This window comes from Sceloporus occidentalis, unplaced genomic scaffold (genome assembly GCF_023333645.1).
Source record: "Sceloporus occidentalis isolate IW3139 unplaced genomic scaffold, rSceOcc1.0.p SCAF_5, whole genome shotgun sequence".
Lineage (NCBI taxonomy): Eukaryota > Metazoa > Chordata > Lepidosauria > Squamata > Phrynosomatidae > Sceloporus > Sceloporus occidentalis.
Window position 1 is genome coordinate 40,322,484 of NW_028316985.1, and position 60,987 is coordinate 40,383,470.

The window sequence follows — 60,987 nt, forward strand, 5'->3', positions numbered from 1 at the left end:
ATGATTCATTTTAAACTGACAGTTTTATTGCCCATAAACAGCTGCCTTGGGCACACGTTGTGGAGAGGCAGGATGACTATGCCTGCAGAGCATCTGAATGCTGTTTTGTTATTCTAGATACATGTTTTGTTTCTTCTGAAAAACATTTCCCTGACTGCAATTTTACTTGATGCCCTTCAGTAATTGACATCAAACAGCCAGGAGCTTTCTTCCTCCTTTCTTCCTTGCCATGGCAAGTGCATTTTGCTACTACAGTCTCATCACATAGTCTGAAGAGTCCCCTGGTGCAGAATCACCAGGCCATACATATGAAAGGATTCTAGGAGTTGAGGGTAACTTAGGAGTTACCAGAAAGCCCATATTATCAATTATCCCAGTTCAATTGTTGGTTTTAATGTTATCTGATGATCCTTTAATTCGATTGAATTGATTTCCCTAAACAAATATTTTTTCCTGTAATTTACTCTTTCAACCTGTGGCCCATGGAATCATATTCACTGCCTTTAGCTAGTTTGTATTGTAAATTTATCTAGATAGATAGCTAAATAAGATTTGAAATTCAAACTAACTAGCTAGTAGTAATCAGTCATTGATTGTCAAGAATCACTATACACACAGCGACAAGCTATAAATCTGTGTGTGTGTGTCACTCTGTCACTGATTGTCACTTGTTGAAGGCTTTTTTCTTCTTTTGATTCCACTGTCATCACTATTCACTTTCTTTTGCTTGTTCCAAAGGAGGTAACGAAAAATCTGCCTTAAATATTCCTCAAACCAACAAGTGTCTTTGCATCATCCACCTTCTTGATTTAGTATACTGGTCTGAGATCTCCTTGAAATTACATCACATCAGTTATCATTATTAATATATGTTTAAAATAATGCAGTATAGTAATCGTTGGCTTTGCCTTGTACTTAAATCACTGTAAACTAGAATAAATTATTATTTACATTAGTGAAAACAGGGTCCGTAATTTTAGATAAATTCAATTATTTTTTATAAAGAAACCAGGACATAGCTGTTTCAAATAAAAATCCCCCAAGTTTTCAAAGACCAAACAAAAGTAATAATTATTCCACCTACCATAGTTTTCACTTCAGACCAATGTTCCCAAGAATGAATCTCAGGCTGTTTCTGGACAAACCAAATTTATACTGACGAAGGTCCTATTGCCCCAGTGGGATTACTTTGCATCAAAGCAGGAATTTGTCATTTCCTTACACACATAATCCCGGCGAGTTCAAAAGGAAGTGACACACTGGAAACTGGCCATGGTGATAGCACAGTTTGTATCATGCTCAGGAAACAATCTTTGCAAGTGAACATTGTGTGTTCGCTTTTCCCAAAGCACTTTTATAAGTGTGCATGTACCTATAACACACACACACACACACACACACACACAAAGAGTTCCTGACTCTGAGCAAATGCAGTCATCTCCCAAAGGGAATACTCTACCCTTCCTCGTCTTGAAATAACTGGTGACATTATAGGTTATTTCTGAAAGGGTTAGTGCCTGTCAAAGATATGACTGAATCCTCACAGTCTTACACAAATGTAGACAAAATAAAATATGACCTCAACCAGTCATTAAAGTTACTTTGGATCTGGATTATTTTGAAAATGAAATAGACTCTGCTTCCTGGCTGCTTGAGGCATTCAGGAATTGAAGAGACTTCCAGCTTTCTCTTTAAAAAAACACAACCCTACCATATACAACCAAATATGAAGTTAAGTATCTACAGTTGTCCCACCATTTTTGCAAGACATCCGTTCCCCCCCCCCCCCCGCAAAAATGGAAATTCACACATATTCAAGCCCAGTGGCTTGAATGGCCGTGCGTGCACACCATTTTAGCCCTCCCTGCTTGCCAGTCCTTGAAGACTCAAAGTCTGCAAAATGGAGGGAGGACTGTACTACTTTTTCAGTCATTTATCATGTAGATAAATGCATGTGCACATAATGGATTGTATCCCAATTTGGTCAGGCTCAGAGTGCAGTGCATTACTTATGATCAATATGTTTTTATCCAAGAGAGCACATTTTACTAGCCTTTGTATTTCATTTTTTTTGCTGGTTGGGAAGTAAAATTCTGTGCATGGCGAGTACAGCTGCTGTGTAGAATGTAGCTGTATGAATAGCAGAATGACCTTGTTGCACATGCCTGTGACATCACTATCAAGAAGCACATGGCCCATTTTGTGCCCTTGATTTACATTATTTTCTTTATTTATCTTGGGGTCAGCAAAGCAACACAATATATGATATGTGAAAATGCTACTCTGTATCTCTTCGCTTCCTCTTCCTTACAAGTTAAAACATATTTTGAGGATCTATACACATTTTGCCTACCTTGATTTTTCCATTTTATATAAGGGAAACCATTTTATTATGCCACTGTATATAATGTGACATGAGCATCCACAGATTGTTGTATCCTCGTAGCTCCTGGGACCAAACACCAATGGATACCATGGTCCCACTATATTTAAAACAATTCGTAGGAGCAAAATTATTTAATCCTAAATTTCTGTCTTTTGTACCAAGCTCTGGTTTTTTGGATCATGAGGTTCAATAAAAAAGAAAGTAGCTCTTGCAAGCCTGAGGTTTGCACAACTCATGAAAGAGACCTCAGTAAATGGAACTGTTCATACATAAATTATTTGAACACTGGTCAGTTCCAGTTCTATTTTTTCTTCTTGCATCCAACATGATCCAGTATAAAACAAAGAAATAAAAATAAATGTTTGATGCACAATTGGCTTTAGTCTTCAGTTTATTTCATGAAACATCAGTATCTTTGTTTCTTTCGTGTTCTATTTATTATTTCATTGTTCATATAAAAATCAGGAGGTGAAATCAGAAAGATTTCTGTATAACACATTCAAAATGTAATTTTGATGGGACTGCCACATTTCCTATACTCTATCAACCACTAACAATGAAAAATAGACATTACATAGATTGCCTCTAATAAATGAAAAATGTAAGGAAAAAGGGTACATTCATGTGGGCTAATAAATGTTTGGCTTCTCTGTTTCTGTATTTCATGCCTTCTAATACAATCATTCTTGCCCCTGCATCCAATTATACCCTAAATACAGCAGGCTTTCATCTGTTCTTTTTTCCTTCTGCTTGGGGTGTGGTTCACTGTGAGGCAAGGTGCAACTTCCCTCCGTCTCTCCCTATCATTCATTCAGTGAACTCAACACTTCTGCCCATGTTCCTCACCCTGTATTCCCATTTCCATTCTGGCACATTTTAAAATATATATGTGTTTATACTCACAGTGCAAACATGCTATAGGAGGAAAGAGTTGTGCCACTTTGGCACTATACTGTAGAAAATTGAAAAGAAAAGATCATACTGCAAATGCAATGCAGTACAGAGGAGGCATTTGACCTGGAAACTAGAACTATAATGAGGAAATAAGGTCTGAAGAAAACCTCCATGGCAAAAGGTCACACTTATTCAACACATGACACGTGGGACTACTCAGAAGTATAGAGAGAAGTGGGATATTAGGTACAAGTATGGGGCTTTATCTCTGCCTATATTGAAAAATCCTGGAATGGGGGGGGGGGGGAGACACTCCTTGCCCTGTGTTTAAAAAGTTGCATCTAGTTTCAGAATGTTGTGAGAAACTGGGACAGGATCTAGATTTTATGGATTTTTAAACATTCTTTAATTAGAGGTATGATGCCCACCAAATCTCAAGGCTTATGGACACTCTAGATGACCCTTCAGACATGATGCTCCCTGAATAAAGGATTACTAATTAGGAAAATGTGCCTGTATGTATTCATTTGTCAGGTATGGGTCATAAGCACCAACAGGAGGTGAGTCCAGAATCATGGAAGAAGCCAATGGTCAGTGCCACCCAAAGAAAGATGGGGGGACTGGGGGTCCCCACCAACTGTGTCAGCTTCTCTTTACATGTTGGGGAAATTAGCTTAAGCTTGCAAGAGGCTGGGTAACTTTAGGATCATTGGTACCTGTGTTCATCAGTACCCTCTGAGGAGGACTCCAGGTTTGGGTGAATGAAGAAGGTTTTATTTAGAAATATGCAGAGTGTAATCAAATACATGACAATACTTCAGACAGACACAACATTCAGAGTTAACCAAAATAGAGGTATGAAAGTGGGGTGGCAAAATGAGCGGTCCAAAAAGCAGGTCATGGAAAGCAGGAGTGACTCAGACTGAGTCTGATGGTGACACACATCATACACAGAATGCAGACTGAGGCCAACTGTGTGCACAGAGGCTAGGTTTTGGGGACCGATATTTATATCTGGTACCTTACCCTCAGGAGGTGTGCTATCTTGCAAGGTAACAAAGACTTGATGGCTTTCTCAGGAATCAGCATTGTGATTCCAGACTGGTTGGTGGATCTAACTTTAAGGTTACAAAAACAGCAATTGGATTAGGACAACCACAAGGTGAATGGGCAGGAAACTTGGCTGGGAGATGGCAAGGGGCAGGCAGAAAGAGCTAGCTTCTGCTTTGTTTCAAGGTGCAAGAGGATAGGAGAGCCTGGGGAGGAAGGAGTAATTAATATACCCATTCAGTGTTTTCAGGGTCTTTTCACATGCCTCCGGGTCTCCATGACCTTCCCATGGGAAAATTCACCTGGTTCTCCAAAGGTCATTGTGACCTCTTAAGAACATACCTGGTCCTCAATATGAAATATATGAAAATATGAATACGTGGATCCCCAAATAACATTGGGTATGCCACATGTACTAACATCAGAAACAAAAAGCAACAACCAAGGACACAAAAACATATCAGAGCTCAAGAAGAAGATGTTACTCAATTGGAGGAGACTCATGGAATAGGAAGCGCTCTTGTGCTTCGTCCTCTTCAGTCCAGACTAGATGGGCAAAGTCAGTCCAGGGCCTGAAGATACTTCACTCCAAAACTGTTACCTGCCATTTGTTGGCTTAGATCCACAAATCTGGGAACATCTGTTATGATTTGAGTTTCTATGTATATTTAATTACCAAGTTAGAGGTCAGGTAGCTAAACACCTGAATGAAAGTTGGGAGACTGATATTCTTGTGCAACCTTTCTTCACACTATAGTTCACAACACTGACTTAGGTGCAAATACATTTACATTCAAGGAAACATCCATCACTGAAACATCTCAGAGTCCAACATAACATGTACAGTGTCACTAATTTCTCAAAGTTTTTATTCTTATCAAATTTATTCCAGAAAATGTTGGAATTTTGCTCCCAAACTGACATCATTCAGTCATATCAACTCTTCTGAGCTGCATCCACAGGGCTATGAGACCAATATAGTATTCCCAAATCACAACACATAAAGTTCCATAAACACAGAGAACTCCGTTTAAAAGCAGAGAAGTAGACTTTACAAATACTTAGATCCACACTGAAGGTGCCATTCATGTCTTGTCAAACACTGAAAATAATGATTCATGATTAGTCATAGTCAGTACCTCTGCATTTAAACTAATAATACATTTTATTTGGAATTGAAAGCAGCATAGCTTTTTTCTTTTTCACTTAAGAAACAAAAGTCTTGCCAAAGAGATCTAGAAAGGAAGAAAAGAGCAGATTATACAACAGAACCTGCATTTTCATTGGATCCTGGCTGGCACCAGTCTCATCTCCCACCCTCACTTGTTACTTACATTGTACCCCTCACCCCCATGTGCCCATAAATTGCATTCACAAATTAAAGTTAATGATGTCTCTAGTTGGCCTCTCAGGTACCTTGTGAAGCTGCTGTTAGTCCTGTGTTGGTAGATGCGGTGGGGGGAGATAAGTATAGAGGGTCATATTTCATGATGGGTTGTGTAATCTATAATCCTCCATTACATGTTAGTAGTTCTTGGGCACATTAAATAATGGTGCGCAATAACCACAATAACTGTGCAGATTCCAGAAATATTTTCTGTAAAAGTCAGGGCATATTTCCAATTGAACAGAACCCTAGATTTCATACCAGTCTCAGGAAAAATTCAAAGGCAGCCCCAGTTGCACCTTAACAAAAGTGAGGTTAAAAAGGCCTGAAATATGCGGACTTAAAGAAAAATGCACTTACTTGAATGTATGTTTTCTCCTTCTAAGCCTTAGAAGAATCTAAGCTAAGACAGCCGGGTTTCCTGTGAAGTTCAAGAGGTACGGATATTATATGCATCCAGTATGCACCTAAGGAGTGTCAGTTCCTGGCAACGGGGAGCTTTCTCAACTGATGAAGGCAAAGACATTGAAGAACTACAATATGTCCTTCTTCAAGTAACTGTTAACTAGTTTCGAACTTCATTGATGCTGTTGAATGCCTTTCATTTCCAAATTATGGTGACCCTAAGGTGAACCTGTCAAAGGTTTTCTTGACAACATTGTCCTCTGAAGCTAAGAAAGTGTGACTTGCCCAAGGTCAATTAATGAGTTTACATGGCCAAACTGGAATTCAGACCAGGTCTCCTAGTGTAATAGTCAAACCACTATGCCACACTGGCTTTCACAGTTCCTACACTAGTGAGATAAAATTCCTTTCTGTAATTCTCTTTCTCTTCCTAACTCTTACCCATGTGCCATGGATTCTATTCTCTAATGATGCAAAAAGATGTGTGCTGGAGCTATAGGGATGGCATATGCTTCCCAAAGAGCTATATAACTACCTCGTTGAAACATACAACTCCCTTGGTTTCCTTTCACTGTTCTTATTTAAGCAAGCTTTTTAATGCTTTAACAGGGAAAGTTATTGTATGATATTTAATCAGTTTTACAGTGTTTTAATGTGTTGTTTTTAAATTGGTTTTAAAATTGCTACCTTGGGTCCCAGCCTGGGAGAAATGTTTAGTGTTTTGTCATTGGGCCACTTCATAGTACACATTACATTTCTAGGTATATATCTGAAACGTTTATATCTAAAATGATATAAATATGACAAAAACCTATTTAGAAGTGGTTCTATCATACAGGAAGCTTTGATTAACTCCAAATGTTGTATCTAGTGTACATTTGCTGGAAAACCCAGGTTTGCTTCTGTGTAGGTTCAAAGATCAAATAAATGAATGGGTCCTAGAGCAAATGATATCTGACCTCCTACTATAAGCCAAAATAACTGAAATTAGGCTATTGTACTTTGAGTATATCATGAGATGGTGTACCACTTTGGAAAAGGCAATAATACTTGGTAGTAGAAGGCGATGGAAAAAAATGAAGACATTTTAGATAGTTTGATTTGATAATGGAAAAGAGAGCCCTCAGTCTGCTAGATCTGAGCAGGGCTGTTGATAACTGGGGCTCTCATTCTGTACTGACGTTGGCTTCAGTGTAAAGTGCCAAGTTAATACATAGACTTTTTTAAAGCCTTTGACTAATTTCTTTTTACATAGGAACAGGATTGTAAACTTTTAAGGTGTTCTGCTGTTTTAATATATTGAATTGTTTCATATATTTTTAATCTACATCATTTTTAAACACTGAGGATCTTAAAGCTATTTCCTTTATTTTATTTGTATGCAACCCTCAGATCCCATGATATAGGGCATGATGTAAATAATTTAATAGTAGTAATAGGATGAGGAGGAGCAGCAGCAGCAGCAGTAGTATTTGTCTTGATATCAGTCATGAGGTTTGTCTTTTTCCTGAGCAATCACATGACAAAACTTCAGAACAATACCTGTTACTGCCATTTTTATTGAGCATGCATTTTTAGTCTCTGTGTATACAGATTGTCTCTGATTGAATGTCACTTTAAAGTTTTGCTGATGGATGTTATATATAATAACAGGTAGTCAGTGTTAATGATGAGTAACACATTTTCTGTTCAATTTGGGCAGGGGGTAGAGAGAAATTGAGACTCATAACCCATAGTCATGTCCTGTTCTGCATCCTCTTTGTTATTGATACCTGCTGCAAATAAGAGGAGCAAGGAGAAACAGTAGCTTCCACCTGATTTGTTTTCTCCTTCAAGAAAGGACTGGCCCATTTGGACATAAATGATAAACCCAAATTCCAGAGAATCCTGGCTTCTTGAGCACAAGCAAGGCATGTTTGTGCTTCCTAATATCACTTGGACTTGAAAACATTCAGTACATGGTTTGTTTAATTATGATGTGCAAACTTAGCAGGAACCAGCTGTTAACTTTGCAGTAACCTGCATCCTTGCTTCTCACCCCACCCCCTCCAAACCAGTAAAATAATTAATTCACAGTTTATTCCAGGGGGTTATTTCTCAGGATTGTTTAGAATGGACACATTAGAGGGCATATTGTTGCTGGGTTTGCATGTTAGAATTAAAAAACAAACCCAAGTACAAAGGTTGATTTGCTCAACCACACCCATTACGAACAGGAGCAATTGGCCAATATGCTCCCACTAGACTGCTGATATAAAACAAACTAGCATTTCTTTGGAACCCTGTCTTACTATGACATCCAGCCAATCACAACCCCTTTAAAAAGCCACACTGTTTGCTGTCAATCAGCAATGCCACACTCTTTCAAAAACACTTATACTATATTATAATATTCTGTGTAATACTATATTACTTTCATCCACATGGGCTTCCTAACTTGAGCATTAGAGCAAGCAACCCTTTGCCTCCATAACAAGGTTAAACTAGTTATGTGACCTCCAAGCTTAAATCAATTGTTTAATAACTGCTCTAATTGCCTCTGCAGTTTAATAATTGTTTAATAATTTAATTGTATCTTATTGTGGATGGGAGGGTTTGGGATATAACGATGTTAAATTGTTATTATATTTCACCAATGCTTTTATTGTTAGCCACTTCAATCTGTCTCGAGAAGCAGGATAAATTATTATTATTATTATTATTATTATTATTATTATTATTATTATTCCTCCTGCTACCCGACCCCAGAACTAAATAACTAAGAAGTCATCTTTCTACTCACCAGTGGAATCAACCCTCACACCAAACACCTCCACTTCACACAGAGTAAGATACTGTTCTTCAGGAATAGTCACTGTAACATATTGTCCTTTCATTCCTTTACAATCAAAACTTTCAGTTTCTCCATGACCAATTGAGGAGATCACAGCACACCTTGAAAACAAATCAGATCTCATGTATTATTAAGGTCATCAACATCAATGTCTACTAAAACAAAATATACATGATCCCAACTTTTGTCAGTAAATGAATGTAATATTTGCTCATCCTTTTGATTTCATTTTCATTCCTATATCTAAATCATGGGAGCCCTTCAAGAAGATGAAGCCAACAGATACCTGGGGTTTGTGGAACCCCCTGTCTCCCGTGAGTTTCCAATCCGGATTTCAGCTCCATCTAGCCGATATTCACAGCAGTCTTCTCGATTAGTGATATCAACTCGTGTCACATTAAATTCTGCCTTCAGATCAACCATCCACCATGGATTTAATTCGTAGTCAGTGTGAGTGCAGGATCCATGCCCAAAATCAGCCACAAGGGACCCATCGATGGCATGCTCAGCAGCTCCTAGTTGGCTGTAGCTGCTGGACTGGAATGCCTTCCCATCAAGAGCCACATTGGGTACTACAAGGAACAAAACACTGTGTTTAAACAACTGAACAAGAAAACAAGTTCAGAAAACAGAAAAAGAAAGTGGATTGTCATTATTTGAATAAATAATGACGATCACAACACTGTTCTTTAGGTATTGGCTCAAACCAAAGGCAACAGACTTGAGACTGGTTGTTGTTTTTAAGAATGAGGCTACAGAGTGACCTAAGGAGTGTCCAGCAGATTTTTTTTTAGTTCCCCACCCCTTGAACCTTAGACCCCCATTTCCTCATTAGATTTTATCCATGTAAGTGCATGGAGAAATGGGAAGGGGACTCAACCTGCTATTCCTTGGTACTGCAACAGAATAGGGATTCTGTTGGTTTACCACCCACCCTATAGCTCAACAGTCTCCCTTCCTGAGCTAGCGGGGTGGTCTCAGGGCTGGTGTTGGAGTCTCCTCGTCTAGTAGTGCTGAGGGACTTCAACATCCATGCAGAGACTGCCCTTTCAGGAGTAACTCAGAACTTCATGGCCTCCATGACAACCATGGGTCTGTCCTAAGTGGTATCTGGCCCTACACATGCTGCTGGGCACACTCTGGACCTTGTTTTCTGTCCTGGGTATGGTGATGATGGTTTTGGTGTGGATGAACTCTTCACAGTTCCATTGTCATGGACAGACCATTATCTGGTCAGGTTTAGACTCACTGGGACTTGGAACTCTTACAGGGGTGGGGGACCGATTAGAATAGTCTGCGCCAGGTGGCTGATGGATCTGGATGAATTCCTAAGGGCTCTTGGGGAGTTTCCTGTTACCTTGGCAGGCAATTCCGTTGAAGCTCTGGCCAACCTTTGGAATGGGGACATGGCCAGAGCAGTGGACACAGTCGCTCCCCGCCTAACAGAGAGGAGCCAAACCAGCCCCCTGGTTCTCCATGGTAATGAAGCCAGTGAGACAGAGACTAGAGCAATGTTGGTGGAAGTTTAGAGTCTTCACCTTACTCCAAATGTAGAAAGTCAATTACAATTTCCCTTATAGCTTTCAACAGAACAGCAATATTCAGGTAGGAGATACAGGCCAAGGAACACACAGGCAATGGTATGACACTTGTTAATTCGTCTTTTTCTGAATTAAACTAGTGCCATGTAAATACTATGAGCAAGCTCTGATCACATCTTATTTCAAATGTGAGATGATCCACAAATATTTTTCAGACAACTAAATTTATCTGGTAGAGGACAAAAAAAAAATTCAACTCAGAAATTAATTGGGAAATCTATATACATACTTGGGGGAATTATCAGTTGACCAAAGACTTGAACTTCACACAAAGAGAGATATCTATTTGTGTCCGGAATGGTGATAGTCACATATCGTCCAAGCATTTCATCACACTCAAACTTGCCAGTTTCACCCAAATTCAGTGAAGTAATTGTGGTACACCTTGAAAGCAAACCATTTCATATTGATTAGTATTGCTATGACATGTTAGAGGGGAATAATTTGTCAGAAATCCCCTAGCCATCCGAAAATGTAATTGTGACAAGAGGCTGCTAAAATGGTCAAACTGACTGTGAGTTTAGTCTAGCTACCTCTCACCCTCAAGAATGTGCTCACTGAGTCTGGAGTATGAACCAACTGTAGATATATAATACATGATAGTAGCAGTTTGATACTATTTTAATTGCCATGCTTCAGTCCTATGGAATCCAGGGAAACATGGTTTACTGAGGTCCTTAGAATTCTCTGCTTTGTTCAGAAGGGTATACTATAAATCCCATGATTCCATACAAATACACCATGATGGTTAAAGTGGCATCACATTGCTATAACTGTAATAAAATTTGGTAAGTTTGCAGCCCATGCATACTGCTAGATTCCCATCACTTCCCATTCCATTGTTTACCTGTGTCCTGATCCCACAAATGCATGAGTGATTTAGCCATACCTGGGATTTCTGATTCCACCTCTTTCTTTTGAATCTCCAATTCTGATTTCAGCACCTCGTATCCGTTCATCACAGCAGTCTCCTCTATTGGTGACAACAACACTGAGCACTCGAAATCTGGCTCCCAGGTCCACCATCCACCATGGATTATCTTGTAACAATGTGTGGGTGCACTGCCCACGTAAATAATTTGCAGATGTAGAACCATCAATGGCATGTTCAGGGGATGCTAGTAAATTGTAGGAGCTCGACTGGGATGCCTTTCCACCAAGGGCTGCATTGTGGACTACAGGAATGGACAACAGAGAGGTTTATTAGGAGAATGGGGAGAAACCTTAGGGATTCAATCTTCAAATTTCTGAAAAGCTCTTATTGAAAAAGGGGGAAGTTTGGAATAGAAAGGCATTCCAGGGCCAAATTTTTGTTGCTAGTTTTGACTAGAGTGGGCCCATGTAGCAATTGATTCAAGGGGGTTTACTCTAGATAGAATGAAGTAACAGGATTCAGATCATATATTATCAAGTCTGCTACAAGCACAGTATTAGAAGGGTCATCTCACCAAATGAATAAGGTTGACGCTCTCTTTTATCTTTCCATTGTTTTATAGGTTTTTTTGGTTTTGTCCATTTTTCAATAGCTGAAGTAACTGTTATTAAGGAAGAAAAAGAAAAAATGCAAAGAGTATATGAACAGTGATTTCAAACCATTTCTTGGTTATTATTATTATTATTATTATTATTATTATTAACCTTTATTTATAAAGCGCTGTAAATTTAAATTTAAAATTGAACTTGAACTTATTAGGATGTCAATGCCACTGAATTCAGTGGGGCTCAATGAAGTCCCAGTATCACCCAGTGACTGAACTTTATCACACAGTGGGGAAACTGACCCTAGGGCTCCATTTGGCAAACCCTGAACCTTCACCCTGGATCCCTCAAACCTGCTCCCAGTAAAAGAAATTTGCTAGAAAATTTGGGCAAGAGCAAAAAAACCACTCAAGCCTCAAGTACCCAAAACCTGACAAGTACGCAAATGTGGCTGTGTTTTGGCTGCCACCTAGAATTTGAAGTGAAGTTGCATTACTACCTGTCACCAGATAGTAATGCTTCTTCACCATTGCCCACTTTGGAATTGCCAAGACTTCTCACATGACACAGTCCTTTCTACCAACTGCTTTTATTTGACTGGGCTCTAAGACCAGAATTGTCCTTCACTATTTCATACAACTCTCTGCTACCTGCAGTCCTTCCCGCTTGCTCCCTGCTGCCATGCTGCTGTGATGTCACAGAATGTTTGGCCATGTTGAAGGGAAATCTTGGATTCATAGAATCTTGCAAAGCAGCACAATTGCTATCAAGAAAGTAGTTCTTCATTCGTCTCTGACCTTAATTAGGACCTTAATTGGGTCAGAGAGGAATAAGGACATTCCTGCAGGAGCGCTGTTCTTGATGCAATTGTGTCAGTTAGTAAAAAGGGAAACATATTTGTTTCAGAGCAGCCATTATCACACGTCTTGTCCATCGCACAGCTGGGTCTGCTTCTGCCATTGCACTCTCGTCCTGACTCCTCCTTAACCCTGCCTTCCTGTCCTATGCCCTATCCACTTTCAGGAGTTTAAATTTTTATTTTCACTTTTTCATGCAGTTCTGGAGTTATGCTAATGTGATTTAAGTTTTTAAAAAGAAAGAAAAGAAATAGAAAAAAATTAAAGAAAATCAGACTGCTTGGGGATAGGAAGGTGAGGCAGAAGGAGAGGAGGAGACCCTGACACCATGTGAATGCCAATATTTCAAATGTGCTGGCAATGACATCTTGCACCTTGGGGGTTAGCGTGATTTCAAGCCTTTTGATCGGTTTTCCCAGTTAATGAAAAGGAATGCCCTAGCCACACTTCAAGGACACAGCAACTATGGGTTGGAGGTGTGATTGTGCAATAGATATCATCCAGGCACCTTTTTCCAGCTGTAATTGCAGTTTAAAAGCCCTGTGTAATAATCTCCTAAGAGAAGGGGTTATATGGGAGGCAACAGGCTAGGAAGAAAAAACGATTAGGAGAGGCTAGAGGGCTCTGGACGTAAGAGAGGCAAAAGTGTGATGAGAAAAAAATTCTCTCCCCATGGCTAAGAAGTGCCTAACAGGGATCAGATGGAGAAAAGGAGGGAAGAGGCTTTGAGAACAGGAGAGATGAGGACTGCAGAATCCAGGAAGCAGTTGAACCTGAAAGTCATGAAAGCTGATAGGATGGAGGAGGCTATTTATTGCAAAATTTACTATCATTTTCACAGGCTTACAAACAAGCCTAGCTATACTGCTCCCATAGAAGGACATGGAAGAAACTTGATTAAAGCTACAGTATTTCCATTTTGATTCAACTTGATCCTTAACTGAATCAACTTTGGCAGTTGATCTCTAATATATTGTGTTAAGTTTGGAATTAGGAATCTGAGGACTGTATCCTGACCTCCTGCTTCTTTGTTCATTCCAGGCGTAGTCTCTGTACAAAAAAGAAAAAAGATATACATGAAATGTCATACTGAAACTTTTTTGCAATGAAAAGTGTCTGAGCCTTTCCAAATCTAATTAAACAAAATGAAGTATGCTGGGTGGTCAGTATTCCCAAAGCTCCAGAACAGCACAGGACCGGGTCTACGATAGCAATGTCACCAAATAAGAGACATGGGGAAATGAAGAGAGGTTTGTTTGTTTTTTTCAAGAACTTGTTCTAGAATGCCATAGCCTATAAGCTGCCACCTGTTTTCAGGCAGAACCCAAACCTTAACAGATCTATGATGGCAGACAGAAGTTTACTTTCACCATCTTTCCTGCAGTCTTTTGTGTAGCTCTTAAAGAAACCGAGGACTCCTCCAGAAAGGATTGTAGATCCAGTAAATGCTGGGTTATTCAATTCCTGGATTTCACACCTTCTAATGGTTGCTCCCATTCCTGCATCTGGTCATGGCCTAAATATACTAGGGTATTGTCAGCTCTTTTTTTCCCTCCTGCATAAGGTGTGGCTGGCTGTGTTGTGGGTAGAGTTTGTTACCTCCCTGTCCTCTTCTCTATGAATTCAATGCCTCCTCGATGCTCCCTCACCCTGTATCCACATTCCCCATCTTGCACATTTAATATTTTTTAAAATGTGTTATCAAGGCTTTTGGTCAGTCCAGAGGAGTTCCAGAGCTCTGCAGAGTGTGTGTGTGTGGGGGGGGGGGGATGGCCAACCAATTTAAATAATAATAATAATAACTGGGATGAACTTACCAGAAGTATTGACCTTCATGCCGAAGACTTGGACTTCACACAGCGTGAGGTACCCTATGCCTGGGATGGTCACGGTTACATACTGCCCTTCCATCTCTCCACAATCAAATACAGCTGTTCTCCCTGGCCCCAGTGAGCTGATTGTAGCACACCTGGAATGGAAACCGACTCATACTTGTTAATGTTTGCTGAAAATCATGTCAAAGGAAAGTCGTAAAGAAGGAATTCCCCACCCCACCCCCATATGATTAATCTCACACCGGTGCCATACATACCTTGGATTTGTGATCCCTCCCTTTTCTGGAGAATTCCCAATACGAATTTCAGCATTGTTGATCCTTTCTGGACAGCAGTCTCCTCGATTTGTGATGCTAACTCTGGATACTTGAAACTCTTTTGTCAAATCCACTGTCCACCATGGATTAATTTCTAGCTCTGTATGGGTGCAGTGGCCACGAATATACTCTACAGATGTAGAGCCATCAACAGCATTCTCTGGGTCTCCAAATAAATCATACGTGCTGGACTGGAACACCTTCCCTTCAGGAGCCACATTTGGGACTATAAGCAATGACAGAAAAACCACCCTTTGTGTTTAAACCACTGAACAGGAAAGCTAAGTCACCTGGTAAAGCTATTTCCCAAAATTAATTTATTAGCTATAAAATCTGCTGCTTGCATTGCAGAGCTACTAACAGATTTTGATGGACATGTGCCATAGTTCAATGGCAAAGCATAAACTATGCATGATGAAGTCTCAAGTTAAATTCTACCCCCACCACAGTCACCACCAAGGCCCAGCATCTGTTGTTGACAGGCACAAGTAGGCTCATTTGGACAGTGTGAAGGTAACAGGGAATGAGGAGAGGTAGCCCAACATAGCGGTAGACCACAGCTGCTAAGGAGACAGCAATGTTGGGTATGGGAAAGGTGGAGAACTGTAAAAGTAAACTGTAGTGAACAATGAATGAGAAATCAATGTTGAGCAAGAAATGGAGGCAAATTATTGTAGAGTCGATTTATTGGGTCCTAGAACAGATCAAACCAGGTCTGTGCCTGGAAGTCAAAAGAACAAAACTACTTTGGCCACATCATGAGAAAGCATGTCTCACTCAAAAAGACAATAATGTTATTAAAGGTTGAGAGCAGTAGAAAGAGAGGAAGACCACACACCAGATGGCTTGACTCAGTTATGGAGGTCACAAACATGAATCTACAGGACTTAAATATAATAGCAGAGGATGGGGAGGGGGCTTGGAGATGTCTCATCCATTTAGTCTGAGCCAGCTCAAGGGCAGTTAACAACAGGAACAGATTTAATGAGATGGGATCTGTGGTCTGAAGCCCAGATTTTGGCCTAGATACTTATTGTTACAGCCTGAAAATGTAAGGGACCACCCTGTATTGTCTAGAGGTTAAATGGATTTTTTAAAAAAAAAAAAATTGAATCACCTGGAGATCTGTTGACTGTAATAAAGGCTTTGTACTTGTACTTGGTTAAACTGAGGTTACTTTAGAAAGGCCTTTGGGCAGAGGGGCAAAATAGCTTTTAATTTAATCCACTAGAGGTTTCTGAAACATGACTATTTCCATGCTGAGTGTAAAAAGGCATGGGGAAGGCCCATGTGTGTAGGCACATGACCCATCAAGCTCTGAGGAAGGACAAAAATGGCTTCTGGACCCAGTGAAGCCATCCACTTGTGTTTTAGAATCTTAGACTGGGATTTGGCAGACTTGGGTTTAAATGCTCAAGGGGCCAGGAAAGGTAATGAGTGATCTTGGTCCAGCCACTGTCTCTCAGTGTAAGCCAGGGGTAGGCAACCTGCGGCCCGCGGGCTGGATGCGGCCCGGCAAGGCCTTGGGACCGGCCCCCGCCCAGTCCTGCTGCCGATTGCCGCTGGAGCCTTTGGCCTCTCGCGTGAGGGCATGGGGCCTTTGGCCTATCAGGAGAAGGGGGCAAGCGGCAGGCAAGGGGGGAATTGTCTATAGAAGCCTCCAAAACATGCATTTATATTAACATTTTTTAAAAAAAATCAGCAATTTTTTTGCGTGTCCTCCATTTTATATAAAAAGTGTCCTCCATTTGAAAATTTTGTCCTACATTTGTCCCAGTTTATTTATTTAAATATTTTTTAAAATTATTTAATTATTTAATTTTTGGCTTCGGCCCCCCAGTTGTCTGAGGGACAGCAACCCGGCCCTCGGGTCAAAAAGCTTGCCTACCCTTGGTGTAAGCCATTTTACATGGTTGTTGTGAGAATAAAGCTGGGAGGATGAATATTGTGTATTCTGTATTGAGTTAATTAATACCATTATGAAATATAAATGTAACTAAAAAGGAATGTAAAAAAATTAGGGATGTGAGGAGCAGGGGAGCCAGATGGCTGTTACACAGAGTATCATAGTGGGAGCTTCATAACACTTTAAAACCCATACAACACTTGGTAGAAATACATTAGTACAGAGAGAGAAGTATCATGTTAAGGCATAGTATTCTAAAGAATACAGGATTCAAAACATATTAGATGCCAAATGGAGGCCCTTTATGAAGTTGCTTAAATCTTAAGTGTTTCTTTATGTTCAGCTCCTCATCTCATCTTACAGAATACAATCAGAGTGTGATTTGTACAGCTCATAAGACTGAAAGATCGAAAGTACATTATTGGTTAGTAATAGGACATTTGTTTAAGGCTTCAGAGATCTACTCCAAAAGAGCAGAGAGTACCAGGCTTAGATCAGTAGTAATTAATGAGGGATATTGGGACCTGTTCTTCAATGACATCTGAGGGGTCAGAGGTTCTTATCCTGCCACACCATCACGGGGAAGGGGAGTGGCAGCATATTATATAGCTAATTATGACTAATCATTTATTCAAATTATTCATTTTAATCCATTTGGAAATAAGCTAGAGACAGCATGAGTACAAAAGGCACCACACATTCAACATTAACCAAATGTAAGTCCCAGATATTTTCAGCACGACAGCTAAGTAAATACTGCCATACATTTCACCAAACTAAATGTTACTCACAGGTGCTTGGCTTGTTCAGATTGCACTCATAGCGGCTAGAGTGTTAATATGACGACCTGTTCCCTCCTAGTTCCCTCCTGCCCAGTAACAGAAATAGAAATAAGTATCATTACCAGACATCTGGACCTGTTCTCCTTCTTTAGGTTCCAATTGTGATTGGGATGACCCAAGTTCAGCTGGTAGGAAAATATTGATTAAAAAGGAAACATTTAGCTAGGTCTCCAGCAGTAGATAACATAAATTATTTAGGATAGTCTGATTTTTTATTTTGTTTGTTTATACTGTATTTTTAAAATCTAGATAGACTTTTCACTATTAGAGGAGCATACAAAGAAAGATATGTCTCCGACTGATGCAGTGACTGAGGATGGCGTCTCTCCTCTCGTGGCCTGTCTGGAGTCAGTAATGGGCTGGATGAGGGAAAACCGACTCAAGCTGAATCCAGAGAAAACGGAGGTACTTGTGATAGGTTCCCCTGGTCCAGGAATGGCGGTGGTTCCACCTGTCCTGAACGGGGTCACGTTCCCTGTGAAGGACTCCGTGCGCAGTCTGGGGGTGCTTCTTGACTCGTCCCTTCACCTGACTGCTCAGGTGAATGCGACGGTCAAGAGCACCTGTCATCAGCTTCGGCTTATTCGCCAGCTGCGCCCATACCTGGCCCAGAGGGACCTTGAAACTGTGGTACATGCTCTGGTAACCTCGAGACTGGATTTCTGCAATGCACTCTACATGGGGCAACCCTTATACCAAACCCGGAAGCTACAAATGGTACAAAACATGGCAGCCAGGCTGGTCACTGGTACTTCCAGGGCCAGCCACATTACACCGGTGCTAAAAGATCTGCATTGGCTGCCGATTCGCTTCCGGGCGCAATATAAGGTGTTGGTGATGACCTATAAAGCCCTAAATGGCTTGGGCCCAGGATACCTGAAGGACCGCCTCTCCCCATACATTCCGTCCCGCACCCTCAGAACATCTGGGCAGCAACTACTTAGGGTTCCCAGGGCCAGGCTTGTCTCCACTACCAGGAGGACATTTTCCATCGCCGCCCCGGCCCTTTGGAACACGCTGCCCATAGAGCTCCGCTCGGCCACCTCCCTGGCCCAATTTAAAAAGGATCTGAAGACCTTCCTTTTTGGCAATGCATTCCCCGATTAAGATGTCCTACGGACCTCCTTCCTCTTCACTGGCAAGAGGACTGGCTAACTCGGGGCTTTTCTGTTTTTATTGTAATGTTTTGGATGTTTTAATGTAATGTTTTTAAAATGTTGTAAACCGCCCTGATCTGAGGAAGGGCGGTATATAAATAAAAATTTTATTATTATTATTTATAAAATGATAAAGCATCGGTCACAATGAAAACAAAATGCTGGGGGGGGGGGGGGGACTGATGTTCTTGAATGAAAACAAAATGTTGAGCAATACAAATTCAGCAAAACAGATAAAGTCATCACAATTAAAACCCAGTTCACTCTGTCTGCTAGAAAGCCTAAGTAACTGAAATGTCTTCTTCCAGTACAGAAATAACATTAGAATCAAAAGATGTAGCCATGTAGAATCATTATGTAGAAAGATCTTGTAGCACCTTTGAGACTAACTGAAAGAAAGTAGTTGACCGCATGAGCTTTCATAGACTCAAGTCTACTTCCTCAAATGCATCTGAGGAAGTAGACTGAGGAAGTAGTAGGCTACAAAAGCTCATGGTTCCAACTTCTTTCTTTTAGTTAGAAATACTATAACATTATTATTGTTATGAAGAAAATTTCTCTGGGGAAGGAAAGTAGGGTTCCACCAAATAACTCATGATGGAAGCAAGGATACCATGCCATAAGGCAGAGCACAACAGTTGCAACAGGGAGCTTCTTCTAGGGTATCGTGTAAAGATAGAAAATGATTGCATTGACCACAGTCCTAAAGTGAGATGATAGTGCTATTGCCACTTCCAAAACCATGCCATGGGCACTAAGGTAAATTTGGGGGTGGGAGAGAATTTACTCCCCCTATAGAGATCTTTGTTTCTTTTACTTATTATTCATATTGATCCCTACATTAAAGGGATTATTTTCACCACTTCCAAGTAAATCTAGCAGAGGATGATTTGGTAAACAAAAACTACAGGCATAATTGTATCATTGGTGGTGTTCCATCATAACTTCATAACAGGGCTTATCATAGACCACAGGCAGCCTGAGTTGGCTGTGTATATACAGAACGTAACTGAGTTAGAACTAATCGGAAGCCCAATTAAATTTCATTCTGTGTTGGGCAGAGTTGACAGCACTTTGGACCTAGCAAATTCAGCCCCTGCACGCCACTCTACACACCTCATTTTTACTCTCCCTGAGGGGTACAATGATAGTGGACACCTCTGTGGAGAAGAGGCTGAAGAAGCAAGAGGAGAGATATGACATCAGATCTTCCCTTCTGAAGCTGAAGCATTATTGAGTGTTATGAAAACTCTCAGAGGAGGATATCTGCTTCACCCTGTGGCCCCTAGCATGTGTTTTGAGGATTTCAGCTTAAAGCCATTTATAGGTTCAATTCTTTGTACTCACAAGTAAGTCCCATTGTCTTTAATATGACATAGGACATTTTCACAGGAATTAGTCCCAGTTGCATGTGTTTAGGATTGCAGCTTGAGTCTGCATAACAGATATGCCCCATGTCCTTCCTGTGTTTTTGATGTCTGACAAAACAGAAGCCAAACTCTTTTACTTACTGGTGGGATCACTCTTCTCAGCAAACACTTGGACTTCACAAAGTGAGAACATTCCTCCGTTTGGTTGGTTAATAGTCACAAACTGCCCTCTTGAATTTTCACAATAAAAACTGCGTGTCTCCCCCGGGTTCAAGGAGCTGATTGTAGCACATCTTGAAAATAAAGTGATTATTTTAAAAAAAAAAATGTGTAGCTTTAATTAAGCTGTTTAAGAACTTTATAAGTAAAAAGTGAAGCCACTGTTTTGACAGCTCAGACTGTTAGGGCTCTGCCTGTATGACTTCTAGTCTGTTTTCTTTCCTGTGCCATTATCCTGTAAAGCCCCAGAAAACAACTAATCAATATACAGTACCTGGGATTTGTGGTGCCTCCATTCTCTATGGAATTCCCAAGCCGGATTTCAGCTCCATCTAGCCATTCTGAACAACAATCTCCACGATTGGTAATGCTGATCCTCAATACATGATACTCTGCCTTCAGGTCCACTACCCACCATGGATTACTTTCTTCGTCTGTGTGCGTGCATGAACCAGATGAAAAACCACTTGCAGTTGAACCATCAATGGCATTACTAGCAACTCCCATGATATTGAAGGTGCTGGACTGGACAGCTTGTCCTGAAAGGGCCACATTGGATACTGAAAGGGAAGAAAAGGTGTCTCTATTACTTCAATTGTCCTTAAATCTGCCTAAAAGCAAAAAATCATTATAACAACTCCTCATTAAAAGAACTCAAAAAAGTTGATTCCCAAATGTAGAACAATTTTTAACCAAACTGAGGGCCCCTTTTCACCAAACAATTATGGCCCTATGATTTCACTTTAGCTGGCATGGCAACATCCTATGGAATCCTGGGATCTGGAGTTTTAGGGAAGGCATTTAGATTTCTCAGCCAGACATCTCTAGTATTTCATCAGACTAAAAATCCCAGAATTCCATACAATGCAGCCATGGCAGTTAAAGTGGAATCATAGTGTTATAACTGTGTAGTGTGCAATAGTCTGAGAATATCCATCAAATCAATAGAACTTAAATTATTCACAGGTCATCACAATTTAAGTCTCAGGAATTTTAATGGATGTATTGTGACTGACACTGTGTAACTGCTAATACCACAGCTGCTGTGGCAGCAACATTTTGCATGTACAGATTAGTGGGACTGCTATGCAATTGGTAGCTTATTGACTGCTTTCCCCCATCAATGAAAAGGGGTGCCTTAATCACACATCACAGATGCAGAAGTACAGGTAAGAGGTGGTGTCCTATGATAAGATTTAAGACAACCTGGATGGTGCTCTTCACACATGCTAAATAAGGAATTTGGGAGACAGCTGCTGTTTGTCTTGCCTATTGTAGGCAGACCAAATATTTGACAAAGCTGCAGATCCCAGAATTCCATAGCACTGAGTTATGGCAGTAAAACAGTGTCAAATTGTATTATTTCTGCAGTGCAGGTTAGACCTAGGTTATGCATCCCAATATACTTCTTTTATAACAGATACAGTGACAGCACTTAAAGGTGTTGTGTTGAAATGAGAAACTGAGGCCCCATACAGACAGGCCAAAATAAAGCTGCTTCGGGTCACTTTGGAGGTATGCTGTTTCAATGAGGCATGCATCCTAAGAGTCCAGAAGTTGTGCCAAAGCTGTGCTCCAGTCCTTACGACTGGATCGTGGCTTTGGCGCAGCTTCCAGACTCTTAGGAGGCATGCATCATTTAAACAGCATACCTCCAAAGTGTCCCAAAGCAGCTTTATTTTGGCCTGTCTGTATGGGGCCTGAGATTTGCCTATTAAGCTACTTTATGCAGAACATATGTACATTATTGCTGATGCCAGCCAAGCAGAAAATTATTTATTGGGGGTTAATGCCAGATTGATGCTCAATGCCCCCGATGTTGTGTGAAAATGATCCCGCTTTTGTGGGATTTGTCCATTTTCTGTGTGTGTTAATGTGCAACATAGTGTGAAAACGATCCTGCTTTTGTGGGATTTTCCCATTTTAAATCCCGTTTCTTCATGGGATAAACCCCATGTGATAAACTCTATGGCTGTGATCTTCTGCTTATCTGCTTGAAAGAAAATCCCATTTTATTCAGTGATGTTTACTTTCTACGAATTAGGCACAGGAATGTGCTGCAAGTCCCAAGGAAACCCAAAAGAGCATGTTAATTATAATATGAATAATGTAATTTCCATTGTTTTATATCAGCCTCCCATAACTAATTGTTGCCCCAAAAAATTACATTAAAAGCAAAAGAGTTCAGGGCAAATATTTGGGCCAGAGCAGCACTGTGGTTGCATATGAACAGTGCACAACTCATATTATTGCCATTAATCAAAGGTTTCCTTTAGTCTGATGAACTCCAAAGAGAAATATTTCTCAGCAGTCTCAATGGCCCAAATCCAAGGAATGTCAGTTACACTGAAGACTGGTTGGAATTAAGAAACAATGAAGAAGTCACAATAAAAGTGCCTTAATTCCAGTGGCACTTAATTAGGACTAATTTGATAATTAGCTTGTTTATTTAATTTTATTTATAGTATTTGACCAGAATTCTGCAGATCTCTATCTGGCGTAGACCCAATGAATCTATTTTTGAATGGTATGTCAACTCTTATGCAAATCCCATTAATTCAGTGGATTTCCTCTACTGTGAGATTTAAGTATTTATGTGCCTCAACAATGTTGTTTCTTTAGTGGCCTATAATGCTGAAAATTAAAATTTGATTAAAATAAACAGAACAGTAAAACCAATGTGTTGTTAGTAGGAAGCAAAATAGTATATAAAAAAAATAAACTTCAGGAGATCTAAAATTCAGTAGATTAAAAATGCACAGATCTGAAAAGTTTTGCCTCTGGATTTGGGGAAGAAGAAAGAAAGAAAGCAGTGTCCCAGAAACATACCTCGTGATGCACACATTGCTGTTAAGGTGACCAAAATCAGAGCGAGAGAATGCCTCATGGTTCTTAGAAACATGGTGTCCTTTTTGAAAGATATCTAAAAATGAAAATTAAGGTCCAAGAAAATCCTGGATGCCCGTGCAGAATTTGATGAAGGTTAATAAACACCAGTGGGTATTGATCTCAGCCAATCAGAATTCTTCAGACTTAAATTATAAAACATTCCCTCAAACAATATTTACTGTTCTTGTTACAAAATGTCGAAAGAGTTTTGCTCAAATCAGGTTAAAGGTCCAAAAGAGTACACAGATTGTGTTTTTTCCTGTTAGGAAAGTGGAGCTGATGCTGGCAAGATTTATTTGCACCATGTAAATTAAATGCATAGGCAGAGAAAAATATCGCTGTTGTTTGGACCTGCTTGCCTATTCACAAGAACCTAAAAAGCGTTGTGGGATCCCCGGCAGGAGTCCTTTTTTCAGAGGTTAAAGATAGGTACAGAGGTCCGGCCAAAGCCCAATTTTATTGTCCATGCAATAGAACATTGTGATGAACAACTACAACTCAGTGTAATGACTGGCGTGCATGTATAGGCTTATTTACAAGCCTTCCAGCAGAACCCCCAACCTCTTTAGCCAAATAACTTCTTAAGATTCATTTTTTGCCTGGTAATACATTTTTAACATCATATGTAAGTTTCTTCAAGTCACCCTTGTGTTCAGCACAGAGGGTTGTTAAGTTTTTGAAAACACAATAAGGACAGTCAAAATTCATACCGCATGAAGGTGATGATAAGAGAATGGATATTAACAAGGTTATGTTCTATCAAAATACCAAATAAATGTATTAGCTGTGCTTTTCTTTGTAAAAGTAACATATCATCCCTGCTCACCTGTTCAGTCAACATCTGCCTGGAATGTGCTATATATGAGCAACAGCAAGTAGCCAGGCAGTCTCTGTGCACATGCCCCAAAAAAGACTAAGTGGCTGTATAGACTGACAGTAAACACTGGCATCGCGGTGGGGTGGGGTTTGGTGTTTGGATGATGCACGCCCCAAAGCCACCTCGATGCCAGCGTCACGCTGCCTGCATAACCACACAGCGAGCAGCATTGCAGTGTACCTTTGGCATGGCATTCACATGCTGTCTGCCAAAAGAACCACTGAAAAGCGCCGCCACTGCAGCAAGGGCATCCTTTTTCCAAGCCAAAAAGAAGAGGCATTTTGCCTCTTCTTTTTGGCCTGGAAAAATGCCGGGTCGGGGCTACAGCATGCGGTTGCTACAGCAACAATCCAGCACTCAAAGGGAGACGAGAGCCACTTCTTTGGGGCGGTCTGTTTTGCCCCTATATCCTCATAAAGGACAAGTTTTCCATCTCTCACATATGGGACACCTTTGTAATAAGGGACATCTAGCAACTCTATTGAGCCATAACTAGCCACAAAGGCTCAACATCAGCAATGTAGTTTCAGATTTAAAATGTGACTGCAAGTGGTCTGTAGTTTTGGGGTCAGGTGTCATTAGTGTGGTGTAGTGGTTTGAGTGCTGGATTATGACTCTGGACACCAGGGTTTGATCCTCAGCTCAGCCATGAGACCCACTGGGTGGCCTTGGGCAAATCACATGCTCTCAGCCTGAGGGGAAGGCAACCATCCTCTGTGAACAAATCTTGCCCAGAAAACTCCATGATAGGTTTGCTTTACAGTCTTCATAAGCCAAAAGTGACTTAAAGGCACACAACAACAACAAATTCCATCAGTATGTTCATGATACCCAGCTCTATTACTCCTTTCCACCTAAATCTAAGGAAGGTGTTCCTGGGCTAAACCAGTGCCTAGCAGCTGTGATGGACGGGATGAGGGCAAACAAACTGAAACTCAATCCAGACAAGACAGAGATGCTCCTGGTTAGTCGAAAGGCAGATCTCGGAATAGGGCTTCACCCCATGTTAGATGAGATTACACTTTCCCTAAAAACACAGGTTCACAGTTTGGGAGTATTTGGATTCAATGCTGAGCCTGGAGGCCCAGTTTCTGCAGTGACCAGGAGTGCATTTGCACATTTAAAGCTAGTGTGCCATCTTTACCCATTCCTGGAGAAATCAGATCTAGCCACAGTGGTATATGCCTTGGTCACATCCCATTCGGATTACTGCAGTGTGCTCTATGTGGGGTGGCCTTTGAAAAGTGCTCAGAAACTTCAGCTGGCCCAAAGAGCTGCAGCCAGATTGTTAACTGGGTCTGACTACAATTGTGTGCACACAACTCCCCTTTTACAACAGTTGCAGTGCCTGCTGAGCCGTTTCTGGATGCAATTCAAAATGCTGCTTTTGACATACAAAGCCTTCTATCCCAGCTTGGGTCCAGGTTATTTGAAGGACTATTATTTCCCTGTATGAGCCCATAGGGTTTTAAGGTCATCTAAAAAAAGTTCTCTTCTCTGTCCCACCACCTTCTCAGGCCCATTTGCTGGGAACAAGGGAGAGAGCATTTTCTGTGGCTGCTCCCAGACTTTGGAATTCCCTCCCAAGAAAGGCCAGGATTGCCTTGCCCCTTGCTGTGCCTCTGGTGGTAAATTAAAATAAATAAGGACCTTATCACATGGGAGGCAAAGTGCCCAAATCCCATGGATAAAGTAGATTTAAACCCCGGGAATATCCCGCAAATGCGGGATTGTTTTCAGAAAGTAAAAAGTGACTGATTTTAGCCACTTTCTGCATGGGTTAATGTCGTGTTAATGCTCAATGTGCGCAACTTCATCTGAAAACAATCTCACTTTTGCGGGATATTCCTAGGATTTAAATCCACTTGGTCCACAGGATTTGGGCACTTTGCGTCCTGTATGATAAACTCCTAGGTTAAAATAGTTTTGTGCTGCCAGGCTTTTACAAAGAGTTGAGATTGGGCTCTTGGTGCTTTTTATTGTTTTAATGCATTTTTAATTAATTGATACTGTTTTTAAGCACTTTTATCTTTTTAATTGCATGTTTTCATTGAATTAGTGATGAGTTTCAATACTGTACTATTTTAATTCTGTTTTAATGCTCACTTTTGCATGATTTTAATTGTATTGTTCTTTTAATTTATAAGCTGCTTTTGCAGGGTAATTTAAATTTCCTAAGGCTTCAACCTTTATTGAGGAAAGAAAAATATTTAAATATCAAAAATATCAAAGTCAAGCCTGTTAGGGTCTATCTTTAAATTAGCAGAATAGTTGTCTAACTATGGGCCTATACAGACAGGCCAAAATAAAGCTGCTTCAGGTCACTTTGGAGGTACTGTATGCTGTTTAAATGATGCATGCGTCCTAAGACTCCGGAAGCTGCACCAAAGCTACGCTCCAGTCCTTAGAACTGGAGCGTAGCTTTGGCACAGTTTTGGCTTGTCTGTAGGGGGCCAGTGCTTCCCTAAGAGCTGAGACTGAGGAGTTTATCACACCGGGGATAAAACGTTCCCCGATACATTACAACGGGCATGAGCGGGGCCACACACGGAGCGTGATGGGAACCTGATGGGGCCCAGAATGCTAGTTTACCACACAGGGAACGCCGCCATTGCGCATTCCCATCGGGTTCCAGAGGGCGCCATTTCTGGGAATGCTTTGAAACAGTTCCCAGAAATGGCGCCCTCTGGAACCCGATGGGAACGCGATGGGAATGTGCGGTGGCAGCGGCAGCGGCGGCATTCTCTGTGTGGTAAACTAGCATTCTGGGGTCCATCGGGTTCCCATCACACTCCGTGCGCGGCCCCGCTTGTGCCCGTTGTAACACATCGGGGAACGTTTTATCCCCGGTGCGATAAACTTCTGACTTAAAAACAACACAAGTAGCTTGAAGTTCAATGGCTTTAATCGATGTATACATAGAGGCAATATCCTAATCTAGCTAGTGAATAGTTCAGGTTAAGAGGAAATATTTATCTCACCATCTTTCCAAAGAAAGTTGAGGGAGGACGAAGATGGAAAACATGCAGTTCAGTGGAAAACCTTGAGAGAGAATGTCCCAAAGGGAAGTGACCTAAGTTACAGGGTTAGTTTGAATGAGAGAGAGAGAGGAGAGTTTGCATGCAGACAATCCCTATTTGTCTAAGAAAGGGGAAAGAGAATGCAAAAATCTTCCAACAGCTTTGTGTACCAATTTTTTTAAGGGGGGGAGCAGAATATTAATAATAACAGCTACTGCTACTTTAAAAACAAAAGGTAATGGAGGAATCTCTTCTGTCCCCCCTCCCCTCTGTTTTTATCCTTTTATTGTGGCCTTCTGATTTTGGGAAATCTATTCATATCAGTTGAATTTGTGTTGCAATAGAGTTCAAAGAAAGCTTTTACAGTTATATGAAATGGTCCTTGCGCAATTAGATTAATATTTATTCAGTGCTGAAAGATGAACATCCTGAGAGAATGTAGGAATTCTGTGTCACATAGGATAAATAGAAGAAACTGATAACGGACACTGGTCAGGAAAATAAATATTGGGAAAATCATCCTGTTGGTGTACTGCTCACCCCACTGCTCAGCTGTGTCCCTTTCTGAGTTAGCTGGGGTGATCTCCAGAGTGGCACTGAAGTCCCATTCCTCTGTGAGCTGGAGGATTTCAAGAATGAACATCCATGGTAAGAATGGGCAGTCAGGAGTGCCTCAAGCCTTCATGTTCATCATGACAAGCATGTTTCTGTCCCAAGATGGTGGACATGAACACTTCTGAGTGTCTGCTCTCGCAGAGTGAAGCTAAACAAGTACTGAGTGGTCTAGCGTATTAGTAACAATGAAACAGATGAGATGATCATTTGAGCAACATTACTGGAAATCTCAGAGTGAATACCACCAAACATATGCTAGAGCTTACTTGAAGGTCTACTCTGTAGCAGGACAAGCAGAAAAAAGTCTGTCCCCATTTTGTCTGCAAAGAAATGACCCAACAGAGCTAAAGAGTGATTAGGGGTCTTTTACACCTTAGCCCAAGAGATTCCAACATCCTTGATAGCTTGGATCCATTCTGATCTTGGAGAAATGAAATCCACCACATATGTGCTAGATCCTTGCCTTCCCTGGGTCATTAAAAATGCCATTAATAGACTAGCCTTTTACAGGAGAGTCATCACTTTTCCATTTTTCAGCAAATATTATGTGAGCTGCCATTACCATGTATAGTATAAATTTCCCATATATTTTTGTGAAAATGAATGGAAAGAACTATTAATCCCTTTATGAGAAGTCAGATGGGGAAAGCTTGCAATAGTTTTTTTTAATACAAGCCTAATACTACCTTTAGATGGGAAGCTGGCCAGAAAAAAAAATTAAATAAAAAAATCTCAAGCATTATAGAAAGAAGGATTTGGTAGAGAACAAACTGAAAAATGAAAATAAACAAAAATCTAAAACTGAAAACAAAATAAAACGTAAGAAGAAAAATAGTATAAGTTCTTCAATGGAGGGAGAACTAGACTTTATCAAAAAGAATTACCTGAAACTTAAGGACCAGAAGTCTCATTGTTTTTCCTTTCTTTTAAAGAACAGGGGAAATATAAAAATCAAGATATAAGAAAAAGAGACAGAAGGAGAAGGGGAAAGGGTAAGGAAAGAAGAAAGAATAAGAAAAGAAGGATTTGTGGGCTCTGTGAGTGTATGTGTCTGTGTCTGTGTGCATGTACATATGCACTCCACGGTGAGTTTGTGGAGTAAGTGTTATATTTGTGTGGGTGGGTGTTGTATTGTTATCTTTGTGTTTAGATAACCATAGGGAAAAAGAGATTAAGGACCAGTAGAAATAACTTACCATATAATAATAGACATGATACAGTATAATACACAAAATAGAAGAAATTCAAGGACAACAAAGGATGATAAAGGAACAGATTTAAGATTGTCTTACCCTACAAGGAAATATTAAACAAGAGGAAAAGCAATGAAGAGGGAATGAGAAGAAGAGAAGAGGAATAATGAGGGATTGCTAGATGGAATCTGGAAAAGAAAGATAGAGTAGAAGAACAAAATGAAGGTTTAAGTGTGCTGTTTTGTAGGTCAGAGTAAGTGTGAAAGAAAGTTTGAGCACATTGCCTGAAGTGTTTTAGTCAAGATAATAGAAGACAGGCAATCAAGAAGAAAGAAAGCAGGAAAGAAAGGGAAGGGAAGGAAAAAAGAAGGAAAGAGATGAAGTGAGAGAAAAGAAGGGAAAGAAAAGAAAAATAGGAGGGAAGTTAAAGAAAGAAAATAAAGGAGTAAGAAAAGAAAAGAACAGGATTAGAAAACTGGATTATGGAAGAGTGAAGAGTAAGGAACAAGCAGAAAAGGCTTGAGGATGGATGGAAAAGGAACCTGAGAAAGATAAAGGAAGGGAGAAGAAATATAGGGTTAAGATGTTGTCCAAACAAAAGTACAGTGGTATGTAAGAGAGACAGAAAACAACAAAGAATATAAAATGGCTATTAATAAGATTGCAGTACAAGAACAGAGTACAGGAAATAGACTTTAACTATAGTTCTGTATTAGTTATTTTGTATATCTCTACTCCCTATTGGTTCAATGGATTATAATTACTGTATTTATTTAATTTTGATTTATTTAGATATAGTTATTATTCATGAGTGTTATTGTTGTTGTTTAGTGTTATGTTTTTGTTGTTTACTATTATGTATCCACAGGGAGAGGCAGGAAATATAAATGAAATTATTGTTGTTGTTGTTGTTGTTGTTATTGTAATTACTTATTGTGAATATTGGGGGGGGGGGGGGAGGTGCATTTAACTTCCTGCTATCCTAAATATTGAAAATTGTATATATTTGACAAAGGTGTATGTACATATGCAGTACATATTGGTGAACAATAAAAAAAATTAAAAAATGCTTAACAGAACAACAAGAATTACCTGAAACCTAAGGACCAGAAGTCGCATTGTTTTTCCTTTCTTAACCTTTGTTAAGAAAGCTCTCCATCCATCCCACTCTGACCAATATTTCTTTTTGTGGCAAGGTATTGGCAGGGCTGCCAAAAATGAGTTTGAACTAAAAAAATAAAATAAATTGGGGGGCCCTGGAAGTTCACCCATTCCCCCAAGGTACCTCAAATCTTTGTGGGAGGTGAGGGAACACAGTCATTGCCACCCACAACCAGTACCCTCCCCCCCAGCCACTTACTTCTTGCATTGTTTGACCTGAAAGTTGCACCCTTCCTGCCTCACGTAGCCCTCAGTGGTCATCCCAGGTTAGACAGGCTATATTTTGAGAGCTCTTCTCACTGAGGTCATGGAGGTGATGGTTCTCCTCTTCTTCTCCCGCACTGGGACACCTGAGTACATAGTGAGCTGATTGCCTCTGGGCCTCTCTTTATAGCTGTCAGCACTCATTGGAGCTATTGTGTTCTCTTTGTGGCTTCTGATGCTGCCCACCCTTCCCAATTTCTTTCTCACTGGGGCTACTACATCCCTTTCCGGACATGTCCAGTCCTACTCTCTTTTGCAGCGAGGGCAAAATGTACTAAAATACTTGCAGTGTTTTGTGCTACAGAATTTTATATATTATTTCCCCCAGTTGCCCACTATGTAATTGCCCATCCCCATGTATTTTTTTCACTATGCTCCCTGTTTCTTATAGCATAGAATCATAGAATTGTAGAGTTGGAAATGACCACAAGGGCCATCCAGTCCAACCCCCTGCCATGCAGGAAATCTCAATCAAAGCATACCCAACAGATTGCCATCCAGCACTTTCAACTGTGCTCTTGTTGTTAGTGTAGCTGTTTTCAACGCTGCCACGAAAAAATGCCCAATGTGAAGATGAGAGAAGTTTCTGACTGCCTTGGCTAAAGAGTTTTACAACTGCCAAGACAGGAAAAAGCATACCTTGAAGATCACATCAAGTACTGGGTGTTGCTCAGAATTGTTACTATATTGACCAGCTTTCCATCACACCATATCAACCTTTGATGTCAACTCAGTATTAAAAGGGATATTTAGGCCTGTTACAGACTGCCAAAATAAAGCTGCTTCGGGTCTCTTTGGAGGTATGCTTTTTAAATGATGCATGGGTCCTAAGAGTCCGGAGGTCGCGCCAAAGCCACACTCCATTCCTAAGCGCTGGAGTGCAGCTTTGGTGCAGCTTCCGGATTCTTGGGACCCATGCATCATTTAAACAGCATACCTCCAAAGAGACCCAAAGCAGCTTTATTTTGGCAGTCTGTAACAGGCCACTATCACGTAGCCACAGAAGGGCTCCCCAATGTTAGGAGGTAGTCTGCCAAAGGATGGGGATCTGATAAACTCAGCTTGGCAGTCCTGATTCAAAACAGTTCACTCACAGAAACACATACGAACAAGTATTCAACTATAATCACTCATAGCTCTATTTTATTGAAAATGCATTAATGGCTAATTCAATTAACTTTATATTGCAAAGACAACTGTTCTACAAAATGAACAATTACAGACTAAGCACAAGACATTCAACTGTACTTTCACCTCTTGGAGTGTTATTGCATTACAAACAAATCCAGCAGGCAAGTGGAGAAAAATGTGAGGATTCAGAATACCTTTTACCCCGGATAAGAACCCGGATTAACCACGGGAAGTTCATATTGGCCCTGATTCATCCACACGCAAAAATGAGGCTTTCACACCTGTTCAGGGGCAAATGCCCCTTGGTGCAGGTCTTTTGAAAGTGGAGTAAAAGCTGTATCTTTTGGAAAAAAATGGGTCTGGCAAATATGAACTTGGCCCCGGTCATTATCGGGGCAAGTTCAGGGGAGAGATTTAGGTCAGAGGGAGGGTGGAGGGCAGAACATGCCTCCCCTTCATCGGAGAAAGAGGAGGAGGACGGAGCCGGAGGAAGGGTGCCAAGGGCAATCGGGGTGACAGAGCAGGAGGAGGAGGAGGAGGATGGATCTGGAGAAAGGGTCAAGTTCAGGGTAGGTCAGACGGAGGGCACAGAACAGAACAAGCCTCCCTCTCGCACCAGGCAGCTTTCTCTCTCTCTCTTTATTTTTTTATTTTTTATTTTTGACAGACTATGCAAATGCTTTTTGCTACAGGGTGATATATATATAGATAGATAGAATGTGTCTGCTTGTGCTACATCTCCCTTCCATTTGCTTGCTCCCAGAACGGCAGCCTCACTTTGCAAGAGGCTTTTTATTATTATTATTATTATTATTATTTGAATGCTACAATGCGAATGTAACAAATGTTTCCCTTTCAATTTGGCAAACTGATACAAGAGTAAATGCTTTTGCTACACACAACACACACACACACCTGGAGGCTTTTAAATTTGACAGAATATGCGCACACTGCCACCAGTTGTTTTTTTTAAAGGAGGGGAGAAGCACCCATTCTGTTGGCCAATTACTGTAGGAAATGTCCCCTTGACGAAAGCGGAACTGAATTTGATTGACAGCAAAGGAGCCTTCTTTTAAACCGGTACCTGCAAATGTGAACTCTCCATAAAGAGCTGCAATGGCATTCAGGGGTAAATTACCCCGATTAAGGTAAATGATAGTGGGCACTTGCTTCCTGAGAGATTCGGGAGCGGGGGGACCCGGATCTTCCCAGTTCCATCCAGGGTAAATGGGCCAGTGGGAATGGGGCCTGTGTTTCTGTTTCTGACTCCGCATGACTTTGAAGCAGTTTCATTCTCTTCTGGTTGTAAAAGTGTGAGAGAGGGTGGTAAATATGTCCCTTTGGCCAAACAGATTTTCCAGCTCAGCTTGGTGAAAGGGACACTTGTACAACCATCTCCCATGCTTTTATGACTGAAAGAGAACAAAAGTGCTTCAAAGTTGTGCACAGTAAGAAACAGAAACATGCTTCTCTCTGCTTTCCTGCCAGATTTGTTTCTAATATGACAAGGCCCTTAGACTGCTTGTCAATAGCTTGCTTTGCTTGCTTGTTTGCTTGCTTTGCATGTCTCCATGTTTGCTGAGACCCATAAGCTCTTTGGTTATTATTAGTCCTTAGACAGTACCTTCACACTCCCAGTAATTTTGTAGGATAAAATATTCCAGTCAAAAATGTTTCCCCTTGGAAACTGATGGACCTGGAATACATTCTGCACATCATGAGATTTTAGTACATAATCCCACATGTAAAGATCTGTAATTTCACCCACAAATCGTCGCTCCTCCTGTTCAGCCATACTTTTCACTCCCTGATCCTGGCCAAGCATGGCAGTGCCTCCTGACTGAAGAACATGCCCCACATTGTATATCTTTCGAATGCTCCTTTTCCCATTCATCCAAAAGGCTGTGAGGCCCAACTCAGATGCCCAAGCCACACATACATGACTTCCCAAAGTGCTGAGATCAGGAAGGGCAAACACCACACTCTGACCCCCCATGTGTAAGCCAAAGAGGCCCTTTGCTTCACGGAAGATCCTCAGTTCATCATTTTGAGAGTGGTAAGAGAAGAGAATAACTTTGCGTTCACCCAAATCTCCAACTACAATTCGCATACACAGTGTAAACTCCATCAGATTGAAAGGCTGCATTGGAGATATAACCACAAAACTGCTCTTTGATTGATTGAGAAAACTCAGAGCTCGGCCTTGAAGACCTGGAAGAGAGAATACTGTCAGGTGCTTGTCCAAACAAACCACTGTTTAGCCCAGTATAAACCACTGTGGTTATCCATTTGTTAATGCAGAGCTACATTATAAACTTCAACATTTCTCACATTGAGTGAGAACCACTTTTGCACTTTGAACTCAGTTTGCAGCAATGGAAGTAAGCTGAGGGAAAAGGGGGAAAGCAGCAAGAGGAGAGAGAAATTGAGACACAGCAGCTGAAAAAGTGGAATGACCGATGACCCTGTCAGATTGAGACAGTACTACATTGCATGTGGACAATTCTGATTGTCTGAATTTCAATTATATCTTCAAGACTATGACAAACACCCCTTAGGGGAAAAGTGTGACCTGATGTTCATTTCTACTCTGCCATTTTGAGAGGGACTGCAAAGGACAAAAAGAGTATTTCAAGAGTGCACAGGATTTCCTCATGCTGCTGCCTTTGGGAGAATGTTTGTGTGTTTTCACATGTTTGGGGGGAAAAGGTTGTCCAGAAACCATGCCATTTTAAATGGAAGGTTGCAGGCCACAAAATGGGGTCCAAGGGCTGCACACTGTATCCATACCTCTTTTAGGGAGAGAGAGAAAAGGTAGTTGAGAAAGTCTGGTGGGACCAAGGGTTGTCAAAACAACACTAGGGACATGAAGCCCAAGGGCTACTTTTTCCACCCCTGACCTACTATTATCAATCTGCACCTAAATCACAGCTTTTAAAAACTACACCTCCTGGAATCCTCCAGCAATCATGGCCATTAAAATATCCAAGCCATCCGGGTTAGTAGCCATCAGTCAATGAAGTCTAATAAATTTCATAGCTTATCTGCACAGTGTAAAGACATATTTCCTTTTGAATTGGCTTTTCCAGCGCTTCACTTCATAGCATGACTTCAGGTTGTAGTAATATGAGACATGAGAGAGAGAGAAAAATCTATCCCTCTCTTAGATTCATTGGATGAATGCCAACAATAAGAACAAAAGCAAGCAAGCAAACACCCAAAGCTGCCACAAGATTCTTTGGTGGTTTTGCTGTGGCAGATTGACATTGCTACTAGCCACAAAACTAGAAATAAGTCCTATCTGTAAAGATTAAAAATAAACATAACCCAACAGAAATCATAGTTGAAGAAAGCATGTACCTAAATCTGTTTCGCTGTCTCTGACTGGACTGCGCCCTCCATCATGAACTGCAAAACAGAATGGAATGTTTGAATTTCTAAAATTTCTGAATTATGGATTCATATTACTCATAAAATCATGTCACCCAAGGTGGGAGGTTGTGATGCACCACAGAATGGAAAGTTCCTAGGAGAAAGTGGATATGGAGGTGAGGCCTTCATTTCCCTGGCTTAAAGGTTTCCCAGAAAACTGATAATGAGTCGTATTTTATTTGAAAGGCTAGTTACAAACCAGCCATCACTCCATCATCCCAACCTAATTTGGGAAGAAAGAAGCTCAGAAAGACTATTTATCCTAATATGGTGTTCTGGTGCACAATTAGGAATACTGGTCAGAAATATCCTGTACTCTGTATTCTTCAATGCCAAAATTCTTCCACATATCACCAAGTTGAAAATGTGTAATCACTTGGCAATGGTCAATAGTGCATGGCCAGCTCCTTCTGTGCATCTGGAGACTGTTGCAACAATGGGCCGGTACATACTGGCCCTTTGCGACGTCCTCGTCACATACTAGGGCTGCCTTGGGGTGCTCCACCCACACACCCCTCAACCCTAGAACGTGATGAGGGCATAAAAATGGCAGCATCCTGTATACATGGGTGCTACCATTGTTACGCAAGCACCACACGGCATCTGCACGGTGCCGCACAGCACTTGCATAAGGTTCATTTTCCGCCACCAAGAATCCACGCAGTTTGGCTGCTGCAGCTTCCCTCTGGCGGAAAAACAGGCGCCAGGAGGCCACCCTTTTTGGGTGGTCTGTACTGCGCCAATGTCACAGTGGTCACTGCTGTGAGCTTTCCAGAAAATGTGAATTAGTTAATTTTCAAGAAAACATGCACAGTATTAAATCAATTTTTATCTTATTAAGTATGTATGTTTGCAGGAGTGGCCAGTGACTTCCCTATCACTAGTACAGTGAATCTGGTCAAGGCTATAATCTGAACTTTAAAGGATATGTCTCCAAACTGCTGAATACTATGCCCCACACATGTTCAGCACCATGGACAATTCTTTTGAGTGGGTTCAGTATTCCACTGCCATGGACCCACCACCAGTCACTACAGTTTATTTTTCCTTGAGTGTCAGAATTTTCAAAAAAAATCAAGGCTTTACTTTGAAATAATGTCTACTGTAACATTTTTAAGATATGACAGCTTAATAGCACATGCTTCCCTTTCATTATTTTGACTTTCAAAGAAAAAAAATGAAGTCATTGAAAATTGAGATACTAATTTTAGACAGTCTAAAGGGCTGCCATTAAACAAAATCAACAATTCTGAGTATAACCAAGAGACTATGCTAGAATTCCAGTGCCAGTAAATGAAGCTTTAGTAGCTACCCTTTTATAATATTAGACAGAATATCAGTTTCAACCAGTACATAAAACTAGCATCCTCCAATACTATTCATGCTGTTGTATACACAATGCATGATTTCTATATCACATATACCGCCTAGTAACTGGAGAGCTCTGGAAAAATGCAGGACAGACCAGAAAGAGGCAACATGCTCTGCCACAGATGTTGTCAGAATGCAGAACCCACCATCCCACATGATTGGTTGTGCTGGCTAAGAATGATGAGAGATGCAATCCAGCAATATTTGGAGGGACAGATCTTCCTCAGCTGTTATCAGTAACATTCACTGGTTTGGTTTATCCATGAAAACTGTTTTGCCTTGCTGGACATATAAAATCCATATGATCTCAAATGCGGGCTTGCTACTCACCGATGTGAAGCCATGGATGTGCAAGCACTTGGACTTCACAGAGAGAGAGGAACTCATTTCTCCCAGGAATTGTAATGGTCACATACTGCCCTTGCATCCCAGCACAGTTGAAGGACATTGTTTGCCCACGCCCCATGTTGGTGATGATAGCACACCTGCCAAGCAACACAATCATTACGTGACTGCAGATCAGCAGACCAGAAGAGGCAGATGACCTATGAAGGTGTATGTGAAGCCCACCAACATTAGTGTGAACAGAACCCAATGAATGCAATTGGGAATGGAGTAAACCAAAAACATTTGTACAATGACTTTTCTGACTTAGGGAATCTTAGCACAACCTCCTTGATTCTGAAGCATCATATGTACTAATAGCACAGATTATAAAACATTGGTAGAATCCACCTTCCTGCATTCCTCACCATGGGCTTTAGTGGCAAGGTCTGACAAGACCTTAAGTTAAGCCAAATCACACATTCCTTATCTCTACTGACAAGTAAATCATTGTATGAGTGTGTAGCCAAAATGACCTCCCCTATACACAAGAGCATGTCAGTGGACCTAGAATTCTAATTCATCATTGGGATGGGAATGAAAAGAGGAGGGTGAGGGATATGGAATGGTTATTCTACAAAAGAGCATGCATGACTGACTAGAATGATGAACAAGATTGCTTCACATGTCAGTGTTTTGTTGCAGGTTCCATTTTGAAGAGAAACAGGGCTCTCTGAGGATCCAAAAAACTTCTGATTCACAATTCAATGGGTCGTGTTCTGTTTTGTTATTATGTACCTCCAAGTCATTTTTGACTTATGGCAATCCTAAAACAAAACTATCCTGGGGTTTTATTGACAAGTTTCTTCAGATGGGTTTGCCATTGCCATCCTCTGAGGCTGAGAGAGTATGCTTTGCCCAAAATCACCCAGTGGGTTTCCATGGCCAAGCAAGGATATGAACCCTTGCTGGTCTACTGAGTTCAATGTACAAACCACTACAACACACTACCTCCATGTTCTGCTTATGAAGCCCTTAAAACGAACTGATAGGCTGAGTTTACCCAAAACATGTATATACCAGACAAGCACACCTCCATGTTTATTATTTTTTAATCTTTTAAGTGACCTCCATTCACTAATACAGAATGTCACCATGTTTTTCTTTCCCTTATGAACTTGGAAATGTGGCCTTTGGACAACAGTTTCCAGAATCCCCAACCTTGCTAGACAGGGGCTCTGGAACTTCTAGTCCAACACTATTCCAAACTGTGGTTATTGTTTGTATGTTCAGTCTCAGTGGCAGCAGAGCAAATACCTGGGATTCATTGTGCCTCCCTTCTCTGGCAAATCTCCAATCAGAATTTCAGCTCCTGTTATCCGTGACTCGCAGCAGTCTCCTCTGTTAGTGATCACAACGGCAGATACTTGAAATGCTGAAATCAAATCTACCATCCACCAGGGCTCAAAATCTTTCTTCGTCAGAGTGCAGTCTCCATTAACATAACTGTTCGCCAGAGACCCATCTATGGCCTTTATGGATGTCCCCTTTTCTTCATATGTGCTTGACTGGGACGATATTTTCCCAACTGCTATATTAGGATCTATGGGAGGGAGCCACATTTATTCATTGGGAAAATAAAATGGTGAACGCATGTAGCACAAGAACTGCCAGAAAGCATAACAAGCCACCTACTTTCCTATTCAGAGACTCTTAACAATTATAGCACTATGATTCCACATGAACTGCCATGGCAACATCCTATGGCATCCTGCAGTTTGTAGTCTGATAAGGCCCTAGTGCATTCCAATTGAGAATGCTAAATAGCCTCCCCAAACTGCAAATCCCAGGACACAACATGAAGTTGCCATAACATTTACAGTGGAATCATAGTATTATAACTCTGTAGTGTGTTAGGGCTCCAAGCCTCTGACATGCGCATCACTGAATGCCACATGGAAGTCCACTAAGTAGTGCAAGATGGTGATACTCTGACTCCAACCAGCCCCCAAATAAAACAGTTGTCTTTATCTGTACCAGCCTTCTTCAATCTGGCAGATACTGAACATGTCAGACTACCACGTCTATTATCACCAGCCAACCATAAGAGGAATTCTATTTTATTATTTACTTATTTAGTTTGCATCCTCCCTTTCTCCTAATGGAGCACCCCAGATGGTTTACAACAAGGTTAAAATAGATATGGCTGAAAAACAATCATAGAATCAGAATAAGAGAGTTGGAAGAGACCGCAAGGGCCATCCAGTCCAACCCCCTGCCATGCATGAAATCCAAATCAAAGCATCCCCGACAGATGGCCATCCAGCCTCTGTTTAAAGACCTCCAAGGGGGGAGACTCCACTACACTCTGAGGAAGTGTGTTCCACTGTCGAACAGCCCTTACTGTCAGGAAGTTCTTCCTAATGTTGAGGTGGATGATAAAAAAGATGTTTAAAACAATTAAATAAGCTATCATATTAAACTACCAATAATTTAAAACACTATAATATCATTTAGAAACATAACAGCAAGGTTTAGCCAAAAAAAAACCATCTATTAGGGCTCTCCCCCCCCCGCCTTATATATAATAATATAATTATGTGGGGCACCAAATTAGAAAAGTCTGATCCACATATCTGACATTTAAATTCAGACTTGTGCATAATAGGCCAATAAACATGAAGCACAATAGTGGACCTGTTAGAGCATGAAGATCCTTGGATAGCTGACAAGGAATCAGGAGGGGTAAATAAATAAAATAAAAGTGTGGTGTAGTGGTCTGAGGGTTGGACTATGACTGGAGACCAGGGTTTGAATCCCACCATGGCCATGAAACCAATTGAGTGACTTGGACAAGTAACACTCTCTCAGCCTCAAATGATGGGAATGGCAAACCCCCTTTGAAGAAACTTGCCAAGAAAACTCCATGATAGGGTCTAGGGTTGCCATAAGTCAGGCACACAACAACAACAACAAAACAACAACAATAACAGAGGAGATTAGCATCATAGTTCTCATAAAAACATCTGAGAAAGACTTATTACTATGGGGGATGTACATGAAGGGCACCAGAGGAACCGATCATCATTATCATCATCACTGTTAATTTGTCTATATTCTATCCTTTCCCAGAACCTGGACTCAAGGCACCTTGCTGAAATTAAAACAGATGCCTCTAAGTGTATATGTGTGACAAATGCATATACAAATATACATATATATAGTTATTGTGTTACATACCTTCAAATTGACTCTGATTTCTGACAACCTTCAATTAATGTTTTCTTGGCAAAATTTATTCAGAGGAGGTTGGCCATTGCCCTCCTCTGAGGATGAGAATGTGTGAATTTCCATGGCTAAGCAGAGGATTCAGATTCTGGTCTCCCAGAATCCTAAACCAATATTTCAACCATGCTGGCTCTCAAATGTGTGTGTGCTTGTATGTGGATAAACATACAAAAAGTTATTGTTCAAATGGAATTAAACTATAGAATGAAAAACCATTTAAAGCTTATTACGTGTATATTGTATTCTATATTATTAGAAATCAAAGATATAGCCATGTTAGTCTATAGAATCAGTACGTAGAGAGATCTTGTAGCACCTTTGAGACTAACAAAGAAAGAAGTTGGCAGCATGAGCTTTTGTAGACTTCAGTCTAGTTCCAAATGCATGAAGTGGACTGAAGTCTCTGAAAACTCATGCTGCCAATTTCTTTCTTTCAGTTATTCTCAAAGGTGCTACAAGATCTCTCTATATCAATGGTGGCAAACCTATGGCATGCATGCCAGAGGTGCACTCAGAGCCCTCTCTGTGGGCACATGCGCCATCATCCCAACACAGAGTTCACTTGAGTTTGTCACTAGAAAGCCAGAGGGACGTGGCACTTTGTGATAAATAAGTGGGTTTTGGGTTGTAGTTTGGGCACTGGGTCTCTAAAAAGTTTGCCATCACTGCTCTATATTATTAGTATTAGTAGTAATAGTGGTAATATTTGTCTTCTTGGGCAAATGGGAGAAGGAAGGGATCCAGCACCCAAAACTGTATCTAGCATCCAAGACTCAAATTTTACCTCCCACTGGGATGACTGAAGCCTCGGCAAGAGCAACATCACCACCATTGCCTGGAAAAGAGAACAGTAGTGAGTACTCACACAAGATGCCACAAGCCCCAACTAGTGGAAAGAAATGGCAATAAACCATTGGAATGGCAGATTCAGTGTTAACTGAGTGTGTTCAACACAATCTAAGCACATTATGTACAAATCTATTTACCATAAAATCTTTGTAAATCGAAATCCATTTTATGGGAGAAATGTGACATTTTAAAACCTCAACCAGCCAATCCTGAGTTTTTGCCTCCTTTCTTTTCTTTCTTTCTTTTTTGGCACTAGTACTACTGTAATAGGAATGTTGTCATTCAGTATCAGTATTTTATAGATTGTCTCTTTGTACTTGTATTGTATTATTTTAATGATGTAATCCCACTTCAATCCTTGGGAGAGGCAGGAAATATAAATAAAAATTATCATCATCATCATCATCATCATCATCATTATTATTACCGTGTGGAAATAAATCAGCTTCAGTTCAAGCCAAACACATACCCCATGCATCCCTCTTGATCTTTCTCCCACCTCAATGGACTGGTACATAAGGTCAAAAGATTCTGTCTGGCAACCTGATCCTATGAAGTAAATTGGTTAAACAGGACCTCTTTCTAGATGTGTCTCTAAGGCTGCATCTGAAGTAACGCAGTTTGACACCATTTTAACTGCCATGGCTCAATGCTGTGGAATTATGGGATATGTAGTTCCTAAGATAATTAGCCTTCTCTGTCAGAGACCTCTGGTACCACACAAACTACAATTCCCAGGATTCCATTGAATGGAGCTATAAAGCAGTGTCAAACTGCATTAATTCTGCAGTGTGACAGTAGCCTCAGATAGCAACCTTCAGCATATAGAAACCAGTCAGTGAGAATCATACATTTGATTTAGAATTTCAGCCTAATTTGTGTAGCCATGTAGTTCATTGAAACTGTACCACTTACGTTTATATGTTATGAGCCAATGCAGAGCGATGATAATCAGAAGTGCAGCCTTGCTTGTCATGTCTGTTATTTGCCCTTTGAGATGTTCTACAGATTTTTCAGCATCCTCACTGAGCACCTAAGAGATCTTCCCTCCCATCAGTTTGTACACCAGTTTCCAAGAACCCTCTTGATCCTTGCACTCAAGCTGTTTGCAGATCTTTGAAATCCAAGAAAGCCACCCAAGCCCTGCTGTCTTATAGCTGGAAAAGCTCTGTGCAGTGGGGCAGGTCCTGGGCACTGCATCTTATCTGACAAGATAAAGATATAATGGGTTCACAGTGTAATTGCTTTTAACAGGATCATGTGAAACAGAGAGAGTTTTTGGAACATTCACTGACAGCCCTTGGGGATGTTTTTTCCACTACAAGTGGCTCACAAATCTCAGGGCTGGGACTTCACCACCTGCCTTGCTACAAATAGCACCATGAACTTAAAAGACATTTATTTTCCATTCTGTTGTTTGTTTGTTTGGTGCTGACCTGATGCAGCTTGGAGAGGTTGGAAATGGTTATTCAAGCTTTAAAACCAACTTACATTCAAGAATCAAACATTCTCCTCCTCCAGTGCCACTCATCTAGAAATTTGCCTGCTGCCTAGACAACAACAGAAATGGAGCAATTCCTTTACATGTCAGCTAGGGTCCTGGAAACTAGTAATCTCTTCTCCCACTGTGGCTCAGATGTTAAATTGCTCTGTATGAACTGAAAGCAATTTTATTCCAGTCATCAGGCCAGACCATAGATACAGCCCAGGGTGAACTTTAAGTATCTGAAGTCCTCTGTGTGTCTATAGGGAGTGAAAGGAGCAGAGGAAGTTGTTACCACACCAAAGAATGTATCTGTGGAAACTTGTGAACCTCTGGGCTCTGCAATGATTTTAGTTTTTAAAAAGAAATATAGAATTGTTATATTTGTAGAAGTATGGACAAGATTTTATTAACTTTAAGATGTTTTATTAGTTTCTGAATAGTAATAGGGGGAGTAGATACAGTTGAGTAACATGACCATTGCCAGGCAGGTTGGATGCCACAGTTCCCTTCTCTTTAGTGATATGTTAGTTTTTAGTAGTAAATGTAATCAATTAGATTAGGTTTTTTTTTTTCATTTAGGTTTGTCCACCTTGTGTGTTTTTGATTATATTAATAGATATTTGTGGTCATGGGAGTGGTTTGCTGGGTTTTGTTATTATATATTAATTAAAAAAACTTTTTTAAAAAAACCACTTGTGATCCTCAGAGCAGAAGAGAAGGTCTGTGTGTGTTATTTTAATCAGGGGTGGAGGGTATTTATTTAAAGGAGGTATATTCTGCCCTATAACTATGTATTACAGTAATGGATATAGACAAAAACAATATAACTCAGTGTAAAACAGTTTCACATGATAAACAGTATGATACTGGAAGAGAGTTCTACCATGAGCAAATAAAAAGACAAATAAACAGATCTGAGAACAAGTCAGGCCTGAGCAATCCCTGGAAATCAAAGGGACTAAACTGCAGCTACTATAGTTTTGATATTATTATGAGACGCTATGATGGACAATAATGTTCAGCAAAGTGGAAAGCCATAGGAACAGAGGAAGACCACATTACAGATGGATTGATTCAATAAAGGAAGCTATGACCCTGCGTCTGCAAGACACAAGCAAAGCTTTGGATAACAGGAGGTCTCTCATTCAAAGGGTCATTTGGTGAATGACAACAGAGTGCCACTATCCATTCAAACTGTGGGGACTGGATACCAACAGCTTTGGTCAAAGGCTATGTTGAGATTCCTGCCTTAGAGATTTCTGGGGTATATTTTGTGGAACAGTCCAGAAAAACCTCAACTACACTTTGCAGGAAAAGGTTGGGTGCCTTTTTCCTGTAGTAAAGGAGTGATGAAAAAACTTTTTTTTAATGCAAGGGTCACCTTCCCTTGCTACAAGCCTTGCAGAGAACACCATTCCCCACTCTGTCTCAAACAACCATTTAATCTTCCTCTTCTTCCCCACCCCTTCTTCAGTATATAGCATGCTTCCCACATCCCTTGCCGATAATACAGGCATCTTTTGTTTTTGGATATCTTGGTAATTCCTGCTGCCTCCTTATCTAGCTTGTGATGCTCAAGATTAGGAGTTAGTGATGCACTGTGGGTGTGGTTGAAGAAAGGTTATTTCGTCTCAGAGGTATGAGGAGAGAGCAGGAAGGTAGTCTCTTTCAATCCAGTTGCTCTTCAGCCATTCACACACATTACGCTAGGCAATGTTTCTTGAAGACTGGTGCCCAACTGTATTGAGAACTTCCAATATGCAGCGCAGATGTTCTCCTTGTTCCATGATCAAAGGATGCCGCATCACATGTATTTAATTTATTGTGTACTAACTGTTTAAAAAGAATTACCCCATATGAGCACTAAATGTTAGTCACAAACCATTTATTTGCATGGATCATAAAACTGCTAAGGAAGCCTGAATCAAATTTCTCACAGCAGAAGGTGGCAGTTTCCAGTATCCCTCCTTCCACTTCTATACCCAGGTGACTCCAGGCAATGTTCCCATGGCATAAAGTACATGCTTCCTCTTAATTTCCAGGAGAGGCAGGTGCCACCTGTGGGTGGCCTGAATGAACATGTGAAATAGATGGAAAATAAGCCCAGATTCACATCTCAATTTTTCCATGAAGCTCACCCGAGCCAAGGAGACACGCCATCAGCCTTAACCTCCCCCACAGAGTTGCTTTTAAGGAAAAATGCATGAGACACATTAAGCTCAGCAGAAAAAACTTGGGACAGAAATGCAACTACTGTCTACAAGAAATATAAATGCCAAGGTGGTGCGAAATTTTATGGCATAGCATTTTGTGCATCAATTCATTTTGTAACCTTTCATTTGGCAACAAAACCGGAGCTTCGGAAAGTTACTGTTTTGTATTACAACTCCCAGAATCACCCTGCAGCAGGACCAGGCTGGCGGAAGGATTCTGGGAGTTGTGGTCCAAATAAGTAAATATTTCAGGCTATGAACAAAGCTTCAGGTACCTAATGGACTGCATCTACAGTCCATTAGGTGACACTCATAGCAGCCATGGTTGCATCCTTCAGCGTCCAGAGATTTATGGTTTGGTGAGGTGTATATAATTCTTTGCTAGAGAGGTCAAGTGCACAAATCCAAACTAAAACAGAAGAGGTATCTAACAGGAAATCCAATGGTCTTACCAGACTACAAATCCCAGGATTCCATAGAATTCAACCAGGACAGTGAACGTTGTATAAAACTGTTACAGGTGTGTGGAGTATGTATATTGTCCATGTCTCTAAAAGTTTTCTACACTGTCAACTTTGGCAGGGTACAAACCGCCGCTTTGCGGCGGTCTGCCGCCGCCGCCGGTAGGTCCATGGGGGAGCCGGAGCCTTCAGACGGCGCGGCTCCCGCGCGGACCGAAAAAGAAGCTCCAAAATGGAGCTTCTTTTTCAGTCGCGTTTGTGACGTAGTGAGGCGCCAGGGGCGCACTCGCTACGTCATAAAGGCTGCGACACGTACGGACGCTCAGCGTCCGATACGTAAAGATGGCGGCGCCCATGTGGAAGGGGCGCCGCCATCTTGTACGTATAGGATACGTACTAGGGTTAGGGGGGTGCGGAAGCACCGCCCCTTCCTAACCCTAGTACGTATCCTATACGTACTATATGGCGGTTTATATCCCGCCTTTGAAAAGATGAGACTAGTCTAGGTAGGAGGAACATACAGCTCTCCAGATATTTGCTCCACTACAATTTCCATCATCCCTCACCATTTGCCGTGCTGGCTGGAGCTGATAGAAATTCCAGTCCAAAAAGATCTGGATGTCCACATATTTTCCATCCTGCGCTAGCTCAAAGGTACCCAGTAAAAAGTGTATCTTTTCACTGGGTGTTAAATTAATCATCAGTCCCCTCTCAAACATGCTTGTTAATTGGTTGGTTATTCCTGGTGGCTTAAAACTAGCAAACATTTGTAGCAACAAGTTGTGTCTTTATGTCATTTGTTTGTTGTTGCGTGTGCCTTCAATTCGTGTCCTATTTAAGGCAAACCTATCATGGGGTTTTCTTGACAAGATTTGTTCAGAGGTTTGCCGTTTGTTTATTTTATAAATACATGTATGTATTCATTTCCTGAAAAGTTACTGCCCCCAAATAATAATGACCACCATTCATGCGCGTTGTGGATTTACAACACACAATGATAATACTGGGAATTATAGCCAAAGCTTTTCACCTGGGAACCACTGCCCATTGCCCATGGGGCTTGTGAAAGATGGTGGGGAGAAGAGACAAAGCACAGAAGCAGCATCATATTTATTATATTAATTTTTATTCTGCTTTTCTCCTGAAATTGGAACCCAAAGTGTCTACAGCAAACAGTGGCCCTTAATTTAAAAGATGGGTCACAATTTCTTTTCCGTACCACAGCGAGCCTGGGACATGGAAGCTAGTAGATGCTCCAGAGAAAGGGCAGAAAACATGTTCCCAGCAGCATGGAATTTTCTAGTGCTCATGCTGGATAAGAGATTCCAGGATCTGTAGTTCACATAGAAAAGTACATTTTCTATCCTCAGCACTTTCCTTAGATAATCCCTATATGGCCAGGCAACCTCCTCGGATAGAGCAACTCTTACAAGGGTCTCTGTGCCCCCAGGAGGCAGTTGGCAGCAGCCACCAGCTGCTACAAATGCCATGTTAAGTTCCCACACATGATTTCCCACCATTATTGTGTGTAATGGAAAGTGTGGGTGGTTTGCAGACCCAAATGTCTAACACAGGAGGGAAGAAGATTACAGGGACAGCCTTTGTCAGTGAATGGGGGCCCTGGCAGCTAACCAAGGATACCAGGTGGGAACACCTGGCTTGGTCCTTATCATAGGAACATATCAGAACAGATACTGGCATTTGTCTCACTACACACACAGGTGGCAGTGGGTTGCAACATCCTAAAGCCCCTGCTTTAAAGTGTAGCAGGTTGCTTGCAGGGATAAAATGAACGAAGGGAGCAATCTGATGTGTCCAGAAGGGATGGCAAGAACAGAGACTGCATTCGGATGTGGCAGGAACGGTTCACGTGAGGCTCGAGGCAGGGTACCTAAAGGAGAACAAGGCACTGCAAAATAATAATAATAATAATAATAATAATAATAATAATAATAATAATAATTTATTAGTTTGCAGTGCCTTGTTCTCCTTTGGGTACCCTGCCTCAGCCTTGAGGAGAGGCAGGAAAGAAATGTATTATTATTATTATTATTATTTCTCTATTATTACCACAATGACCACAATTTCGCTCTACATGTGTGATAATTAACCACGTGAATTGCCTTGGATTCGAATTGACTCTGCTTCTCCAGCCCTCCTTTGCCATATTCCCAATATCAATGACGCTAAAAAACATCCAGCTGGACAGGGGATGGAGAGGAAAATGGGAGGGACAGGCCTAGAAAGACTAAAAAAGGGGCTTTGTTATCAGAGATTTTGTTGACTGAGATCCAAAACACACTGCTCTGGCTCAATGGTAGGGAATTCTGGGAATTTGTGGGACTTTTAGCCTTCTCTCTGTCAGAGAGCTCTGGTGCCACAATAAACTACAGTTCCCAAGGTTCCCTAGCACTGAGCCGGGGCATTTAAAGCATCCTCAAACTGGATTATTTCTGCAGTGTGTTTTGGACCTGATGCATGCTTGCAACAATCCAACCTATTTTCTAAATCCCTTTCTATATGTTATTGAAGGTCTTATTACATTTTAATGATAATTTACTAATGATGTTTAAGGTTAATAAAATTATTACCACCAACTTTCATGCTCAAAATGGCTAGGTTTGACCTGCCTCCTCCAACCAGGTTTGACTGCAGGCATGTAGCATTTCTCACACTCTCTCTATACATGTAGAGAGAGACACGCATGCATTTGTACATCTGGAAAAGTAGTGGTACAAACTCCTTCTGCCACTGCAGTCAACAAAACAGGCACCCATCTTGATCAAAAGGTAATTCAAAAGATACCTCCAGCCTCTGGAGGTCTTTAAGCAGAGACTGGATGGCCATCTCTGTCGGGGATGCTTTGATGGAGATTTCCTGCATGGCAGAATGGGGTTGGACTGGATGGCCCTTGCGGTCTCTTCCAACTCTACAGTTCTATGAAGCACAAGTTTCTATTTCTAGTGCTGCATCTGCACTGTAGAAATAATCCAGTTTGGCACCTCTTTAAACTGCCATGGCTCAAGGCTACAGCATTCTGGGAATGGTAGTGCATTGTGGCACCAGAGCTCCAAACTGTATTATGTCTGCAATGAGCGTTTTTTGCAGCTTTTAGTGTAATGTTCCTACATTTCTTTCTTGAATGTCCTCCATTTTACGATGCCTTGTCCTCTGCGGTCACCCTGAACCTGCCTGAATAAATGGATGCAGAGAGCCCTACTCCCAAACATTTCCATAGGAATTCCTGTGCAGATGTTTAAAAAGTATGATCATTCAGGGCAATATTGGAAGAGGATCAACAGGGAAAGGGCAGCTCCCAGGGCTACAGTTCAGTGGCTCAGAGGAGAATGTAAGCCCCTGGAAACTCGAAATAACCTGTAAAGGCACTGAATCTGAAGCTAAGCAGGGTCAGCCCTGGTTGGTGCTTGGATGGGAGACCGCCAACAAACACCAGGTGTTATAGGGTAGATTTCAGAGGACGGAAAAGGCAAAGCCACCCTATTCCTTACCCCCACCCCAAAAAAACAACCTGAAATGTATGGGGTTGCCATGACTCAAGGCAGAGCCAGCGGGGGTTGAGCACTGGATTTAGGACTATGGCGACCAGGGTTCAAATCCTGACTCAGTCCAGCTAAGTGACACTCTCTCAGCCTCAGAGGACAGCCATGGCAAACCTCCGCTGAAGAAACTTGCCAAGAAAACCCCATGATATGGCTGCCTTATGGGCTCCCTAAGTCAAAAGCAACGTGAAGGTGGCACACATTACAAATTCATATGGGCCCAAAACACACCGCAGAAATAACCCTGTTAGAGAGCGCTTTAACTGACCTGGATCAGTGCTAGGGAATCCTGGGAACTAGTTTTCTAAGACATTTATACTTGTGTGTCAGAGTTCTAGTACCACAGTAAACTACATTTCCCAGGATGCCCTAGCGCTGAGCCAGGGCAGTCAAAGCAGCCTCAAACTATTTCTGGAGTGTACTTTGGCCCAAGAGTTTGACCCAAAACGCTGCAGAAATAGTTTGATGGCTTTAACTGCCTTGGCTCAGTGCTAGGGCATCCTGGGAAATGTAGTTTACTGTGGCAAGACATCTCTTAGTATATAAACGTCTCACCAAAGTGGCTTTCCTGATTGTGAGGCAGGGCAGTTAAAGTCGAAGTGGGAATATGTCTGCAGTGTGTTTTGGGCCTCTGGGGAAGCTTGGAGAGTGTGGCTTCAGCCCTTCTCTGGCGGAAGGTGCGTGGCTCTGAAAAGAGCCTTTGGGTTTAATGGAAGGAAAAGGAGGGAGTCTAAGCCCTCTCCCCGCGGATCCTGCGGGCCAGCTGGATGTCCTTGGGCATGATGGTGACCCTCTTGGCGTGGATGGCGCAGAGGTTGGTGTCCTCGAAGAGCCCCACGAGGTAAGCCTCGCTCGCCTCCTGCAGCGCCATGACGGCCGAGCTCTGGAAGCGCAGGTCCGTCTTGAAGTCCTGCGCGATCTCCCTCACCAGGCGCTGGAAGGGCAGCTTCCTGATGAGAAGCTCCGTCGACTTCTGGTAGCGACGGATCTCGCGCAGAGCCACAGTCCCTGGTCGGTAGCGGTGAGGCTTCTTCACGCCGCCTGTGGCCGGGGCGCTCTTCCGCGCCGCCTTAGTCGCCAGCTGCTTCCTGGGCGCCTTGCCGCCTGTAGACTTTCTCGCAGTCTGCTTCGTCCGCGCCATCTCTCCCTCCCTCGAGTACCAAGAGAAGACTGAGACAACAGCCGCTGCATTGGCGGTATTTATACACTGCTCTCCGCTCTGATTGGCTGCTGCTAGGAAAACCGCGCGCTTCGGATTGGACACAGTCCTCGTCCCTGATTGGTTCTTTCTTCAAAACCCAAGCTATCATTGGTTGGTTTGAAAGCGCGCGCGCGCGTGTATTGTTTTTTTGAAAGGTCGCCCGCCTCTCGTGATTGGTTCGCCTTCCCGCTCTTGTATGACGTAGTTATGTTCATTAAAAGTCAGAGCCCAAGCGCCTCACGAGAGTCCCAACGGCCGCTTTCGGGGGGAAAACCGGCCGTTTGTTTCCCCTCAGAATAGGCATTTTAAACCAGTGTTATTATTATGCGACTTAAATATCCTCCCCTATTTAAGTAATAAAATATTGTGCATATTATTCTTCTGTGAGGTAAAGAGCGGGAGAGTAAAACCGCTTTTAATAAAGAACAGTCGGCTCCTTTACTAAATGATGAGGAGAGTTGTGTGGCTTTGAAGTAAACCTCTGTGGATAATTTATGTATAAAATAAATAATATGAAAACCGCCTTGCTGCTGCTGCTATTGGCTAAAAAGCGCCCAGGTGTCTTCCAAGATTTGGCCAATGACTGCAAAGGGCGGGCTTTTTCAAAATTTAAATTCTTTTTCTTATTCGCTTCAAAACCAATTTTTGGCGCTTGCCTTTTCAAACAAATAATAAATCCGAGAGGCATTATTTCGTCTGGTAAATTCAAAAATAAAACTAATGGCACCCAAGGCTTGTCTCAAAAAACAGAGAGACACCTATGATTATTATTATCAGCATCATCAGTTATCATCATTATTGTTGTCTTTATTTGTATCCTGCTCTTTTCCCAGAACTGAGATTCAGAGCAGCTTCACATTATTAGTATTATTATTTTATCCTGCCCTTCTCTGAAGACTGAGACTTGGAGTGGCTTCACAATATTCATCATCATCATCATCATCATTATATTTGTTTATTCAGTCAGTCAAATTTTATTGCTTTTGGCCAATAGCCTTTGCATTATATTTATTTATATCCTGCCCTTCTCCCAAGACTGGGACTCAGGACGGCTTACAACGTTAAAAAAACACCATACAGTTAAAACACACACAAAAACAGTACGTTAAAATAGAATTACTACAATATTTTAAACAAATTCAATGCTAAAATATTATTATTATTATATTTATTAAAAGAACGATACAATCAAAACATTTAAAAAGTAATACGTTAAAACAGAATTAAACGGTTACAATTTGGGGTTTCACTCTTGAAATCATCATGGCGATCCTAACGTATTGAGTATTTAGTGTCAATACTAATGTGGGCAAAGGGGACAAGAGAGAGGCAGCGTGGTGTGATGGTTTGAGCATTGGACTGATTCTGGAGACCCAAGTTCAAATCCCTTCTCAGACATAAAACCCACTGGGTGACTTTTGGTATGTCACACTCTCTCAGCCTCAGGAGAAGGCAATGGCAAACCACTTCTGAAGAAACCCGCTTTTAAAAAAACGTGGTTAATGGAGAAAATTGCAATTAACAACAACAGAATAAGAGGATTACACTCTGGACTGACTTTATAAGATTTGGCACCCACTTACTGAATACATCCAGCAGGATTTGGTCTCTAGATATCCCCCCATTGTAGCTAAATTTTTATGGAACGATGTCTTTCAGGATCCCTGAATGCACCTTTTGTTTATCATTTTCAGGACACTGTTTGGGTTATTATTTAATTTCTGTCTTTTTCAGTGAAATAACCACATTTGAGGGGTTTATTGTCTCTGACATTTTGATTTGTTGTTGTTTTGACATACCATTTGTTGTCATGTTTTGTTTAGAACGTATTAATATTCTTTTCAAAAAACGTGAAGGGTCTGAGAGCATTTCTGAAAAGAGGGGTAGAAATATAATCAATAAAATAAATAAAAATAGGGTTGTAAATCAGAAACTATATGAAGGCAAAGCAACTTATTTTAGCTCAGCCACCATGACTAGTTGAAAATGGGAGAGGGGAGTCACTCCTTTTAGGCCACCATGGCGATCGTAACTTTTATAATTAGTAAATATTTAGGGATCGTTGTGTGGCCATTTAACAAAAACAAACAAAAGTCCATCAGTGATATATATCTTTATCAGCCAACCGAAATGTACTGACATCTCCAACTGTTTTTCTTCTTCTTCTCCTGTTTGATTTGTAACATCTTAAATAATAAATCAAACTTTTATTTATACATCTCACTTTTCTACTATAATAGCAACAAGGAGACAAGAGAGAACCAGTGTGGCATAATAGCTTTAGGTATTGGACTCTGAAGACCAAGGTTCGAATCCCTTCTCAGCCACGCAAACCCACTGGGTGACTTTGGACAAGTCACACTCTCTCAGCCTCAGAGGAAGGCCATGGCAAACCTCCTCTGAAGGAACCGGCCAAGAAAAGCCCAGGATGGGTTCTCACCTGAGGGTTGTCCTGAGTCTGAAACGACTGGAAGGCAAAACACTATTTATTTAGGTCAATCTAATTTTATTTATTCATTCATTTGTTATATTTATATTTTATTTGGCTCAGGCGCCAGAGGGGATTGCTCTTTTTAAATCCATCATGGCCATCATAACTTCCATTATTTAGTCTTAATGTCGCTGTGGGTTAAGAGCAGTGGTCCCCAAGCTGTGCCCTTTAAAGGATTTTGGACTTCAGCTCCCAGAGGCCTCAGCCATGTTGGCCAATAGTCTGGGATCCTGGGAGTTGAGAGCCAAAATCCCTTAAAGAGCAGTTTGGGGACCACTGGTTGAGAGGATTGATCCAAAACACACTGCAGAAATAATCCAGTTTGAGGCCTCTTTAACTGCCCTCCCTCAGAGCTAGGGAGTTCTAGCTCTGTTGCCATAATAAACTACGTTTCCCAGAATTCCCTAGCAACAGAGCCGGGCAGTTGAAGCGGTCTCAGACTCGTTTCTGTAATGTGCTTTGGTCTAGAGCCATTGTGGTGGTGCAATGGTTTTGAACATTGGACCAGGGCAGTGGCCCCCAAACTGTACTCCTTAAGGGATTATGGACTTCAGCTCCCAGAATCCCAGTCTATTGGCCGACATGGCTGAGCCTTCTGGGAGCTGAAGTCCAAAATCTCTTTAAAGGGCACCGTTTGAGTAATCACTGGGCTAGGGTTTTTTTTTATTAGTAGTATTATTGTTATATGATGTTCTTATACCCCGCCTTTTTCCCAATATAGATTGTAAAAACGTTGCCATTTCGATTTTTAACTGCTTCTGGCTGCCTCCCGTTGCATTCTGGGACTTGTAGGAGGGGCATTTAGAACATTCAGCCATAAAGTTCCTAGTCTCTCACTGAACTACAAATCCCTAAATGCAACAGTTTAAATTAGATGAGAGTTAAAGCACTACCAAACCGGGTTATTTCTCCAGTGTGGATGCAGCCTAAGAGGGAAAAGGGGACTCCAGCTCTTTTTCAGAAGCTTTGGGTGGCTCTTAAAAGAGCCTTTGGGTTCCAATGGAGGGAGGAGAGGTGCTGCTGCTGCCTTTACTTGGAGCTAGTGTACTTGGTGACGGCCTTGGTGCCCTCGGAGACGGCGTGCTTAGCCAGCTCCCCGGGGAGCAGGAGCCGCACAGCCGTCTGGATCTCCCTGGAGGTGATGGTGGAGCGCTTGTTGTAGTGGGCCAGGCGAGTGGCTTCGCCGGCGATGCGCTCGAAGACGTCGTTCACGAAGGAGTTCATGATGCTCATGGCCTTGGAAGAAATGCCCGTGTCCGGGTGGACTTGCTTCAGCACTTTGTACACGTAGATCGAGTAGCTCTCCTTCCTCACCTTCTTCCGCTTCTTGTCGCCCTTTTTGTGAGTCTTGGTCACGGCTTTCTTGGAGCCCTTTTTCGAAACAGGGACCGACTTGGCTGGATCCGGCATCTTTCCTCCTCAGCGCTGTCGTTCCACAATGAGGAGGGACGACCTCGCCGCCACCTTTTATAGGCGAGCTTTATGCAAATGAATGGATCGTAGAGCGCCTTTCCTATTGGAGGAGGAGGAGACATTCTTGCATTCGAACGCTCGTGCCCTTCCTGATTGGACAGCCTGATCCTTAGCGCCCATTGGACGTTTTGAGACCACTGTCCCGAGCGAAAGCCAATCAGAAGTCACACAGACCCGGAGGAAAAAAAGACCAGCGATTCGACAGTGTCCATTCACAAAAAAGAAAACCCCAAACACATACTGTATTTGACATCTCTTTGGGAGTCGCTCCCTCCCTAAAACCAATACAAGTTGGGTGTGTTGTGTGTGCCTTCAAATCGTTTCCGACCTTTGGCGACCTTAAAGGGGAAACCTATCATGGGGTTTTCTTGGTAAGCTTTACCAAGAGGGGTTTTTCCATTGCCACACTTTGAGGCTGAGAGAGTGCGACTTGGCCAAGGTCGCCCACTAGGCTTAATGGTCAGGCGGGGAATCCAACCTTGGTCTCTAGAATCATAATCCAACGCTAAAAACCACTAGGACTTTGCTTCCTTGTCCTTTGTTTCCATTGAAATCAGGATTGCACATTTGCACAACTGAAGGCAGCTCCCAGCTGAGGGCCTGGTTGTGTCCCTTGGGCTGCATCCACACTGGAGAAATAACCCAATTTGGCACCACTTTAACTGCCCTGGCTCAAGGCTATGGAATTCTGGGAGTTGGAGCTTGTTGTGGGCCCAGAGCGGAGCTCTGCTCCACTCTGGGCCCACAACAAGCTCCAACTCCCAGAATTCCATGGCCTTCAGACAGACAAAGCATGAGCTCTTTCATAGACTTCAGTCTACTTCCTCAGATGCATTTGATATTATTATTATTATTATTATGTAGACATCTTGCAGCACCTTTGAGACTCACTGAGAGAAAGAATTTGGCATCATGAGCATTCCTAGTCTAAAGTCTACTTCCTCACATGCATTTGGTATTATTATTAGTAGTAGTATTAGTATTAGTATTATTATGTAGAGAGATCTTGCAGCACCTTTGAGACTAACTGAAAGAAAGAAGTTGGCAGCATGAGCTTTTGTAAACTTCAGTCCAAATGCATCTGAGGAAGTAGACTGAAGTCCACGAATGCTCATGCTGCCAACTTCTTTCTTTCAGTTAGTCTCAAAGGTGCTATAAGATCTCTTCACATATTGAAAGAAAGAAGCTGGGAGCAGGAGTTTCTGAGGAAACTAACTGAAGTTTAGGAACACTTCTTTCTTTCAGTGGGGCTCTATCCACACTGAAGAATTACTCCAGTTTGACATCCCTTTAACTGCCCTGGCTCAGTGCTATGTAATTCTGGGAATTGTAGTTTTATGAGTATGTTGAGGTATCTTTGAGACTTAGTTTTGTGAGACATTTAGTCTTCTCTGTTAGGGAGCTCTGGCACCTCAACAAACTAGTCCCCAGGATTTCACAACATTGAACCAGGGCAGTTAAAGCCCTGTCAAACTGGGTTATTCCTGCAGTGTGGATGGAGCCTTCACCTCAAAGGGACTCACTCCCTTGGCCTACTCTCATTGACAGTACTTGCCCATAGGGAATCACTGGAGAATACTTGCCCGTAGGGAATTATTGGAGAATACTTACCATAGAGAATCATTGGGGAATACTTGCCCAATGATTCCCCAATGTATACCCCAATGATTCTGCATGGGTAAGTATGGTTTCTCTATGGTCAAGAATTCCCCAATTATTCCCTATGGGCAAGCATTCCCCAGTGTATCCCTATGGGCAAATATTCTCCAATGGCTCCCTATGGGCAAATATTCCCCAATGATTTTCTATGGGCAAATATGGTTTCCCTATGGGCAAGTAGTGTCATTTGTTTTAGTACGTCCTCAACCTTAAGATTTCTTCAGAGGGGTTTTGCCATTGGCTGAGAGAGTGTGACTTGCCTAGTTTACTCAGTACGCTTCCATGGCTGAGCAGGGACTTGAACCTTGGCCTCCCAGCCCAGTGGCCCCCAAACGGTGCCCTTTAAGAGATTTTGGACTTCAGCTCCCAGAAGCCTCAGCCATGTTGGCCAATGGTTTGGGATTCTGGGACCTGAAGTCCAAATCCCTTAAAAGAACAGAGTTTGAGGACCTAGCCCAATACTGAAGCCACACTACACCAAGCTCTGGCTTGTTACTATTTCTTCAATGTATATCCAAGCCAAGGAGCCAGTGTAGCTTAGTAGGTTTGAGTGTTGGAACTAAGACTCTGGAGACCAGGGTTCGAATTCCGGCTCAGCCATGGAAACCCACTGGGTGAGCTTTGGCGAGTCACACTCTCTCAGCCCCAGATAATCCCTTATTAGGGTCACCATAAATCAGGTATGACTTGAAAGGGATGCCTCCACAAACTCTCTCAGCCTCAGAGGATGGCAATTGGAGTGGCAACCCTCCCTTGAAGAAACTTGCCTTGAAAACCCTATATATTGTTGCCACAAGACACAAAACAATATCCAGCCATCCTGAGGCTGAGAATAAGACTCGCCCAAGCAGTGTTTCATGCCCCAACGGGATTTGAACCCAGATCCCGAGCCTCAAACCCAACACTCTAAAACCAGTGGTTCCCAAACTGTGCCCTTGAAGGGCTTCTGGACTTCAGCTCCAAGAATCCCAGACTATTGACCGACGTAGCTGAGGCTTCTGGGAGCTGAAGTCCAGAAGCCCTTATAAAGGGCAGTTTGGGGGTCCACTCAGAGATGTCCAAACTCAGGTATTTTGGGCTTCAGTTCCCAGAAGCCCCGGCCACTTTGGGATTCTGGGATCCCTCTTCTTCGATTTGAGACTTTTAATCCCAATATTTAACTCTTAAACTGCCCCATAAAGAGATCTGACTCCTATACTTTTCCTAAAGCACAGATCTGGGCTACATCCAGATCCAGAAATAATCCGGTTTGAGCCCAATGGGAAGTGCCATGGAACTCTGGGAACTGTAGTTTCCCAGTCCAAACGGAAGCCCAAACCACTGCTCTAACCACTACCCCACACTCCACCTTAAAACTTTTATTAAAAGCTTTATTTTTAACTAGGTTACCGCACCACTCTCCAAACACCGCTAACCCACTTATAACTGCACCGTTGCATTTTGGGATTTGTAGTCCAGCGAGGCCCAAGAGCTCTGCGGCTGAACGTTCCAATATCCCTCTTTAAACTACAAGTCCCAGAATGCAACAGGAGGCACCCAATGTGAAAATAGCAGCACTAAAGTAGTGCGATAACCTAAAGGAGGGGAAAGAAAGGGGTTAAAGAGGACTCCAGCTCTTTCTCTGAGGCTTTGGGTGGCTCTTAAAAGAGCCTTTGGGTTTCGATAAGAGCGACGACGGCGAGGGCATGCCGGCTTCTCCTCCATCTCTACTTCTTCTTGGCAGCCGCCTTCTTGGCTTTGGCCGCCTTGGGCTTGGCGGCTTTGGGCTTGGCCGTCTTGGGCTTCACAGCCTTGGCCTTGGCGGGGCTCTTGGCCACTTTCTTGGGCTTCACCGGCTTGGCCTTTTTGGGGCTCTTGGCGGCGGCTTTCTTGGCGGCGGGCTTCTTAGGCTTCTTGGGGCTCTTCTTGGCGGCTGCTCCTCCAGAGGCGGCTGCCTTCTTCGGCTTCTTGACAGCGGGCTTCTTGGCTCCGGGCTTCTTAGCAGCCGCCTTGGGGGCCTTCTTCTTGGGGGCCTTCTCCTTGGCGCCGCCCTCGGAGGCCTTCTTGCCGATCTTGAAGGAGCCCGAGGCGCCGATGCCTTTGGTGTGCACCAGCGTCCCTTTGCTCACAAGGCTCTTCAGCCCCAACTTGATGCGGCTGTTGTTCTTCTCAACATCGTACCCGCCGGCGGCTAAGGCTTTCTTCAAAGCCGCCAAAGAGACCCCTTTGCGCTCCTTGGAAGCCGCCACGGCTTTGGTCAAAAGCTCCGTCACGCTGGGGCCAGAGGCCTTGCGGGGCTTGGAGCCGGCGGCTTTCTTAGCCTTCTTGGCGGGGGCTTTGGAAGCCGCCACGGGGGCCGCGGAGGCGGCGGTGACAGCCACAGCCGGCGCGGTTTCGGACATAGCGAAGAGCAAAGGAATCACAGAGAGCTCCGAACGCAGAGAGAGTCTGAGCGAAAGTGATCCCAAGTAGGTCAGGCGCGGGGTATTTATAGAGGAGCTCGGCTCCTGATTGGTCGGTTGCAGAACCCGACGCCCCGCCCACTCCCTAGCATTCCAAAATGAAAAAAAACAACACCAAGGGCTCCTTTCTCAAGGCTGAGTTTGTGTTTCTTTGGGGCGAATAAAGGGGCATTTTCTCCCCATACCCCCCACCAATTCACCCCGTTTTCCCACCTACGGAAAGCCCCAAGGGTCCTTTTCCTACATCTCTTTTCCAGGGCTGGTGAAAAACTGGGATCTTTTTTAAAAGGGCTGGGAAGCTCCTCTTGCACCTTCCCTGGAGCCCTCCAAAGAGGGAAAGTTTTGTTTTTCTGGCTAAATTCAAGCCATGCGAGATGGGAATCGGTTTAAAAAAGAGTGCAGACGGCTTCTTGGGGTTGTCCTCCACCCAGCAAGGCTCGATACCGGATTGTGGTGTGGATCCCCTCCTGGTAAACCGGTTTGGAAGCACCAGAGGTAACACAGGGCTTCCACCAAGTCGAGCCACCATTGCTAATCAGCAGAGACTCCAAAGCTACAGGGAAAGGGCTTCGAGATTAGGATGGCTTGCACACCATGCACCGCATATTGGTGGCTTTTTAATTATTATCATTATTATTATTATTAATTGTAAGGTTCCCCCCTTCTTTGATTTGAGACTTTAATCCCAATGTTTCCCTCTAAACTACACCATAAAGAGATAGACTCTCCTATAGTTTCCCTACATCTGATCAATGCACCTCTGGAGTTCTGTATCATTAATAAAATGTATGTGTGCATTTACTTCATAAGTTCTGTGTCATTTACTCATTTACCTTCAGAAAACCTAAAGCTTATTATGAAACAAGACTCTGGAGTTCTGTGTGATTTCAGAGCTGTATCCTGAGGTTGCTGTTGCCCCAAATGAACTGTATGTCTCCCCTTTGGGCTAAGTATCAAATTCCCCTAAAAGCATGGCCCTGGTTTGTGGGTGTCCTCTCCAGCAGTTTGGGTAACAGACATTTGGGGTTTAGGTTTTGTTTTTTTCCCTACACAGAAGGCTGAAATGGAGGACATGTCCAGGAAAAGGAGGGCGCTTGGTTGCTCCGCATCAGTAAGGACATCTTGCCTTGAAGCCTCTCTTGTTTCCCACACACACTTGTTCGCTTCTCAGGCTTTCTTTTGACAGTTATTATGACCATGAGGCACAATGGGAACATTAAATACACACACACACACACACACACATATACACACACACATACATTTCAACCAGGAATAGAATTAAATTCCATGGAAAACAAGGCAGCTTGTTTACTCCTTTAGAATAAGAGACAAGACAAGTGTAAAGGGCTGCTTTACGCCTATCTTGCCTCCTATTCTAAAGAATAAAGACTCTATTTCACTCTCAACTTCACCGTAAAGAGATTTGACTCCTATACTTTTCCTACATCTGGTAATGCAGATCTGGACTACATCCAGACTGCAGAAATAATCCAGTTTGAACCCACTTGACAAGTGCCATGGCTCCAATGCTATGGGATTCTGGGAATTGTTGTTTGTTGAGCCACTGCCTAGGAAGAAGGCTTCCAAATACTCTTATTCTAAAGGATAAGACAGAACATATGGCAAAGGACAAAAATAAGTTTCTGTCTGGCCTTGCAAATGTTGAGACACAAAGAGTGTTTGGCTTGGCCATGCCACAAGGCCACAAGGTCAAAGAGGGCCATGCCATGCAGCCGCCGTTCATGAAATCCTGCATGACATATTAAAAAATCCACAGGCTAAATTCATAAAACATATACTGGTTTGTTTAGATTATCCTAAAGCGCTTGCGCTGGGGAATTTATCTCGACTGGGGCAAACATCCAGAGAGTCTTCACGTTCAAAAGTCTTCTTCCTAGGCAGTGGCTCAACAATAGTGCTGTTAGCTTTTCTTTAGCCGCGTCCTCCATTTCTCTTGAATGTCCTCCATTTAGAGCATGACTCAAAGATGCATGTGTTTACATTTCTATGAGTACTCTTAGCTTTTTGTGGGTCGTATCATCCATTTCTCTCGGATGTCCTCCATTTTGAGCATGACTCAGGGGAGCATGAATCTACATTTCTATTAATGTTTTTGGCTTTTCTTTGGTTGTGTCCTCCATCCCTCTCTCTCCTGTGTCCTCCATTTTGAGCATGACTCAAAGAAGCATGGGTTTACATTTCTATGAATGTGTTTAGCTTTTCTTTGGTCGTGCCCTCCATTTTTCTCGAGTGTCCTCCATTTTGAGCACGACTCAGAGAAGCATGGGTCTACATTATTTTCTACGAGTGTTTTGATCTTTTCTTTGGTCGTGTCCTCCATTTTTCTGGAAAGTCCTCCATTTGGCGGTGCCCTGCTGCCCTCCTTTGCAGTGAGGACACCTCTGGCCAACCTTGCTCCAGCTGCTCATGGCTCGTCCCGAAAACAGCAGGGATTAAGAAACCTTGCCCGAGCAAATTATTCCACTGAGAAAGATTCTGGCGCAAGAAACCCAAAGTGACCCATCATCTCTAAGCAGCCACAAGAGCGGGAGTTTTCAAATCCAGAACTCCTCCAATGAGAATCGAGGGTCCTATCCTCCAGCCAATCAGAAGGCGAGGAGGCTTGGGGTATAAATAGGGCTACGAGCTGCCAAGGCTGGCAGTCCGCCGTTCGGAGGCTCAGAGTGAGGAGCTCTCTGATTCACACTGCAGAAATCATCCAGCTTGAAACCGGTTTAACTGCCCTGGCTCGATGATTCTTACCACCGAGAACGCTTTAGCTGCCCTAGTTCAGTGCTGCTAGGGAATTTTGATAACTACTTTTGTCAGACACCTAGCCTTCCCAGGATTCTCTAGCACTGAGTCAGGAAGTTAAAGCGATCTCAAACTGGATTTATTTCTGCCGTGTGTTTTGGACCAGACTCTTGGGCCAAAGCACACTGCAGGAATAGTCCAGTTTGAGACAGCTTTAACTGCTTTAACATTTTGTAGCACCTTAAAACTAGCAAATGTGTGGATTTTAGGATACATCTCTCGGAGTTGCTCTC

The 60,987-nt window shown here is 42.1% G+C and overlaps 5 protein-coding genes across 5 annotated transcripts in view; all 5 read right to left on the bottom strand.

Annotated features, from left to right (window-relative positions):
* The window catches only part of LOC149312028 (apolipoprotein L domain-containing protein 1-like), a 10,093-nt gene extending 8,960 nt beyond the window's left edge, over positions 1-1,133 (bottom strand). Inside the window, exon 1 of the mRNA XM_089523809.1 lies at positions 1,085-1,133. Coding sequence (XP_089379935.1) covers positions 1,085-1,087 — 3 coding nt within the window. The 5' untranslated portion in view covers positions 1,088-1,133. The remainder of the gene's footprint in view (positions 1-1,084) is intronic.
* A 2,899-nt stretch (positions 1,134-4,032) lies between these two features.
* On the bottom strand, positions 4,033-41,943 carry LOC149312029 (uncharacterized). Its single transcript, XM_089523810.1, has 18 exons — positions 41,868-41,943; positions 40,888-40,938; positions 38,133-38,418; positions 36,850-36,976; positions 28,161-28,194; positions 20,813-21,098; positions 20,461-20,612; positions 17,855-17,917; positions 14,985-15,270; positions 14,710-14,861; positions 13,910-13,942; positions 12,005-12,091; positions 11,446-11,731; positions 10,786-10,940; positions 9,242-9,527; positions 8,905-9,056; positions 6,078-6,138; positions 4,033-5,565 (listed from the first exon to the last, which is right to left on the bottom strand). The coding sequence occupies exons 1-17, from the start codon at positions 41,926-41,928 to the stop codon at positions 6,116-6,118; spliced, it is 2,520 nt and encodes an 839-aa protein (XP_089379936.1). The 5' UTR covers positions 41,929-41,943; the 3' UTR covers positions 4,033-5,565; positions 6,078-6,115.
* A 7,459-nt stretch (positions 41,944-49,402) lies between these two features.
* LOC149312030 (histone H3) lies at positions 49,403-49,820 on the bottom strand. The gene has a single exon (XM_089526620.1). The coding sequence runs from the start codon at positions 49,811-49,813 to the stop codon at positions 49,403-49,405; it is 411 nt and encodes a 136-aa protein (XP_089382746.1). The 5' UTR covers positions 49,814-49,820.
* Positions 49,821-52,246: 2,426 nt separating this feature from the next.
* Positions 52,247-54,517, bottom strand: LOC149312031 (histone H2B 7-like). The gene has a single exon (XM_089526774.1). The coding sequence runs from the start codon at positions 53,772-53,774 to the stop codon at positions 53,394-53,396; it is 381 nt and encodes a 126-aa protein (XP_089382900.1). The 5' UTR covers positions 53,775-54,517; the 3' UTR covers positions 52,247-53,393.
* Positions 54,518-57,197: 2,680 nt separating this feature from the next.
* On the bottom strand, positions 57,198-57,896 carry LOC149312032 (histone H1.2-like). The gene has a single exon (XM_089526775.1). It carries the CDS (start codon positions 57,875-57,877, stop codon positions 57,203-57,205), a length of 675 nt encoding a protein of 224 aa, XP_089382901.1. The 5' UTR covers positions 57,878-57,896; the 3' UTR covers positions 57,198-57,202.
* Between the last annotated feature and the right edge of the window lie 3,091 nt (positions 57,897-60,987).

Coding starts and splice junctions, on each gene's coding strand:
- LOC149312029 (XM_089523810.1), bottom strand. CDS start 41,928: ATGACAAGCAAGGCTGCACTTCTGATTATCATCGCTCTGCATTGGCTC. Junction 12,092..13,909: donor AATGAACAAAGAAGCAGGAG/GTCAGGATACAG, acceptor CCTTAATAACAG/TTACTTCAGCTATTGAAAAA. Junction 11,732..12,004: donor GCGTCAACCTTATTCATTTG/GTGAGATGACCC, acceptor CCATTCCTGTAG/TCCACAATGCAGCCCTTGGT.
- LOC149312030 (XM_089526620.1), bottom strand. CDS start 49,813: ATGGCGCGGACGAAGCAGACTGCGAGAAAGTCTACAGGCGGCAAGGCG.
- LOC149312031 (XM_089526774.1), bottom strand. CDS start 53,774: ATGCCGGATCCAGCCAAGTCGGTCCCTGTTTCGAAAAAGGGCTCCAAG.
- LOC149312032 (XM_089526775.1), bottom strand. CDS start 57,877: ATGTCCGAAACCGCGCCGGCTGTGGCTGTCACCGCCGCCTCCGCGGCC.